The 71838-nt window shown below is 45.3% G+C and overlaps 4 protein-coding genes across 5 annotated transcripts in view; 1 reads left to right on the top strand and 3 right to left on the bottom strand.

Annotated features, from left to right (window-relative positions):
• Window positions 1-3958: 3958 nt before the first annotated feature.
• LOC106561625 (YY1-associated factor 2) lies at window positions 3959-11450 on the bottom strand. Its single transcript, XM_014125751.2, has 4 exons — window positions 11297-11450; window positions 10857-10982; window positions 9576-9728; window positions 3959-5715 (listed from the first exon to the last, which is right to left on the bottom strand). The coding sequence occupies exons 1-4, from the start codon at window positions 11320-11322 to the stop codon at window positions 5472-5474; spliced, it is 549 nt and encodes a 182-aa protein (XP_013981226.1). The 5' UTR covers window positions 11323-11450; the 3' UTR covers window positions 3959-5471.
• Window positions 11451-16873: 5423 nt separating this feature from the next.
• LOC106561633 (uncharacterized) lies at window positions 16874-49468 on the top strand. Of its 2 annotated transcripts, XM_045688467.1 has the most exons (8): window positions 16874-25316; window positions 25524-25579; window positions 26448-26585; window positions 26881-27095; window positions 27380-27418; window positions 31452-31525; window positions 35868-36008; window positions 47824-49468. In XM_045688467.1, exons 1-8 carry the CDS (start codon window positions 20469-20471, stop codon window positions 48013-48015), a joined length of 5703 nt encoding a protein of 1900 aa, XP_045544423.1. In that variant the 5' UTR covers window positions 16874-20468; the 3' UTR covers window positions 48016-49468. The 2 variants fall into 2 exon arrangements, with proteins under 2 accessions (XP_045544423.1, XP_045544422.1); XM_045688466.1 differs by having other exon boundaries at window positions 16874-25579.
• A 2106-nt stretch (window positions 49469-51574) lies between these two features.
• LOC123724588 (prickle-like protein 1) lies at window positions 51575-54980 on the bottom strand (the record flags this gene model as incomplete). The annotated part of the gene is made up of 3 exons (XM_045688757.1): window positions 51575-53105; window positions 53329-54243; window positions 54788-54980. Coding segments are annotated over 3 exons (2049 nt in total), but the record flags the coding sequence as incomplete, so codon positions are not given.
• Window positions 54981-60467: 5487 nt separating this feature from the next.
• LOC106561627 (prickle-like protein 1) overlaps window positions 60468-71838 on the bottom strand; it is a 66773-nt gene continuing 55402 nt past the window's right edge. Inside the window, 7 exon segments of the mRNA XM_045688465.1 lie at window positions 60468-61594; window positions 61818-62342; window positions 62345-62731; window positions 63276-63462; window positions 66095-66298; window positions 69001-69138; window positions 70158-70271. Of these exon segments, the coding sequence (XP_045544421.1) occupies window positions 60654-61594; window positions 61818-62342; window positions 62345-62731; window positions 63276-63462; window positions 66095-66298; window positions 69001-69138; window positions 70158-70271 (2496 nt within the window). The 3' untranslated portion in view covers window positions 60468-60653.

Raw genomic sequence — 71838 nt, 5'->3', positions numbered from 1 at the left:
CAGTTTGTGAGTCATGCAAAAGAATGGCAACAGTGAACTCCTCTGGTCGAAGCTGGTGGTGCAAGACACTTACAGAAAATGTCTTGGCCAACATGACTAATTGAGAACCTAACAGAAGGTGCTAAAAACAAGCTGAGAAGCTTCAAGAGATCTTGACAGTTCCCTCTTTCCCTAATAAAATAATAGAACATTCTTTTCACCTTTCATTTCCCACCTCCCATCAAGCACTGACACACACACACACACACACACTAACTTACCTTAGAGTATTTATCTCTCATCCTGGTCATGTTCATGACCCCAGAGTTCACCCCCCGTTCTGCTATAGTATCTTCGTGCTCCAGGGCCATGGCTGCTAGCTGGGTAGAGTTGAAGAGACTCAGAATAGACCAGATCTCCTCTACAGGCTGAAGGAATAGGATGTCTTTGTCCACTTGCAGCAGAGATATCACGTCCTTTAGGATCAGCTAAAGAGGAGGGACAGAGACTGAGGTGAGAGGTTTAAGGTCAGAGTCAGGATCTCTTTGTCCACGTGCAGCAGAGATTCCACATAATTTAGGATCAGCTAGAGAGGAGGGACAGAGACAGTGAGAGGTTAGGGAGTCTTCGTCCACCAGGGACTTTATGTCCTTTAGGATCAGCTAGAGAGGAGGGACAGACAGTGAGAGACAGGATGTCTTCATCCACATACAGCAGCCTCTATTACATCTAGGCTACCTGCCGCCCCAGTTCTCAGCAAGGTGGACACTACACAGTCCTTCATATGCATAGCCAAGTTCAGGTTTGCTTTGACACACAGGTTTAGATAACTAGTTAAAAATATAAACACAACATGCAACAGTTTCATTGATTTTACTGAGTTATTATTATACTTTTATTTCAACAAGGAACACAGACTGAGACCAAGGTCTCTTTTACAGCTGGGCCCTGCATATACATGTTTACACATACAGTTTAGGTACAATGATTAAGAAACTACACAAGACAAACAAAACGATCACAGATAACACAAAAAATACAGCAGCAGATTGTTACATTTACACATAGGTTATTCCCCTAACAACACAAATACAGTTCATATGAGGAAATCAGTCAATTTAAATAAATTCATTAGGCCCTAATCTATGGATTTCACATGACTGGGAATAGAGATGTGCATCTGTTGGTCACAGATACCTTTAAAAAAAAATGGGTCTCACAATGGGCCTCAAGATATTGTCACGGTATTTTTGTGCATTCAAATTGCCATCAATTGAATGCATTGTGCTCGTTGTCCGTAGCTTATGCCTGTCCATACCATTACCTCACCACCACCATGAGTCACTGTTCACAACGTTGACATCAGCAAACCGCTCACCCACACAACGCCATACACGTGGTCTGCGGTTGTGAGACCGGTTGGACGTACTATCAAATTCTTTAAAACGATGTTGGAGGCAGCTTAAGGTAGAGAAATTAACATGAAATTATTTGGCATCAGAGAACAGTCAGTTCAGAACAAATTCTTATTTACAAGCCCCTGGCCATGCAGGAGGCCTTTTGCCTTGTGGTAGGCCGTCATTGTATATAAGAATTTGTTATTAACTGACTTGCCTTGTTAAATGAAGGCCTTTGGAGGCGTGCGACTCCAAAGGCGAAGCTACCGGTAGTTGACACTGAAAAGACAGTGAAAACCATAAGCAGCAGAACTGCATGAAGATAACATTGGCTGGCTAGTTAGCATGCTAGCTACCTGTGTTTACATCATTGGTTTACATCAACCTTGCGCCTCACCTTGTGTCAAGAAACCAAAGAAAGATGAACGATGACAGAAAGATTTGGGTACGTGTATCTGGATGTCTGGAACGCACACTTTGGTTTGCGGGACAATTTCCACTACGATAAAATAGTTTCCTACTAAATACCTTAGTAATTAGTTATGAAGGAAAGACATCAGGAAATATTAGCCGTACAAACGTCTGCAATGCCGCCTCATGTATACCTGTGTAGGCCTACATGTATGTTTCTGACATACATGAACTAAAATAAAGACACACTGTTTAAAATTAACAAGCATGTCAAGTTATCCAGACTCGGTAGATACTTGTTCAATCAATCAATAAATCAAATGTATTTATAAAACCCTCTGTACATAATCAGTTGTCACTAAATGCTGTACAGAAACCCAGCCTAAAACCCCAAACAGCAAGCAATGCAGACATAGAAACATGGTCGCTAGGAAAAACTCCCTAGAAAGGCAGGAACCTGGGAATAAACCTAGAGAGGAACCAGGCACTGAGGGCTGTACCGAGTGGAGATTATAAGAGTACATGGCCATTAAGGCCAGATCCTTCTTCAAGATGTTCAAACGTTCATAGATGACCAGCAGGGTCAAATAATAACCACATTAGTTATAGAGGGTGCAGCAGCTCAGCACCTCAGGAGTAAATGTCAGTTGGCTTTTCATAGCCGAGCCTTCAGAGGTCAAGACAGCAGGTGCAGGAGAGAGAGAGAGGGAAAGGGAGGGTTGAAACCGCAGGTAGCACGACCGGTGAAGGTTCCACAGCCGCAGGCAGAACAGCAGAAAATGGATCAGCAGCACGACCAGGTAGACTGGGCACGGTTACAACCAAGAGTCGTCGGGCCAGGTAGTCCTGAGGCGTGGTGCTCGGGCTCAGGTCCTCCAGAAGGGGAGAGAGAGAGATGGGAAAATTAGAGGAAGCATACCTAAGATCACACAGGAAACCAGATAAGACAGGAGATTTACACAAGATAGGACAGACTGACCCTACCCCCCCCATTTTTTATATGTTTGTCAAAAGAGAGATCAGGGGCCTCCCGAGTGGCGCAGCAGTCTAAGGCACTACAGATCTGGGTTCGATCCCGAGCTGTGTGGCAGCCAGCCATGACCGGGAGACCCATGACATTTTTTTATTTGATCTGAGAGCAGATTTCTTTGTTTCTTGGGACCTAGAACTAGCATCTCTGTTTTGTCCCAAGTTTAAAAGTAAAACATTTGCCGCCATCCATTTCCTTATGTCAGAAACACAGGCTTCTGGGTAGGCAATTTTGGGACTTTGCCATGTTTCATCAAAATGTACAGCTGTGTGTTGTCTGCATAGCAGTGAAAGTTGATAGTGTTTCCAAATGACATCACCAAGAGGTTGCATATCAAACATTAGGATCCCCTTCAAAACAGTCTTAATTTGTCGTGGCATGGACTCTACAAGGTGTTGAAATCGTTCCACAGGGATGCTGGCCCATGTTGACTCCAATGCTTCCCACAGTTGTGTCAAATTGACTGGATGTCCTTTGGAAACCCAGCAGCGTTGCAGGTTTTGACTCAGACCGGTGCGCCTGGAACTTACTACTATACCCCATTCAAAGGCACTTCAATCTTTTGTCTTGCCCATTCACCCTCTGAATGTCACACCCACAATCCATGTCTCAAGGCTTAAACATATATTTATTAACCGGTCTCCTCCTCTTCATCTAAACTCATTGAAGTGGATTTAACAAGTGACATCAAAAAGGGATCGTAGCTTTCAGCTGGTCAGTCTATGTCATGGAAAGAGCAAGTATCCTTATTGATGGTATCGTAAGAGGCACTAAGGTCTAGGAGCACGAGGACAGATACAGAGCCTTGGTCTGACGCCATTAGAAAAGGTCATCTTTTTGGGGGGTGGGGGGGTTTAGTGGTGCCACTGCATCTAGGGTATTATGTAAACATTACATGCAGATCCTTTTTGTATAACCTAACAGCTGTCAATGCATTTTCCAAATGACAGTCTCCTGTGTGAGGAGCGTAGAAAAAAAATATGGTGTGTACCCATCTGCCATAGCCTCGTAATTAGCAGACGGATTATCGCCTGCGCTGTCCTTGTGTGGTAGCTAACCATTCATCTAAGGTTGTGAGATCAGGCGGCTTGCGAGGCTACATCTGCCACACACTCTGAACAAGAATTGAGGATACTCAGTGTGACTGATAAATCGATCAATTAGATTTTATTTCACAATATAAACTGTTGATAACATGCTTGACTAGAAAATTCTGGAAGAGAAACTAACAATACGGTTTCATAATTTTTACTCAAAAATTATTAGACTGTAACACAATAATCGAGATTCTCATTGACGTACATACAACATGGCTGGCTATAACCAGTAACATAAAACAGTGATATGATTCAGTAACATGTGCAGTAAAATGTTAGCTGAACTACAAAATAATGCTTCATAAAACAATGAGACAGTTTCTAGGACACAGATTAAGCTTAGTCCTGGACTAAGAAGAAGCATGTTCAATGAAGATTCTCCATCAAAAGTGATTTTTAGTCCAAGACTAGACTTAATCTGTGTCTGGGAAAGTGGACCAATATCTTCTCATTAATCAATGTACACGATATACCAGCAGGTGCAAACTATCTGCTGCTAACAAAATTCATCTTTTACAATCAAGAGGTAGTCCACTTGCTTCATATTTCACCTCATAATTAGAGTTGTTGCTAAATTCTGGTCACATTCCCAAAATTCCCAGTTTTCCTGAAATCTCAGTTGGAGTAGTACTGAATGTCCTACTTATTCCCTTTTGATTCCGGGAATGTCACAACCGTGATTAGTGGAAAACGTACAGACTTTGGGTAAGTTACCGGAAATTTGCAACCCTACTCATAACGCACATTCGTATTCCTCTGTAGCTAAAACACTTGTTTACTCTGTAATAGTCCACATTGTTAAGAGAGATAGAAGCTGATCACTGATGAGTGATGACACTATTAACACCGAGGTGCTGTAAGTACATCACATGGCATTATTCAGTTGTGCATCCAGGGTTCATTCAACACTAATATATAATATATATAATATATGCCATTTAACAGACGCTTTTATCCAAAGCGACTTACAGTCATGCGTGCATACATTTTTACGTATTGGGTGGTCCCAGGAATCAAACCCACTATCCTGACGTAGCAAGTGCCATGCTCTACCAACTGAGCTACAGAGGACCAACACCATCAATACCGTTACGGCTTCAGTTCAGTTCACTCAGACCAAGGTTGTTTTCATCAGGGCACAACATAAAACGTTTTAAAACGTTGTGCAACAGAAAACAAATGAGTGTTTCTTATTGGACAGGTCCAGGTATCCCCCCCTCTTTCTAGCTTCAGTCCATTTTTCTTCTGTTTGGTGCCTACTGAACACAACCCAGATCTGAAACCAATACGTTGATGATACACAGCGTTATCCCAGCACCAAAAGCCCAGTCATTATACTTGCTCATCACGGGAAAGCAGTGTAGTATCCAACCCAATTGGAACTGGTGGTGGTATTTAGGCATGTTGAGATGTTGGGGTTAGGAGTACCAGACATGGGGTTGTTGCATTGGGTGTAATCTTGCATGCTAGAATTGTATGCAATATTCAGAGACACACTTGTCTTGTTCCATGAGACTAAGTTGGGTGAGTAGGGAGGAAATGGGGGAGGGAGTAGGGTTAGTGAGTCTCTCCGTTAACCAACGAGCCCTCCCCCCGAGGTGAGGACGACCGTGACACCCCCCTTTCAGTGTTGTCAGAACCGGTGTTGTCACTCTGGCTGTGCTGGTCTGCCGAGGCGGCACTGGAAGGAGTGGAGGCGGGCTTGGTTTTCTCCTTAAAGTCTGTGATTATGACCGTCAGGTCGCCCACCGTAACCTCCAGGTGCTGGGCACTGCTCCGGTCCACGTTTTTTAACCTGGGCCTGGGAGGGGAACAGAGACAGAGTGGTATAGATGGATATAAATGGTCATTAGAAAAACAGGAGGGGTCAATAGTATGGCTAGTCAGGATACTACAATAATGTTCCGGAACTCCAATTTGAGCAGCAGCAGCTGAAAAATGAGCTCCTACAAATATTGAAATTTACATGGTTTTTAGAGTGAAGTACATCGGAAAAAGCAAAAGAAAACTGCAAGACTGAAGAGGAGAAAAAACAAGCAACAAACAAAGAAGATAGGCTTTTGAAAAATAACTATTTTTCATAAAATTGTAGTTATCTTAGCTAGCTGAATTGTTTACCAGTTGCTAAGCAGTTGCTAGGGACTCTTTTGGAAGAAGCTAGCTAGCTAACGAAGAACAACAAAGAATATCTAGTTAACAGAAGAAAAGAAAGAGAAAATCAGGACAGAAGAAAAAGGATATCAAAGTGAAACAGTTCTCTAAAGACACAAGAGACAATAATACAAGAAACAACACTTCTGTAGCTTGTCAACTATGTGTCTGTCTATCCCTGTTCTCTCCTCTCTGCACAGGCCATACAAACGCTTCACACCGTGTGGCCGCTGCCACTCTAACCTGGTGGTCCCAGCGTGCACGACCCACGTGGAGTTCCAGGTCTCCGGCAGCCTCTGGAACTGCCGGTCTGCAGCCAACAAGGCTGAGTTCATCTCAGCCTATGCTACCCTCCAGTCCCTAGACTTCCTGGCGCTGACGGAAACATGGATTACCACAGATAACACTGCTACTCCTACTGCTCTCTCTTCGTCTGCCCACGTGTTCTCGCATACCCCTAGAGCATCGAGCCAGCGGGGTGGTGGCACTGGAATCCTCATCTCTCCCAAGTGGACATTCTCTCTTTCTCCCCTGACCCATCTGTCTATCTCCTCATTTGAATTCTATGCTGTCACAGTTACCAGCCCTTTCAAGCTTAACATCCTTATCATTTATCGCCCTCCAGGTTCCCTTGGAGAGTTCATCAATGAGCTTGACGCCTTGATAAGTTATTTTCCTGAGGATGGCTCACCTCTCACAGTTCTGGGTGACTTTAACCTCCCCACGTCTACCTTTGACTCATTCCTCTCTGCCTCCTTCTTTCCACTCCTCTCCTCTTTTGACCTCACCCTCTCACCTTCCCCCCCTACTCACAAGGCAGGCAATACGCTTGACCTCATCTTTACTAGATGCTGTTCTTCCACTAATCTCATTGCAACTCCCCTCCAAATCTCCGACCACTACCTTGTATCCTTTTCCCTCTTGCTCTCATCCAACACTTCTCACTCTGCCCCAACTCGGATGGTATTGCGCCGTCCCAACCTTCGCTCTCTCTCTCCCGCTACTCTCTCCTCTTCCATCCTATCATCTCTTCCCTCTGCTCAAACCTATCTCCTGATTCTGCCTCCTCAACCCTCCTCTCCTCCCTTTCTGCATCCTTTGATTTTCTCTGTCCCCTATCCTCCAGGCTGGCTCGGTCCTCCCCTCCTGCTCCGTGGCTCGACGACTCACTACGAGCTCACAGAACAGGGCCCCTGGCAGCCGAGCGGAAATGGAGGAAAACTCGCCTCCCTGCGGACCTGGCATCCTTTCACTCCCTCCTCTCTACATTCTCCTCTTCTGTCTCTGCTGCTAAAGCCACTTTCTACCACTCTAAATTCCAAGCATCTGCCTCTAACCCTAGGAAGCTCTTTGCTACCTTCTCCTCCCTCCTGAATCCTCCCCCCCCCTCCTCCCTCTCTGCGGATGACTTCGTCAACCATTTTGAAAAGAAGGTTGACGATATCCGATCCTCGTTTGCTAAGTCAAACGACACCGCTGGTCCTGCTCACACTGCCCTACCCTGTGCTTTGACCTCTTTCTCCCTTCTCTCTCCAGATGAAATCTCGCGTCTTGTGACGGCCGGCCGCCCAACAACCTGCCCACTTGACCCTATCCCCTCCCCTCTTCTCCAGACCATTTCCGTAGACCTTCTCCCCTACCTCACCTCGCTCATCAACTCATCCTTGACCGCTGGCTACATCCCTTCCGTCTTCAAGAGAGCGAGAGTTGCACCCCTTCTGAAAAAACCTACACTCGATCCCTCCGATGTCAACAACTACAGACCAGTATCCCTTCTTTCTTTTCTCTCCAAAACTCTTGAACGTGCCGTCCTTGGCCAGCTCTCCTGCTATCTCTCTCAGAATGACCTTCTTGATCCTAATCAGTCAGGTTTCAAGACTGGGCATTCAACTGAGACTGCTCTTCTCTGTGTCACGGAGGCTCTCCGCACTGCTAAAGCTAACTCTCTCTCCTCTGCTCTCATCCTTCTAGACCTATCTGCTGCCTTTGATACTGTGAACCATCAGATCCTCCTCTCCACCCTCTCCGAGTTGGGCATCTCCGGCGCGGCATTGCTATGCAGACGACACACAATTAATCTTCTCCTTTCCCCCTTCTGATAACCAGGCGGCGAATCGCATCTCTGCATGTCTGTCAGACATATCAGTGTGGATGACGGATCACCATCTCAAGCTGAACCTCGGCAAGACGGAGCTGCTCTTCCTCCCGGGGAAGGACTGCCCGTTCCATGATCTCACCATCACGGTTGACAACTCCATTGTGTCCTCCTCCCAGAGTGCTAAGAACCTTGGCGTGATCCTGGACAACACCCTGTCGTTCTCCACTAACATCAAGGCGGTGACCCGATCCTGTAGGTTCATGCTCTACAACATTCGCAGAGTACGACCCTGCCTCACACAGGAAGCGGCGCAGGTCCTAATCCAGGCACTTGTCATCTCCCGTCTGGATTACTGCAACTCGCTGTTGGCTGGGCTCCCTGCCTGTGCCATTAAACCCCTACAACTCATCCAGAACGCCGCAGCCCGTCTGGTGTTCAACCTTCCCAAGTTCTCTCACGTCACCCCGCTCCTCCGCTCTCTCCACTGGCTTCCAGTTGAAGCTCGCATCCGCTACAAGACCATGGTGATTGCCTACGGAGCTGTGAAGGGAACGGCACCTCCATACCTTCAGGCTCTGATCAGGCCCTACACCCAAACAAGGGCACTGCGTTCATCCACCTCTGGCCTGCTGGCCCCCCTACCTCTGAGGAAGCACAGTTCCCGCTCAGCCCCGTCAAAACTGTTCGCTGCTCTGGCACCCCAATGGTGGAACAAGCTCCCTCACGACGCCAGGACAGCGGAGTCAATCACCACCTTCCGGAGACACCTGAAACCCCACCTCTTTAAGGAATACCTAGGATAGGATAAAGTAATCCTTCTAACCCCCCCCCTTAAAAGATTTAGATGCACTATTGTAAAGTGGTTGTTCCACTGGATATCATAAGGTGAATGCACCAATTTGTAAGTCGCTCTGGACAAGAGCGTCTGCTAAATGACTTAAATGTAAATGTAATACTAACAGGGAGGGCTCAATAGTATGGCTAGTCAGGATACTAACAGGGAGGGGTCAATAGTATGGCTAGGGAGGATACTAAGAGCAGGAGGGGTCAATAGTATGACAGGTTTGGGTACTAAGAGCAGGAGGGGTCAACATTATATTAGTTAGGGTACTAACAAGGAGGGGACAATAGTATGGCTAGTTAGGATACTAAGAGGGAGGGGTCAATAGTATGACTGGTTAGAGTACTAAGGGGAGGGGTCAATAGTATGACTGGTTAGGGTACTAAGGGGAGGGGTCAATACTATGACTGGTTAGGGTACTAACAGGGAGGGGTCAATTGAAACCTGTGAATGATTTTGATGAAATGTAATAATCATGTAAATCATTGGACTAATATAAGATGATTGAAATCTTCTTCAACATTCATAGTATCGTTGCAAATATGTTGTTCAAACATAGGTTCCTCCTTACCTCATCTTCTTGTGGCTGTTCTTTTTCAGTGTTGGTTCCTTTTCACTCTTATCTTTCTCCGATTTCTCCTTCTTCTCTTTTTTGGGTTGTGTGGGTGAAGCAAACTGTGGAGTGACTTGCTGGGCGACAAGTTGGGAGACAGGGCGAGGCTTCCTAAAAAAACAGAAACAAGTGTGACTATTATTGTTTACCCTGCCTTTATGTACATATCTACCTTGTACCCCTGCACATAGCCAGCAGATTCCAACCATACCGTTTACACCGTAGCAATGGTAGTGTCAGCCAATCAGCTCTTTTGTTGTTCAACACTACACGCCAATCCATAATGGCTGCTGTGGCTACTGCTAGCTAACATGAGGACAAAAAGGTCAGTTTTCCAAGAAAACTAGCAGTATTTCTTCAACGTATCACGCCGGCTCCACGGTATCTTAATGTAACCGTGATTGCATTCCAACCCCAGTGCAGCTCAGTGTAAACAAGCGTAAGGGAATCTGCTGGCTACCCTGCACAGTGATCTGGTACTGGTACTCCCTGTATATAGCTTTATTCTTGTGCATTTTATTCTGTGTTACTATTTGTATTTTTCTTATTTTTAACTGCATTATTGGAAAGGGCTTATAAACAAGTATTTATTGGTAAAGTCTACATCTGTTGTATTCAGCGTGTGAGACAAAATCTATTTTATTTGAATATTAAGCCATTAACAGAATTATGCACTGCATATTTATGAACACTGGAAATTTACTGGGGTCCTGTTTAGCTAGAGTCCTATTGTATGATGCATTTTATTTCTTTATTTAACCAGGTAGGCCAGTTGAGAACTCATTCTCATTTACAACTGTATGCATTGTATGGTAAAGTGGACTACCATGAGGAAACACACTGCACATAGACAAATACTGCACAGGGACAACATCTTACAGGGTACAGTGTTGACAACTGACTACTTTCCCTGGAAAATGTTCCTGATCAATTTTGCATCCCAAATCGAAATGTTAGTTTTATCCCTTTATTGAATATATATATATATATATATATATATATACACACAATTGACAATCTGCCACACTAAATGGACCATAGAATCTGGCAAATAATGTCCCCAAATTAGAAGTGTCTCATTCAGACTAACCACTTGAATTTGAGCTATGACATGACAATGATTGATGAGTCCTCTGTTGTAGCTTTAGCAGCCTGATTGATACAGTTACAGTTAATAGTAATCACTAACTGTATCTATAGTCTGAAACTACCAGGACATAATTTCTTTGATTTTCTTACCGTGTTGACGTTCCCTTTCTGACATCGCACATCATGCACTTGAACGCCTCGGCGGTGTTCCTGAACGTACAGACGCTACAGTCCCAGTATCCATCGTCCGAACAGGGCTTCGGTTGCCGCTTCGGCCTTCAAAGAAAACACGCACACAGAGATGGGGCCCAACACTGTCAACATAGACATTTAAGCTAATATATTAATGAATGTGTGTATAATTTTTTTATATATATAAAAAAAAACACAACGATACAAACGACTCTTATTTGAGTCGAATGATCAGATTCGTCCCATAAAAGAGCCAATCCGCCGCCATGAAGATACAATGTAGCTAGCTAGCTAGCGGCGCTACTCATCCATTGGTCGCGCACTGTTTACAAGTGTTCATCACATATTTAGGCCATTTTTCAATAGAAATATATTTATAAATATATAAGTATTTTTACCGTGTGGGGCTCTTCTTGTCTCCCATCGTATAAAACCTGTATTTGTTTGAGCTCAATATTGGTTAATTTGACGGGCAAATGACCAAAGCCGCTCTCTCAGTTGTCGTGAAAACTCCAGTCGAGTCGAGGGATCGTGATCACGTGGTAAAGCCTATCCAATCATTCTGAAGGCACATACACACACACACACACACAACACAGCCACACACACACACAGCCACACACACACAGCCACACACACACACACACACAGCCACACACAGTCACACTCACACACACATACACACACACTCACACATACACACACAATGTCATAATACTGCTCCACATTCTGCATTTTACCTCTAGATGCAGGAAATTTGCACATAATGCGGGTACATATACATTCTCATGGAAAAGCGAGGCAGAATTCCCCCTTTGCCTTTCCTCAATATATTTGATAGCATTTTTTAGAATATATTAATACTTATATTTGAGAATATATGAATACTTATGGATGTGTGTGTGATAGCTGCCTACATAATGGTTTTGCGTGGCATCATATAGTGTAGTCAAAGGTCCGAGCGTCACCATTCCAGAACGGTAGGTGGCGGGATACTCATCGTAGCATATTGCACTTCACCAATCAACAACGAAGAGCTACGGATTTAGGGTTTGGTGGCGTTTGTTGTCGAAAGTTGCAAGTGCAGAAAGGTTAAACAATATCTTCTATTTTATTGACCCCCCCCCCCAAAAAAAAATGCAAGACTACCTTTAATACTAATACACAGAGCACGTTCAGCCGGTAAGTTCGTTTTTCATATCAACAGCTTCAGTGCAAGCGAGCATCTGTTTGTTAGCTAACGTTGACTAGTAAGTTTGCTAGGCTAACTTCGCTACTATGCTAGATATACAACATTGTTTGAAGCGACATTATCATTGCAATTGATTTGCGATGTTCATGCATCGGCATTATGAATCGTCAGTTTTTGAATATCAATCACATTTGTATCAATACTGCATAGACAATTCAATTGCTACATATTTGCAGGTTTTACACAATCCCACACCACATCCCCTGAGGAGCCCTTCATCATCATCATCATCAACAATAAGTAAGTTAGCTAACAACAACTCCACCGAAGTAACTGGACAATCGGTGTGTACAATATGAAGGGACAGTTATAATGAACCCATACTTTCATGGTTTGATTTGCCATATCTGTCTTTTTGCCAGAGTATAAAAGGGATGTTTCCTTAGTTCACACACTGCCTGTACTAACCGCACAAAGTTACTGTCTAATGGGGCATTCATGTGCTCGTGGGAAACTGGAAAGTCGTAAGTCTGACAAGATTGTGTTTAAGTGCTTTCGAAGTCGGACCAATTCTTCAACCAGATTTTAGCTGACTTGATAATACCTCAGCATGACCTCAGTCTCGTACTTAAAGGTGAAATATGCAGAAATCACTCTGCCATTTCCTGGTTGATAAAATTATAATAGTTTGCCTAGTTTCCGTTTATGACAAAACGAGCAGTCATTGTGTAGATAATCATTGTACCATCTAAACCGCTGTGAAATATCTTTACCATAACCAAAAACTTTATTTTCAGCTGTTTGAAGCTGGTGTACAAAACCGTAAGTAAAAGATGGCAAAACTGACAACAGGAAGCGTAGAAATAGCGCACATAGAACAGATCTACCACTTCTTAGACATGCTTTCAATGAGAATGACAGAACTATAACTCACATTTCTATGTGAATTTGGTCAAGTTGCCCAAAAAAATCAAATCAAAGTTTATTTGTCATGTGCGCCGAATACAACAGGTGTAGACCTTACAGTGAAATGCTTACTTACAAGCCCAAACAAACAGTGCAATTTAAGTAAAAAAAAAAAAAAGGTATTAGGTAAACAACAGATAAGTAAAGAAATAAAAACAGTAAAATGACGGTGAAAATAACAGTAGTGAAAAAAGTAAGTCAACAGTTCACAGGTGAAGCGTCAAGGATTTCATTGCCGAACGTAGGATTACAGCTTCTTGTCACACAAGTGTTGAATATTTTTCATAACGGTAAATTCTTAAAAAAAAGATGTACATTAGATACACTATATGTACAAAAGTATGTGGACACACCTTCAAATTAGTGGATTTGGCTATTTCAGCCTCACCTGTTGCTGACAGGTGTATAAAATGGAACACACAGCCATGTAATCTCCATAGACAAACATTGGCAGTAGAATGGTCTTTAAAGAACTCAGTGACTTTCAAAGTGCCACCTTTCCAAACCCTGTTTGTATAGCCTCGAAACATGGTTAACTATAATTTTCAGTGTGGTTACATTTCCCAGCTTTTCACCAAAACAGTGGTGGGGTGACCGTTATTGTTTAAAATGCATGCTGGCCCTTTTAAGGTCTATCTTTTGGTTGAAAAGGTGAAAGGTCAGTGGTGAAACGTCATAACTCGGGATGCTGAACTTTCAAGAACTCCCAACATCATATGAACGCCCCGTTAACGTACAACACACTTGTGTGAAACGACAGCTACTTGTATACATACAAGCAGTGGGATAATGAACTTATTTGAGTCTGTGACCCTTTGGGGTAATTATTGTGCTTGGCTCGCCTGTGATTGGATGCTTGTTGTCCCTTGCAGTGCCCAGGCGAAGGAAAAGTAGAATCCGAGAGGCCTATGACCAGCACTTTTCAGAGAGCGCGGTAAGTGACTGTACAAAGTACTTTTGGCATATGTATTGTCTTCAGAGCTATTAGGCCTTAGACCATACTTAAGAGAGTTTTCAGAGATTTCCAACTTTTCTAGGTTATTTCTTGCATAGCCGTTTATACCATATACCAGGGTATTTCAAAAATCAGACGGTTTAAAATAGAAATATATTTTTTCTTTGGGGGTACCCCCACCTCGAGGGTGCTGTGGGTTCTGTGCTACACCACTACTTATATCTAGAAGTGAAGTATAACTATAACAAATCGATGTGTCAAATAAATGATATCCAGCTCAGGACTCCAGCTACGCATTTGGTTTGCTAACTTGCTAGATAAGTGTCAAGATGTCAAGATCAAGCTTCTTGGTTACAGCAGAGACATTCAATCCCTTCCTGGATTGTTGAAATAGCGCCCCTTGTGTGCACATTCTGTAATACGGTATACCCAGGTATGGTACAGAAACGGTATGAAAATCTGGATACCGCCCTGCACTCTTGTTTTTTGATTGAACTAATCCGTGTCGTAATGCTTATGTTTTTAGGTAACATACCCAAGAATTGTGAATGCTGTGGAGAGGAGGACGGCCGGGACAATACCGGAGCAAGACTATGACAGGGAATTTGAATATGAAACCAATCAGTATAGCGGCATTCGAAGTTACCATGATGATGACCACAGAGGATACCGTAGCGACAGGATACACACAGGAAGTGATCGAGGATACCATGGTGACAGTACACCCATAGGAAGCATACGAGTGAGGAATTCCCCACCTCCCCGACAAGTGGGTGAAGCTTTATTATGGTCAATCTAAGATTTAGGCCCAAATACTTGTCATTTTGCAAATTTTGGTGTCAGAAGAAAACTGAGTAGTGACGCGAAAGGTTTTAGCTGAATAGTGCTAGGTATTTTACCAAGTCAATACCCTCTCTACTATTTTCTGTCTCTAATATAGGATGACTTCTTCATTGCGTTTTTTCTGTGCAGGAGGATTACAGAGATTCCTACTACAGGGGCTCCAGAGATGATTCTCTGATGGGGCGTCAAGGAGAGATGAGGTAACCCAGGGGTCCCCTTCTGTTACTTGTTAGGCCTAAGTCTATGAAGCTTTTTTGTTCATGATGGTACGGTAGTAAGCCTGCTGTGTTTTTATGAACATGTGTGATCGAGACCAGTGTCTTGTATTGCTCCTTACGTATGGGGTACTGATGCTTTATATGAGCTTGTATAAAACAGGGTTGTGATGTTATGTGACTGTAAGTCGCTTTGTATAAAAGCGTCTGCTAAATGGCGTTTATTTTTGTTCATATTCTATGAACCACCAGGTGGCAGCAGAGTCTTGCCTTTCTCAAGCCCCTTTATGAATGGTTTGAGGTTTTGTGTTGATTTGAGGTTTCTGAGAGCATTTTTCAAGTTATGTACTGTACCAGTCAAAAGTTTGGACACCTACTCATTCCAGGGTTTTTCTTTTTAATATTTTCTACTTTGTAGAATAATAGTGAAGACATCAAAACTATGGAATAACACATGGAATCATGTAGTAACCAAGAAAGTGTACAACAAATCAAAATATATTTGAGACTCTTCAAAGTAGCTGCCCTTTGTCTTGATGATAGCTTTGAACACTTTTGGCATTCCCTCAACCAGCTTCATGGGGTAGTCACCTGGTGTGACTTTTGTGGAATTTCTTTACTTCTTAATGTGTTTGAGCCAATCAGTTGTGTTGTGACAAGGTATGGCGGTATACAGAAGATAGCCCTATTTGGTAACAGACCAAGTCCATATTATAGAAAGAACAGCTCAAATAAGCAAAGAGAAACAACAGTCCATTACTTTAAGACACGAAGGTCAGACAATGTGGGACATTTCAAGAACTTTGAAAGTTTCTTCAAGTGCAGTTGCAAATCCATCAAGCACTATGATGAAACTGGCTCTCATGAGGTCCGCCACAGGAAAGGAAGACCCAGAGTTACCTCTGCTGCAGAGGATAAGTTCATCAGAGTTACCAGTCTCAGAAATTGCAGCCCAAGTAAATGCTTCACAGAGTTCAAGTAACAGACACATCTCAACATCAACTGTTCAGAGCAGACTGCGTGAATCAGGCCTTCATGGTGGAATTGCTGCAAAGAAACCACTGCTAAAGGACACCAATAAGAAGAAGATACTTGCTTGGGCCAAGAAACATGAGCAATGGACATTAGACTGGTGGAAATCTGTCCTTTGGTCTGATGAGTCCAAATTTGAGATTTTTGGTTCCAACCACTGTTTCTTTGTGAGACGCAGAGTAGGTGAATGGATGATCTCCGTATGTGTGGTTCCCACAGTGAAGCATGGAGGAGGAGGTGTGGGGGTGCTTTTCTGGTGACACTGTCAGTGATTTATTTAGAATTCAAGGCACACTTAACCAGCATGGCTACCACAGCATTCTACAGAAATACGCATCTGGTTTGCGCTTAGTGGGACTATGACCCAACACACCTCCAGGCTGTGTAAGGGCTATTTGACCAAGGAGAGTGATGGAGTGCTGCATCAGATGACCTGGCCTCCACAATCACTCGACCTCAACCCAATTGAGATGGTTTGGGATGAGTTGGACTGCAGTGTGAAGGAAAAGCAGCCAACAAGTGCTCAGCATATGTAGGAACTCCTTCAAGACTGTTGGAAAAGCATTCCTCTTTAAGCTGGTTGAGAGAATGCCGAATGTGCAAAGCTGTCATCAAGGCAACGGGTGGCTACTTTGAAGGATCTGTTATATATTTTGATTTGTTTAACACTTTTTGTTTACTACATGATTCCATATGTGTTATTTCATAGTTTTGATGTCTTCACTATTATTCTACAAAGTAGAAAATATTAAAAAGAAAAACCCTGGAATGAGTAGTTGTCCAAACTGTTGACTGGTACTGTATGTCTATTTGTGTAATCAATCACTTTGATTATATAACATACGGCATGGATCAAAACCTTGAATTCTGTACTTTTAATTCTTACGGCGCAGTAGGAATTAGTACCCATCTCAGGAAAAGCTTAGACTGAAATCCCCACTAGAGATATATCACACTTGACTTATATCACACAATCATATTGAAGAGGGACTGAAGCGAATTTGCCAACTTATCTCTGAGCCATTGCGAGGGAAAGACCGAGAGGAGGCTGGTGGCTCTCGTTTCATAACGTATTCCACTTATCGACCACCACACTCCTGTCCTTGAGGGGCTTGGAGCTCCACCCCACACACACGGCACAGCACAGCTAAAGCCAGTGGCTCTGCTCTGTCCCAGTGCTGCCAAGACATCCATGTAGCAGTGGCCCAAAGCAGAGTGGCAACAGTTCACAGGCCAAGACCAACCCCTCCCCTTCATTCCTCCACAAGTGGAGTCACACCAGGCTCCAGACGAGGACAAAGGGCACGACTCACTGAGCCAACAAGACTACCCCCCTCCCCCTCCCGGAGAACCAGCTGGGCAGCCGGTCACTCCCTCTCCAGCTAAACAACCACCACCATGCTCTTTGCTATCTCCAGAATCAATGCACAGCGTACATGCTCTCTCTGCTTTCCTGGGGGGGAGAGAGAGGGAGAGCAAGCTCTTATTGGACCAGATTCCAATTCCGTTAGCAACCATTATATGACCATCCAACCTCTGTATAGGGCCCTGACGAGAGGTTCCAGGAAATTCATTCTCAATGCAGTCACCCGTCGTGATAATAAATATTAACGATAGTGATATTACTGTGCAACGTAGACATTCTATTTTCTTCCAAGATGGCAAGACAATTCATATGTTGTTGTAGTGCCCATCGGTTATGAATGTTTCAACCTCTGTGTTGAGAAGTTGTTTTTACCATCAATTTCTGGTGTAACGAGTACACCCCCCCCCAAAATAACTACACTAACCATGAGCCTTGCTGTCTATTTCGTCCAGTAATAGAGCAGGTACAAGTCACGTGCTCCACAAGCGAACACTTGAGTGTTCGTCAACAGAGCAAGTCACTTGCATCTCCGCCGTGATTGGATGATTGAGCAGCATTATGTGCTCGCCAACAGATCACGTGACTTGCATCTGCTCTTTGACTGGACGACACAGACCGCAATGCTGTGTGGGATGAGTAGTTTGTTTACCTCATGACTCCTGTATGTACACAGTCTACCCTTGACTTTTTTTTGCTTTCATATATCACAGTTGTTGTAAGGCAAGGTGGTTCCAAACGTAATCTTTTGAATGAATGAATGATTAATTGTTCACCCCAGAGATGTTAATCTATTCAACGTTTGGAACCACGATAATAAGCATGTTGTTGAAATACATGCTAAAAATGAGTGGCCGTGTCAGTCCCGGAGCGTGCCACGGCCTGTCGGTGTTGCAGAAATGCACAAGATAATTGGCTAAAAATCGTATTTAGAGCTTGTAAATCCCAGAAGTTTTGTTTACAATTCAATTCTCCAAGTTCTGCTTTTTTGGTTCACATTAGAATAATGCCAATAGTCATAACTGCTTCCTTGGCTTGTAGGAGACTTGTAGGCAGTGGAGGCTATAGCAGACTCCTGGTGTGGTGTTGACAGGGCAGCAGGCAGGCATCTGGGTCTGGTTTTCCACTATTGTCTGGTCAGGAGGTTGACGGGAGTCCTCACCTCTGCAGTGCAGCCCACAGGAAGCAGCGTCCAGGAAGTCTTTGGAGGGTCTCGCTCCTGGCCGGAGGTGTTTCATCGACCGGCCATGTGGAGACTGAGGTGGCCAGACAGAAGATGAACAGCAAGGCCACACCACCACCCCACTACCTCTCCCTAACACAACTAAGGACTGGGTTCTGGGCCTAGGGGGCTGCTTCATGGTCCTCAGTCACAGGGTCCCCCACTTACATGCAGAGGGCGTGTGTGTTGTGAACACTGCGGGGGGGCCTTGGCAACTGAGGCAGGCATTAATCAATCTGCTCCTTTGTGGAGCTCTTGACCTCGTGATGAATAACAGATAATGAGGGAAAATAAGGAGCCTTGTTAAGTGCCAGAAGTGCAACTGGTTAGGAGTCAACTACTCTCCCTTTGAACTTTCAAAGTCACCTCAGCCAAACCTTGCTGCATGCTGGTCTAATGGGTTTTTTGTAAACCTGTCTTTGTAATTAGACCTCAACCCATAATTGCAGTCATGTTATATTTGTGTGTGTGGCTGATTGCATTCAGTAAGATGATGAAAGAGATGGCAGGGGTCGGCTGCCGTTTGACTAAAGAAGCCAATTAAATTGGTTTTGGGTTTATATATTAGTTTTCAAAATGAGGTCGTAAATGCTTTTATTTGTTTGTCTGATGATTTGGGTGTAATGCATGGTGGCTTTACTAGCATGACCTTTTGAATAAAGGGAGGTGGAGTCTCAGATTGCACCCTATTCCCTATATAGTTCAATACTTTATCAAAAGTTCTACACTATACGGGGAATAGGGTGTCATTTTGGAACAAAAACCTCTCTGATCTTCTACATCCTGGCTCAGACAGCCAGGGCCTCATTTTCCCACCCTGGTATTAGGCAGTTTGCTCTTTTTGGATCCTGAAAGAGATATTGAAACTCCTATTGCAGGTGGGGCTGTGCCACCTAGTTGCTCTGATGTCTATTTGGTTCAGATCAGCATGTTTTATTCTCCCTGGTCCACAGAGATATAACGTGTTTAGAGAGCATCTTTCTAAATTGGAAGAACTGCTTTGAAGATGCTGTTATAGATATAGTATAAAAATATATATATTTTAAATCACTTTAAAGGAATTTTCTTCAAAAGCCCCCCAAAAAATTCTCCAAGTATAGTGTCTACAGAATTACTTTTTCATAGGTTTGTTATGGAAAGAGAGGTGAGTTTAGGGGAATCGCTCACTGCAATGGTGGTAATTAACTTTATTTGGTAAATGGCAGTCTGAGCCTTGGCTACTTCAAACCGGTCTGGGGGTCGTAAAAGCTGGAGGACATGTTAGGCTTGCACTTTGTTTGGGACGTGGCCCTGTAAGTTCACGCAGGGGTCATGAAAACCAGGTGCCATTGGATGGTTAATTTATATATACCTCTAGGGTTGGGCGGTATCCAGATGTTCATACCGTTTCTGTACCCTACCTGGGGTATATGGTTTTACCAGAAGTGAACACAAGGGGTGCTGTTTCCCCCAAAATAATCTAAAAATGTTTTTCTCCAAGTAGATCTTTCTTTGGGTTACGCACAAAACTATTTAGGCAACAGGGATCATGATCAAGGAAGGGATTGAATGTCTCTGCTGTAACCAAGAAGCTTGATCTTGACATCTTGACACTTATCTAGCAAGTTAGCAAACCAAATACGTAGCTGGAGTCTTGAGCTGGATATCATTTATTTGACGTCTTAGATTTCGTCTAGTTATACCTCAGCAGTGTGGCTGCTTTATACCTGAATCTGACGGCCATAAGATCTGCCTATCCTGCCTGGGTCAGGAGCATGCGCAACCTGCCCTGTACCCTCAGTCATGCATGGAGTGCGCTCATTGTGGCCTTATGTCGATGCGTTCACTGAGGAGATGAGTGGCGTTCTTCAGGCTTGGCCTCATATCCCCTCAGCCTGTATCTGCATCAGCACCCTCTCCCAGGCTTGGCTTCGTATCCCCTCAGCCTGTATCTACATCAGCACCCTCTCCCAGGCTTGGCCTCGTATCCCCTCGCTCTCAGCCTGTATCGGCATCAGCACCCTCTCCCAGGCTTGGCCTCGTTTCCCCTCTCCCTCAGCCTGTATCTACATCAGCACCCTCTCCCAGGCTTGGCCTCATATCCCCTCTCCCTCAGCCTGTATCTGCATCAGCACCCTCTCCCAGGCTTGGCTTCCTATCCCCTCTCCCTCAGCCTGTATCTGCATCAGCACCCTCTCCCAGGCTTGGCTTCCTATCCCCTCTCCCTCAGCCTGTATCTGCATCAGCACCCTCTCCCAGGCTTGGCCTCGTATCCCCTCAGCCTGTATCTGCATCAGCACCCTCTCCCAGGCTTGGCTTCGTATCCCCTCTCCCTCAGCCTGTATCTACATCAGCACCCTCTCCCAGACTTGGCTTCGTATCCCCTCTCCCTCAGCCTGTATCTGCATCAGCACCCTCTCCCAGGCTTGGCCTCGAATCCCCTCTCCCTCAGCCTGTATCTGCATCAGCACCCTCTCCCAGGCTTGGCTTCGTATCCCCTCAGCCTGTATCTACATCAGCACCCTCTCCCAGGCTTGGCCTCGTATCCCCTCAGCCTGTATCTACATCAGCATCCTCTCCCAGGCTTGGCCTCGTATCTCCTCGCTCTCAGCCTGTATCTGCATCAGCACCCTCTCCCAGGCTTGGCCTCGTTTCCCCTCTCCCTCAGCCTGTATCTACATCAGCACCCTCTCCCAGGCTTGGCCTCGTATCCCCCCTCCCTCAGCCTGTATCTGCATCAGCACCCTCTCCCAGGCTTGGCCTCATATCCCCTCAGCCTGTATCTACATCAGCACCCTCTCCCAGGCTTGGCCTCGTATCCCCTCAGCCTGTATCTACATCAGCACCCTCTCCCAGGCTTGGCCTCGTATCCCCTCAGCCTGTATCTACATCAGCACCCTCTCCCAGGCTTGGCCTCGTATCCCCTCAGCCTGTATCTACATCAGCACCCTCTCCCAGGCTTGGCTTCGTATCCCCTCAGCCTGTATCTACATCAGCACCCTCTCCCAGGCTTGGCCTCGTATCTCCTCGCTCTCAGCCTGTATCTGCATCAGCACCCTCTCCCAGGCTTGGCCTCGTTTCCCCTCTCCCTCAGCCTGTATCTACATCAGCACCCTCTCCCAGGCTTGGCCTCGTATCCCCTCTCCCTCAGCCTGTATCTGCATCAGCACCCTCTCCCAGGCTTGGCTTCGTATCCCCTCGCTCTCAGCCTGTATCTACATCAGCACTCTCTCCCAGGCTTGGCCTCGTATCCCCTCAACCTGTATCTACATCAGCACCCTCTCCCAGGCTTGGCCTCGTATCCCCTCAGCCTGTATCTACATCAGCACCCTCTCCCAGGCTTGGCTTCGTATCCCCTCAGCCTGTATCTGCATCAGCACCCTCTCCCAGGCTTGGCTTCGTATCCCCTCAGCCTGTATCTACATCAGCACCCTCTCCCAGGCTTGGCCTCGTATCCCCTCAGCCTGTATCTGCATCAGCACCCTCTCCCAGGCTTGGCTTCGTATCCCCTCAGCCTGTATCTGCATCAGCACCCTCTCCCATGCTTGGCTTCGCATCTCCTCGCTCTCAGCCTGTATCTGCATCAGCACCCTCTCCCAGGCTTGGCCTCGTTTCCCCTCTCCCTCAGCCTGTATCTACATCAGCACCCTCTCCCAGGCTTGGCCTCGTATCCCCTCTCCCTCAGCCTGTATCTGCATCAGCACCCTCTCCCAGGCTTGGCTTCGTATCTCCTCGCTCTCAGCCTGTATCTGCATCAGCACCCTCTCCCAGGCTTGGCTTCGTATCCCCTCAGCCTGTATCTACATCAGCACCCTTTCCCAGGCTTGGCCTCGTATCCCCTCTCCCTCAGCCTGTATCTGCATCAGCACCCTCTCCCAGGCTTGGCCTCGTATCTACATCAGCACCCTCTCCCAGGCTTGGCTTCGTATCCCCTCTCCCTCAGCCTGTATCTACATCAGCACCCTCTCCCAGGCTTGGCTTCGTATCCCCTCTCCCTCAGCCTGTATCTGCATCAGCACCCTCTCCCAGGCTTGGTTTCGTATCCCCTCAGCCTGTATCTACATCAGCACCCTCTCCCAGGCTTGGCCTCGTATCCCCTCAGCCTGTATCTACATCAGCACCCTCTCCCAGGCTTGGCTTCGTATCCCCTCAGCCTGTATCTACATCAGCACCCTCTCCCAGACTTGGCCTCGTATCTCCTCGCTCTCAGCCTGTATCTGCATCAGCACCCTCTCCCAGGCTTGGCCTCGTTTCCCCTCTCCCTCAGCCTGTATCTACATCAGCACCCTCTCCCAGGCTTGGCCTCGTATCCCCTCTCCCTCAGCCTGTATCTGCATCAGCACCCTCTCCCAGGCTTGGCCTCGTATCTCCTCGCTCTCAGCCTGTATCTGCATCAGCACCCTCTCCCAGGCTTGGCCTCCTATCCCCTCTCCCTCAGCCTGTATCTACATCAGCACCCTCTCCCAGGCTTGGCCTCGTATCCCCTCTCCCTCAGCCTGTATCTGCATCAGCACCCTCTCCCAGGCTTGGCCTCGTATCCCCTCAGCCTGTATCTACATCAGCACCCTCTCCCAGGCTTGGCCTCGTATCCCCTCGCTCTCAGCCTGTATCTACATCAGCACCCTCTCCCAGGCTTGGCCTCGTATCCCCTCAACCTGTATCTACATCAGCACCCTCTCCCAGGCTTGGCCTCGTATCCCCTCAGCCTGTATCTACATCAGCACCCTCTCCCAGGCTTGGCTTCGTATCCCCTCAGCCTGTATCTGCATCAGCACCCTCTCCCAGGCTTGGCCTCGTATCCCCTCAGCCTGTATCTACATCAGCACCCTCTCGCAGGCTTGGCCTCGTATCTCCTCGCTCTCAGCCTGTATCTACATCAGCACCCTCTCCCAGGCTTGGCTTCGTATCTCCTCTCCCTCAGCCTGTATCTACATCAGCACCCTCTCCCAGGCTTGGCTTCGTATCCCCTCAGCCTGTATCTACATCAGCACCCTCTCCCAGGCTTGGCTTCGTATCCCCTCAGCCTGTATCTGCATCAGCACCCTCTCCCATGCTTGGCTTCGCATCTCCTCGCTCTCAGCCTGTATCTGCATCAGCACCCTCTCCCAGGCTTGGCTTCGTATCCCCTCAGCCTGTATCTACATCAGCACCCTGTCCCAGGCTTGGCCTCGTATCCCCTCTCCCTCAGCCTGTATCTGCATCAGCACCCTCTCCCAGGCTTGGCCTCGTATCCCCTCAGCCTGTATCTGCATCAGCACCCTCTCCCAGGCTTGGCTTCGTATCCCCTCTCCCTCAGCCTGTATCTGCATCAGCACCCTCTCCCAGGCTTGGCCTCGTATCTACATCAGCACCCTCTCCCAGGCTTGGCTTCGTATCCCCTCTCCCTCAGCCTGTATCTACATCAGCACCCTCTCCCAGGCTTGGCTTCGTATCCCCTCTCCCTCAGCCTGTATCTGCATCAGCACCCTCTCCCAGGCTTGGCTTCGTATCCCCTCAGCCTGTATCTACATCAGCACCCTCTCCCAAGCTTGGCCTCGTATCCCCTCAGCCTGTATCTACATCAGCACCCTCTCCCAGGCTTGGCTTCGTATCCCCTCAGCCTGTATCTACATCAGCACCCTCTCCCAGACCTGGCCTCGTATCTCCTCGCTCTCAGCCTGTATCTGCATCAGCACCCTCTCCCAGGCTTGGCCTCGTATCCCCTCTCCCTCAGCCTGTATCTGCATCAGCACCCTCTCCCAGGCTTGGCCTCGTATCTCCTCGCTCTCAGCCTGTATCTGCATCAGCACCCTCTCCCAGGCTTGGCCTCCTATCCCCTCTCCCTCAGCCTGTATCTACATCAGCACCCTCTCCCAGGCTTGGCCTCGTATCCCCTCTCCCTCAGCCTGTATCTGCATCAGCACCCTCTCCCAGGCTTGGCCTCGTATCCCCTCAGCCTGTATCTACATCAGCACCCTCTCCCAGGCTTGGCCTCGTATCCCCTCGCTCTCAGCCTGTATCTACATCAGCACCCTCTCCCAGGCTTGGCCTCGTATCCCCTCAGCCTGTATCTACATCAGCACCCTCTCCCAGGCTTGGCCTCGTATCCCCTCAGCCTGTATCTACATCAGCACCCTCTCCCAGGCTTGGCTTCGTATCCCCTCAGCCTGTATCTGCATCAGCACCCTCTCCCAGGCTTGGCCTCGTATCCCCTCAGCCTGTATCTACATCAGCACCCTCTCGCAGGCTTGGCCTCGTATCTCCTCGCTCTCAGCCTGTATCTGCATCAGCACCCTCTCCCAGGCTTGGCCTCGTTTCCCCTCTCCCTCAGCCTGTATCTACATCAGCACCCTCTCCCAGGCTTGGCTTCGTATCCCCTCAGCCTGTATCTACATCAGCACCCTCTCCCAGGCTTGGCTTCGTATCTCCTCTCCCTCAGCCTGTATCTACATCAGCACCCTCTCCCAGGCTTGGCTTCGTATCCCCTCAGCCTGTATCTACATCAGCACCCTCTCCCAGGCTTGGCCTCGTATCCCCTCAGCCTGTATCTACATCAGCATCCTCTCCCAGGCTTCGCTTCGTATCCCCTCAGCCTGTATCTACATCAGCACCCTCTCCCAGGCTTGGCCTCGTATCCCCTCAGCCTGTATCTACATCAGCACCCTCTCCCAGGCTTGGCCTCGTATCTACATCAGCACCCTCTCCCAGGCTTGGCTTCGTATCTCCTCGCTCTCAGCCTGTATCTGCATCAGCACCCTCTCCCAGGCTTGGCCTCGTTTCCCCTCTCCCTCAGCCTGTATCTGCATCAGCACCCTCTCCCAGGCTTGGCTTCGTATCTCCTCGCTCTCAGCCTGTATCTGCATCAGCACCCTCTCCCAGGCTTGGCTTCGTATCCCCTCAGCCTGTATCTGCATCAGCACCCTCTCCCAGACCTGGTGAGAACCATCAGGGTGCCATAGTATGCAAATCAAATTGTATTTGTCACATGCGCAAATACAACGGGTGTAGACTGTACCTTGAAATGCTTACTCACAAACCCTTAACCAACAATGCAGTTCAAGAAATATAGTTAAGAAAAAAAAAAAAGTTACACAAAATAACAATAACGAGTATTTATACAGGGAGTACTGGTACTGAGTCAATGTGCGGGGGTACAGGTTAGTCAAGGTCATTTTTAAAGTGACTGTTCATAAACAACGAGTTGCAGCAGTGTAAAAAAAAAAAAAAAAAGCGGGGTGGGGGGGGGGGTGTCAATGTAAATAGTCTGGGTGAAATGATTTAAGACTGAGACTCTCCAATACAGCCCTACATTGCAGGGTTATGTGCACACCCTTCTCATTAACCAGTGGTGAGTTATTCACATTTTTTTATGAACAAATAAGGTTTTATATGTAAGAGGGTTAAATGAAGAGCAAAATGATTGATTTATTATTATATTATTATTTGTGCCCTTGTTCTATAAGAGCTCTTATGTCACTTCCCACAAGCCGGGTTGTGACGACAACTCACTCGTTCTTATGTTTGAATAAATGTATCGTATAGTGTGTGTGTGTGGCAGGCTTACAATGATGGCAAAAAACAACATTTGAGAGTGTGCTGACCCTGGTGCTAAATGCTGCTGGAGGTTGAATGTTTGAAGGGGTACGGGACTATAAAACGTTTGGGAACCACTGATCTAGGCTAATCTTCAGACTAGAACTAGTTGGTTTTAAAGATAGGACAGTATTTTCTTCAGATATAGTATATGGAGAAGTATTTACTTTGATCATATTTGATTGAGGTATTTTCTTGTGTCATTTTTAGGATAAGCAGCAGAGCGGGCTCCCACCTCAGCAGCAGAGTTAAAGGAATAGCGCCTCTGTCGAGGACCGTGTCTTCAGCAGCTAACCCCAATAGAGTGGACCCCAATCTGATGCAGGCCATCATGTACTTGGACCGAGGGTAGGCCTATCCCTTCCAGTGCACTTAGTTAATGGACCAAGTGCCAAAACCACTCGTTAGACCCAGCAACTTCAGGTGTTGTTGGCTTTCAGTTTTACTGTTTTTCAAGACACAAACCACAATTTATTTTGTCCAGCAACTTTAGTGTTTAGTTTTTTCACTCTACACTTAGAGGGTTTTAGAATCCAAGCACTTATCATGGGTAGAGACATTGCCTTTAGTTCAATAGTTGAATGGACCTCAATGGATGGGCCCTTGAATCCCCTTATCTCTCTCTCTCTCATTGTCTTGTCAGAGAGGACCCTGAGGGTCTTAGGCGAAGGGGCCTGGGCCCCTACCCTGCAGGCCCACCCGGGGACACTTACAAAACAGTACGGGATCGCTCTCCCATCAGGATGGATATCCCACCAGGCCCTGTTATCATGCGCTCTGGGTCCAACACCAGCAAAAGGAGCTACTCCCCAGACAGGGACCAGAAGAGCTTCTCCTACCAGCAGAGCCAGCAGAAGAGTAAGTCTGCATCCCAAATTGTTCCTTATTATTCCCTATAAAGTGCACTTAATTTGACCAGGACGCATAGGGGACGGGAGTTTCCTTTGGTTTAACTACAGAGAACACAGCGCTTTAGTTCAGCTGTCAATGATTAACAATATCAGTTTTAAGTCTATCACTTCAGTCTGGCTCTGTACCAGTGTCCATACTACTTGACATGAAGCAATGCATTGGACATTCATCCTTTGTGGTACGTTTGCTGCCAGTCATTTTGGGGACCTTTTTCTCTCTCGCCCCTCCAGGGTATAACGAAGAGCCTCACAGCCAGAACAGAGAACCTGGTAAGTCTAGATTACACAGTCAAGCCGATGCAATGATCCACAGGGATGCAAACTAGTCACCTTTCGGCGAAATGTGCCTTTCTGAATCCAAAATAGGTGACCTAAGTGATTCGTGTAGCTCTGATAAGAAAAGTTTGGAGGAGGGGTGGTGCTTTGGATCACTACTGGCTGCATGCGAACAAGTGATGCGCGTTTGGATCACTACTGGCTGCATCCAAGGCTCAGCCAATCGTTCAGTAACAACAGAATGCAGCACGCGGCTGAAGAGAGAAGAGAATCAAGTTGCTTAGTTACAGCATCAGCGCGCGCTCTGGAAAGACAGCGGGAGAGTGGGAAGGCAGTTTGCGCGTCCCCTGAACGGTAACTGAGAGGTCGGTGAGAAGCCTGACCATGGAGACCGGGGTGAGAAGGTGATGAAGCATACTTCATGAACTGTAAGCGAAAAACAACTGGCATTTGGAAAGTTTGAGGTGATGGAGAAACTGTGGTGGAACAAGTATTGTTAGCATTGTTAAGTATCTTGCTAGCTGGATCGAATTGTCCGTTAGCTAGACAAGAAATGTTGAGCAACATTATCCAACTTAACTGATCAAGTAATTGAGTTTATTGTGTGAAAATTAGCTGGCTAATAAAGTCAGACAGCTAACGTTAGTAACCTAACCAATTCGCTATAGTATTAACTGGTATATGACTCCTTGCCATTCCTCAAGTTATAACGCGACGCGTTAGTTACTTAGTGGACCCTGGCAAACTGAAATGTTAACTAGCTAACGAACTATCTGTGAACTGATGTTTTCCCTCTGAAGTAACGTTATGTGGTTAACTTTCAGAATGAGATAATTAGGTGAAAATGAGGCGTTGCTTGTTAGGCCAGTGGATTCAGGGATCAAGCGTAACTAGCTGGAGCTGGGCCTGGTTTAAGATGGATGTCACCAGAAGTCAAAGGAGCACCACACGTTCCCTCTTTCTCACTTTTTCAGTACAGTGGATAAAAAGGGGTATGTCAGGTGTACTCTGCCTGAATGAGATCAATTATGCCAACAAAGGGTATCATGCTCTGCTGGCATATTGTTGAACATATGTCCACAGGCAGAACGTGTACAATGTAATAATGTGTAGCCCAAAGATATTGCTTTTGTTGTGTTGAACTTGACAGTAACGTGTGAGTGTGGGGGTTCTTTAATCAGATTATTTTTGCACACATGTAGCCTTGTGCACTTGATCGACATCTACTATAGTGGCCACTATAATAGAGCAAAAGTAGAATGCCTGTTTGTTTCATTCTATTTCTACTTTAAGATGTTTTTTACCCAAGTGCAATATTTAGGGTGTGTGTGTGTGTGTGTGTGTGTGTGTGTGTGTGTGTGTGTGTGTGTGTGTGTGTGTGTGTGTGTGTGTGTGTGTGTGTGTGGTCACAAGCGTTCTATTATAAAGGCTGTCATGGCTAACTGCAATATTAGTGTATTGTTTTTTTTCTCAAGACTTGAATGTCATTTGCAGTAAAATCTAGGCAACAAATAACATTGGATTGCTTTCTTTACATTTTTTAGCTGTGCGTTTGGTTCACATTAACCACTTTTTTTTATTTTACACACAGGGTGATCATGTAGATCATTTTCTTTCTTTAATAAGTTAACCTGCATTTCCTCCTAGCAGGGATTTATTTTGCATGTTTCAGTGCAACAACAAAAAAGTGTCATTTTTTTTGGACCCTCACCAGTTTGCATCCCTGGATCCAGCATACCCCTCAAATTGGGTTTTTCTACATATAAGCCTATCCATAAAATAACAATTTGGCACCTTGGTTTGAAGTGATGTAAAAGCTCAAATTGAGCACCTCTCTCTGAGAGGAGCATCTGTTTTCAGTGGAGGTGTGTATTTAAAGAGAGGTGCTGGAACATGTTAACCATTTTAATTATACATACACACTATTCTCGAAGGCTTTTGATTCAAGGTCTGACCTTTTGGCTGGTGTGGGAGTAGCGTGCACACTGAGCTAGCAGATGTCTTCAAGATCAAACCAAAACACCCACCCACTCACATTACCTTCCCTTGTGAGTGGAGTGGGGCATGCATACCATTACTTAGTAACTCTCTTTTGTGCTCCAAAATAATTCCATCACTGAATAGAATAAAAAGACTAGGATGATTCCCCCCGCCCCCCGGTGGATATAACATCGATAACATCGATTTGCATATCAGTGTGGGAGTATTGGGTGATTTTGGGATTAAGGAGAATATTGGGGTTGGAGGAGAGGAGGGACAGTAACAGTGTCCTTACATACCCCCATGTCCAATGCAACCATTTCACACTTTTTTTAGTTTTTATTGAAAAGTCCTTTCTCATCATCACTGCAGAGGTTTTTAAATATCGTCTTTTACTCATACATGCTACTGTGGAGGAGACGGAGCACATTGGAAGTCTTCAGTCTGAATAATTGATAACGCTCACAACAATTCACGAATTTAAGCTGACAGATACCCTCTTAGACCTGCTCTAATACATTGGGTCTGTTAAATGTGATACGCCGTGTGTAACGTCCATTTTTGTAGTTTACTAGGCTACTTGTCTGTCTCTGTGTCTGTCTGTCTGTCTGTCTGTCTGTCTGTCTGTCTGCTTTCCACACAGACCTAGCCCCGCCCCCTGTCACTCAAGGAGCACATTTATTGTTGCTTGACCACGAGACACTTGCGTTCGGTCTGCATGGTCAATTATTATAAATAAAAAATAAAAAAATCACATTTATTTAACCAGGTAGGCAAGTTGAGAACAAGTTCTCATTTACAACTGCGACCTGGCCAAGATAAAGCAAAGCAGTTCGACACAAACAACAACAGTTACATATGGAATAAACAAACGTACAGTAAATAATACAATAGAAAAAGTCTATGAGGTTGATGACAACAATGATGTTTTCACTTTGCTTCTTAATGTAAATCCACTAGCGTTTGTAATGACACTTTTTGGTGTGTTTCTTACATCTGAAAACAGCTAGTTTGTCTTCTCTTAGCAAGTTGGGCCTAAATCTTGTTAGCCGCTAATCGCTATTTAGCTTGCTAGCAAACTAATAAATGTCAGAGCACGACTAGGCACATACAACGGCACACCAAACACAACCACTCCTGGATGCTCCTCTTCTGGATTTGCAGTTCATCATTATCTGTTATCTGCTGATCCATCGGTCACTAATAATTTGTTGCGCGGCTGCCTCTTGTCCGCTAGTTCAGTGTGTCTGGTGAGTGACTGTCATACCACGTTACCAGGTTCTCTTCACAACGCACACACATGGTCTGTCCTAGAGAGAGAGTTCTATCTTAGGTCGGTGCTACTCTTCTAACATGGCAAATAGCCTACTTTTGCCTAAATATACATGATCTCTCATTCAAGGAAGCATCTGTTAATAGTATCAGAGGAAATCCAACATTTTAAAATATTGACTTCTAATTTTGCTGCAGTTTGAACTAAGGAACCACATGTGTTGCTTGGTGTCTCAGTCATTCTCACAACCTGAGATCTCTGCTGTTTAGCTGGGGAAAAAAGGAATCAAACATCCTGGAAGGAAGAGTTTTTAATTTCACTTTGGCTCAGTCTCATCGCCATGGGAGATTCCTTAAATAAAAACAAACCCACCAGTCCGTCCATATTTGTTGTTTATAGACTTATTGGAGCCGGCGGAGCACAATATTTTCAATTTAGTCACAGCTGAACTTGTCAACCGCTGTTGTGTGAGCTATTCCAACGAGCGAATGTAAAATAACCAACGATTTGTCCGTGCTGTGCTTATCCACAGTCCCATAGCATCTCGTCTTATCTGTTGTTAACTGTACTGGTGCAACGATCACCTGGTAGATGACTAGAGAGAATGTTAGTGTTAGTTCCCCAATATGTTTTTAAATATTGAGAGGATTTAAATAGAGTTGTACTGCGGTCGGTGGTCCTGATTTATTTGGTTTACCGCTGTCCTGTTATCTTTCACATTGCTTCTGTTTAAATGCTTCTTAGTTTTACTGTCTGTTCTCCTATTCTCCACAGATAAGCCCAGGTTGCTAAGCCACACCAGAAGTACCTCCCTAGACGGATCAGCGAAAAGCTGTGTGGCAATCAAGGTGGGGCTGCATGACTATGTAACTACATGACTACAGTTGCTCTTAATTCAATTAACCCCCCTCACATCCACTTGATACGATCAGTGTTTGTATCTCTACTATACCTGTAGAACATACCATTTAGCATAGTAGCGTTACACTATTCCTAAAAGCTAGAACAATCTCCGATGACCACAATGTTTTGCCAGCACCGGATTGTAAAATGGCAATTCGTGAGCCTCAATACGTAGTTGCAGGCTGTTACCGTACAGGCGATACCTAGTTGCAGGCCGTTACCGTACAGGCGATACCTAGTTGCACGCCGTTACCGTACAGGCGATACCTAGTTGCAGGCCGTTACCGTACAGGCGATACCTAGTTGCAGGCCGTTACCGTACAGGCGATACCTAGTTGCAGGCCGTTACCGTACAGGCGATACCTAGTTGCAGGCCGTTACCGTACAGGCGATACCTAGTTGCAGGCCGTTACCGTACAGGCGATACCTAGTTGCAGGCCGTTACCGTACAGGCGATACCTAGTTGCAGGCCGTTACCGTACAGGCGATACCTAGTTGCAGGCCGTTACCGTACAGGCGATACCTAGTTGCAGGCCGTTACCGTACAGGCGATACCTAGTTGCAGGCCGTTACCGTACAGGCGATACCTAGTTGCAGGCCGTTACCGTACAGGCGATACCTAGTTGCAGGCCGTTACCGTACACGATATGTAGTTACAGGCTGTCACCGTACAATATGTAGTTACAGGCTGTCACCGTACAATATGTAGATACAGGCTGTTACCGTACAGGCAATACCTAGTTGCAGGCTGTTACCGTACAATATGTAGTTACAGGCTGTTACCGTACAGGCAATACCTAGTTGCAGGCTGTTACCGTACAATATGTAGTTACAGGCTGTTACCGTACAATATGTAGTTACAGGCTGTTACCGTACAATATGTAGTTACAGGCTGTTACCGTACAGGCAATACCTAGTTGCAGGCTGTTACCGTACAGGCAATACCTAGTTGCAGGCTGTTACCGTACAATATGTAGTTACAGGCTGTTACCGTACAGGCAATACCTAGTTGCAGGCTGTTACCGTACAATATGTAGTTACAGGCTGTTACCGTACAATATGTAGTTACAGGCTGTTACCGTACAGGCGATACCTAGTTACAGGCTGTTAACGTACAGACGATACCTAGTTGCAGGCTGTTACGGTACAATATGTAGTTACAGGCTGTTACCGTACAATATGTAGTTACAGGCTGTTACCGTACAGACGATACCTAGTTGCAGGCTGTTACCGTACAGACGATACCTAGTTGCAGGCTGTTACCGTACAGACGATACCTAGTTGCAGGCTGTTACCGTACAGACGATACCTAGTTGCAGGCTGTTACCGTACAGACGATACCTAGTTGCAGGCTGTTACCGTACAGACGATACCTAGTTGCAGGCTGTTACCGTACAGACGATACCTAGTTGCAGGCCGTTACCGTACAATATGTAGTTGCAGGCTGTTACCGTACAGGCGATACCTAGTTGCAGGCTGTTACCGTACAGGCGATACCTAGTTGCAGGCCGTTACCGTACAGGCGATACCTAGTTGCAGGCCGTTACCGTACAGACGATACCTAGTTGCAGGCTGTTACCGTACAGGCGATACCTAGTTGCTGGCCGTTACCGTACAGGCGATACCTAGTTGCTGGTTGTTACCGTACAATATGTAGTTGCAGGCGGTTACCGTACAGGCGATACCTAGTTGCAGGCGGTTACCGTACAGGCGATACCTAGTTGCAGGCCGTTACCGTACAGGCGATACCTAGTTGCAGGCGGTTACCGTACAGGCGATACCTAGTTGCAGGCGGTTACCGTACAGGCGATACCTAGTTGCAGGCGGTTACCGTACAGGCGATACCTAGTTGCAGGCGGTTACCGTACAGGCGATACCTAGTTGCAGGCGGTTACCGTACAGGCGATACCTAGTTGCAGGCGGTTACCGTACAGGCGATACCTAGTTGCAGGCGGTTACCGTACAGGCGATACCTAGTTGCAGGCGGTTACCGTACAGGCGATACCTAGTTGCAGGCGGTTACCGTACAGGCGATACCTAGTTGCAGGCGGTTACCGTACAGGCGATACCTAGTTGCAGGCGGTTACCGTACAGGCGATACCTAGTTGCAGGCGGTTACCGTACAGGCGATACCTAGTTGCAGGCGGTTACCGTACAGGCGATACCTAGTTGCAGGCGGTTACCGTACAGGCCATACCTAGTTGCAGGCGGTTACCGTACAGGCCATACCTAGTTGCAGGCGGTTACCGTACAGGCCATACCTAGTTGCAGGCGGTTACCGTACAGGCGATACCTAGTTGCAGGCGGTTACCGTACAGGCGATACCTAGTTGCAGGCGGTTACCGTACAGGCGATACCTAGTTGCAGGCGGTTACCGTACAGGCGATACCTAGTTGCAGGCGGTTACCGTACAGGCGATACCTAGTTGCAGGCGGTTACCGTACAGGCGATACCTAGTTGCAGGCGGTTACCGTACAGGCGATACCTAGTTGCAGGCCGTTACCGGACAGGCGATACCTAGTTGCAGGCCGTTACCGGACAGGCGATACCTAGTTGCAGGCCGTTACCGGACAGGCGATACCTAGTTGCAGGCCGTTACCGGACAGGCGATACCTAGTTGCAGGCCGTTACCGGACAGGCGATACCTAGTTGCAGGCCGTTACCGGACAGGCGATACCTAGTTGCAGGCCGTTACCGTACAGGCGATACCTAGTTGCAGGCCGTTACCGTACAGGCGATACCTAGTTGCAGGCCGTTACCGTACAATATGTAGTTGCAGGCTGTTACCGTACAGGCGATACCTAGTTGCAGGCCGTTACCGTACAATATGTAGTTGCAGGCGGTTACCGTACAGGCGATACCTAGTTGCAGGCGGTTACCGTACAGGCGATACCTAGTTGCAGGCGGTTACCGTACAGGCGATACCTAGTTGCAGGCGGTTACCGTACAGGCGATACCTAGTTGCAGGCGGTTACCGTACAGGCGATACCTAGTTGCAGGCGGTTACCGTACAGGCGATACCTAGTTGCAGGCGGTTACCGTACAGGCGATACCTAGTTGCAGGCGGTTACCGTACAGGCGATACCTAGTTGCAGGCGGTTACCGTACAGGCGATACCTAGTTGCAGGCGGTTACCGTACAGGCGATACCTAGTTGCAGGCGGTTACCGTACAGGCGATACCTAGTTGCAGGCCGTTACCGTACAGGCGATACCTAGTTGCAGGCCGTTACCGTACAATATGTAGTTGCAGGCCGTTACGTACAGGCGATACCTAGTTGCTGGCCGTTACCGTACAGGCGATACCTAGTTGCTGGCCGTTACCGTACAGGCGATACCTAGTTGCTGGCCGTTACCGTACAGGCGATACCTAGTTGCTGGCCGTTACCGTACAGGCGATACCTAGTTGCAGGCCGTTACCGTACAGGCGATACCTAGTTGCAGGCGGTTACCGGACAGGCGATACCTAGTTGCAGGCCGTTACCGGACAGGCGATACCTAGTTAGAGGCCGTTACCGGACAGACGAGACCTAGTTAGAGGCCGTTACCGGACAGACGATACCTAGTTAGAGGCCGTTACCGGACAGACGATACCTAGTTAGAGGCCGTTACCGGACAGACGATACCTAGTTAGAGGCCTTTACCGTACAGACAATCAATTTGTCATCTGTCTTTTCAACATGTTTTAGTACCTTTCTTTGGAAACACAATTTATTAACATTGCCTTGTCATGGAGGATGGGATATGTTACAGATCCCTGTGTAGGTTATTCTAAGTCACGTCACAGAGGGACAATTGATGTACATTATATGGCCTGTCTCTTCCTTGTAGTCTGACCAGGTCACGATAGACTCTTCACCATGCATGACCCATTTCCTTGCCATGGATAAAGGCTTTCTGGGTTCTGTAAACTGAAAATCATGGGTGTTTCACAAGTTGTTGGTTTTCAATGGTAACAAAAGGCTTCCTTTCGCTCAAATTGTTTTATTTCCCTTTTAACACTAAATGATGCAGTATGATTGGTTGACGTCTGTAGGCTTGGGCCTTCATCTTTGGCTGTCGACAGTCTTTGATCAAAGTTGTAGAGGTCTTAACGTTCTAGATTACTGTTGAGATGTTGAGATGCTGCATGCATAAGTGTTTTGTTGTGCTGAACAACAAGAAAACTACAGCAACAACCATGTTGACTAATCTGTGATGCCCTCACACGCTTTGAATTTAAAACCAGAATCTGTTAAGCCTGCTGTGTCCTGCCTGGTACTCTAACCCTTTAACATTTGCCCTCCCAGGAGGAGAGTGTCCCCACTCCAGCCCTGCTAGCGGGGCCGAAGGAGACGGTCTCGGCCAAGGAGGAGACGGAGCAGACGCAGGACAACTTTAAGACACGACGCTCTCAAGCCATCGCAGCTAAAGCGCTGGAAATCGAGAAGGTAAGAGGTCCCACTATCTAATGACTCCCAACTGCTAGCTAATACTCTGCTACTCTGCTAGCTAATACTCTGCTACTCTGCTAGCTGCTACTCTGCTAGCTGCTACTCTGCTAGCTGCTACTCTGCTAGCTGCTACTCTGCTAGCTAATACTCTGCTAGCTAATACTCTGCTAGCTAATACTCTGCTACTCTGCTAGCTAATACTCTGCTACTCTGCTAGCTGCTACTCTGCTAGCTAATACTCTGCTACTCTGCTAGCTAATAATCTGCTATTCTGCTAGCTAATACTCTGCTACTCTGCTAGCTAATAATCTTCTACTCTTCTAGCTAATACTCTGCTACTCTGCTAGCTAATACTCTGCTAGCTAATACTCTGGTAGCTAATACTCTGCCAGCTAATACTCTGCTAGCTAATACTCTGCTAGCTAATACTCTGCTAGCTAATACTCTGCTAGCTAATACTCTGCTAGCTAATACTCTGCTAGCTAATACTCTGCTACTCTGCCAGATAATACTCTGCTACTCTGCCAGATAATACTCTGCTACTCTGCCAGATAATACTCTGCTACTCTGCCAGATAATACTCTGCTACTCTGCCAGATAATACTCTGCTACTCTGCCAGCTAATACTTTGCTACTCTGCCAGCTAATACTTTGCTACTCTGCCAGCTAATACTCTACTAGCTAATACTCTGCTAGCTAATACTCTGCTACTCTGCCAGATAATACTCTGCTACTCTGCCAGATAATACTCTGCTTCTCTGCCAGATACTACTATGCTACTCTGGCAGCTAATACTCTGCTACTCTGCTAGCTAATACTCTGTTACTCTGCTAGCTAATACTCTGCTACTCTGCTAGCTAATACTCTGCTAGCTGTGTGGTAGTGTCACTATCTCTAGTCCTAGCCCTAAACCTTTCCTCCATTTGGATTAATGGCTCTCTGAAACCCTATTGCATGTATATGGTGTCTCAGGAACATGACGTTTTCATTTGAGCGAGAGAGGGAGGAGGAGGATGAGTTGGCAGAAAGGACTTCTCAGTGTGCCTGCCCAGGCCTCCCTCAATTCACAGACACACTGCATTACACTACCACTTATCTGTTCCTGTTAAACCAGGGCAGGAATGGCCCTGCAGTGTTCAGGCAGGCCACCCACGGTGTGGGTACTTCTTTTGGTATTATGTGAACACACACATGCACACACTCTTAAGCACAGATAACACACAAACGCTTACCCTGCCCTTTCTCAACCAGGTCACAGCAGCAGTTGTGGTTAGAGGCACCGGCTTGTAACATCTGTGTGGAACACCAAGGCGTACTCACCAGACCTAACAGGGATGGATGAGGCTGGGGAAAGGGCTGGAGTATAGGGCTAAGGCTGGGGATAGAGATGCGACTGGAGCTGAGACTGGGGATAGATCGGGGCAGACGGGGGCTGGGGATAGGGTTTGGAATCGAGTCGTGGCTGGTGCTTTGACTTAGGATGGGGTTGGAGCTGGCATGAGATTCAGACCTACACTGATTTAGTGTGATGGCTCCAGTCCATAGATGTTTATTTACCTTCTACCACCCCTCTTACCAGCCCTGAGCCACGAGCACTCATCCCTGTATCCTGTCCTGAGCTTCAGAGGAGGCTGTTGAATGAGCACATTTGCAGTGAGGGATGAGGACTAGAAATAGACTCCCAATGATTTGTATACTCAGTGGGGTCAGTCGGGTAGATGTTCTTATAGGCTAAAGCAGGGTACTGACTTACGTAATATGTGGCTGATTACAGGCTAGGAAAGCAAATGAGAAAACCAATACATTTATTTATGCTAAGATCCAGTAACTTTCTCTTGAAATGCTCCTGTGTTACATTAGCAGAAATTAAAAAATACAATCAAATCAGTCAGGTAACAACCTAGCAGTTGACAATCCTTGATCTCATAAGCCTATATTTCATTGATGGTGCTACACTTTTAAGCTTTAGCTTACATATTTTCCACAGATTTTTTTTAAGCATGTTTTTACAACTACTATTAACTTTTTGGTTAGAGAAACTAGATGAAGTATCAGAGAAACTATTCAGCTGAATTTGAATATCAAAACCAAAGTGGCTGGCAGTTATTTTCTGAAGAGTCCCTCCATTCATCATTTCTGTCACTGTAACCTAAACATATACATTTCTCCCCTATTAGTCCCTGAGATGGAGGCTGTGTCCCAAATGGAGCCCTATTCCCTTTCTGCTGCTCCAGTCTGGTCTGCAGTCAGCCCAGGCTGATTACGTGGCTGTTTTAATAATGTCCTCTGTGTATCAGGCCCCCCAGTCATTACATCCACTCATTACTCCACTTCCCTTATTAACTCAGGACCTCTCTCTGCCAGCCTGCCTCTCTGCCAGCCTGCCTCTCTGCCAGCCTGCCTCTCTGCCTCTACAGACAAAACCCCCAAGTCTGTATCCGTTACGCTTACGTGCATACAGTGCCTTCAGAAAGTATTCAGGCCCTTTGACTTTTTTCACATTTTGTTACGTCAGAGCCGTATTCTAAAATTGATTAAATCATTTTTTCCCCCTCATCAATCTACACACAATACCCCATAATAACAAAGGAAAAACAGTTATTTAGACATAAAATAACGAATTACATTTATGTTAGTATTAAAACCCTTTACTCAGTCCTTTATTGAAGCACCTTTGGCAGCGATCACAGCCTCGAGTCTTCTTGGGTATGACAATACAAGCTTGGCACACATGTATTTGGGTAGTTTCTCCCATTCTTCTCTGCAGATCCCCTCAACCTCTGTCAGGTTGGATGGGGAGCGATGCTGCACAGCTATCTTCAAGTCTTTCTAGAGATGTTCGATCAGGTTCAAGTCCAGGCTCTGGCTGGGCCACTCAATGACAATTAGAGACTTTTCCTGAAGCCACTCCTGCGTTTTCTTGGCTGTGTGCTTAGGGTTGTTGTCCTGTTGGAAGGTGAACTTTTGCCCCAGTTTAAGGTCCTGAGTGCTCTGGAGCAGGTTTTCCTCAAGGATCTCTCTGTACTTTGCTCCGTTCATCTTTGCCTCGATCCTGACCAGTCTCCCAGTCCCTGCCGCTGAAAAACATCCCCACAGCATGATGCTGCCACCATCATGCTTCACCATAGGGGTGGTGCCAGGTTTCCTCCAGACGTGACGCTTGGCATTCAGGCCAAAGAGTTCAATCTTGGTTTCATCAGACCAGAGAATATTGTTTCTCATGGTCTGAGAGTTTTTAGATGCCTTAAGGCAAACTCCAAGCGGGCTGTCATGTGCCTTCTACTGAGGAGTGGCTTCCGTCTGGCCACTCTACCATAAAGGCCTGATAAGTGGAGTGCTGCAATGATGGTTGTCCTTCTGGAAGGTTCTCCCATCTCCACAGATGAACTCTAGAGCTCTGTCAGAGGCACCATCAGGCTCTTGGTCACCTCCCTGACCAAGACCCTTCTCCCCCGATTGCTCAGTTTGGCAGGTGGCCAGCTCTAGGAAGAGTCTTGGTGGTTTCTAACTCCTTCCACTTAAGAATGACGGTGGCCACTGTGTTCTTGGGGACCTTCAATGCTGCAGAATTATTTTGGTACCCTTCCCCAGATCTGTGCCTCGATACAATCCTGTCTCGGACAGTTCCTTCGACCTCATGATTGTTTTTTTGCCCTGACTTGCACTGTCAACTGTGGGACCTTATATAGACAGGTGTGTGCCTTTCCAAATCATGTCCAATCTATTGAATTTACCACAGGTGGACTCCAATCAAGTTGTAGAAACATCTCAAGGATGATCAATGGAAACAGGATGCACCTGAGCTCAATTTCGAGTCTCATAGCAAAGGGTCTGAATACTTCTGTAAGTAAGTAGTTGTTTATACATTTGCAAAAAATGTCTAAAAACCTGTTTTTCACTTTGTCTTTATTTATTTTGTGTAAATTGCTGAGGATTTTTAAAATCCATTTTAGAATAAGTCTGTAACGTAACAAAATGTTGAACAAGTAAAGGGGTTTGAATACTTTCCGAAGGCACTGTACATGCATACATACAGACACACAAGCAAGCAAACACACGTACCCTTATAATCCAGACCTCCACGTCTGCTCCAAATGTCCCCCTTCACCTCCTTACTTCTCCACTCTGAAGCCCTCAGCCCTGGCTTCTCAACCCATCCTGTGTGGCCCTACCTCCAGTATCAGGTCTGGAGATCGGCCCCTGGCTCCCACCGCTGGGAGGTAGGGAGGAAAGACACACACACACACACACACACACACACACACACACACACACACACACAGGTGCAGGTTAAAACTTCCTGTTTTGTGAAGTAACAAGAGACCGCTTCTGTTCTGTGTTCAGAGTAAAGTTTGAGGAAACGCTACTCCCTAAGTACTCTGTATTGTTATTAATACGCCATGACGCTCTTCCTCACACACATACAGAATTAAGAACGTTTTTTTGAAGCTGCAGTAATGTCAAGGGAAATAATTCATTTTGAGTTAATTGTTCATCACAAGGCCTTTAAAAAAAAAAAAAAAATAAATCTCATTCTCACGCATACTTTTTTGAAGCTTCAAAGCGTGTAGATTAGAGGATTGTATATAGGAACCTAATGAAGTGAAAATGTAATCAGTGTCAACACACACTGTAGTTTGGGGAAAAACCTTTTTTAATCAGACTGGTGTTAACAGTTTTAATTTGATTTATTGAACCTTTTATTTAAACAGGCAAGTCGGTTAAGAACAAATTCTTATTTACAATGACGGCCTACCAAAAGGCCTCCTGCGGGGACGGGGCTGGGATTAAAAGAAATAATACAAATATACGGCAAAACACACTTCATGACAAATGACACCACAACACTACATAGAGACCAAAAGATAACAACACAGCATGGCAGCAACACAGCATGGCAGCAACACAGCATGGCAGCAACACAGCATGGCAGCAACACAGCATGGCAGCAACACAGCATGGCAGCAACACAGCAAGGCAGCAGCATCGCAGCAAGGCAGCAGCAACACAGCAAGGCAGCAGCAACACAGCAAGGCAGCAGCAACACAGCAAGGCAGCAGCAACACAGCAAGGCAGCAGCAACACAGCAAGGCAGCAGCAACACAGCATGGCAGCAGCAACACAGCATGGCAGCAGCAACACAGCATGGCAGCAGCACAACATAGTAGCAGCACAAAACATTATTGGGCACAGACCACAGCACAAAGGGCAAGAAGGTAATCACGCGAAGCAGCCACAACTGTCAGTAAGAGTGTTCATGATTGAGTCTTATGAATGAAGAGATGGAGATAAAACTGTCCAGTTTGAGTGATTGTTGCAGCTCGTTACAGTTGCTTGCTGCAACGAACTGAAAAGTGGAGCGACCCAGGGATGTGTGTGCTTTGGGGACCTTTTAACAGAATGTGACTGGCAGAACGGGTGTTGTATGTGGAGGATGAGGGCTGCAGTAGATATCTCAGATAGGGTGGAGTGAGGCCTAAGAGGGTTTTATAAATAAGCATCCACCAGTGGGTCTTGTGATGGGTATACAGAGATGACCAGTTTACAGAGGAGTATAGAGTGCAGTGATGTTGTCCTATAAGGAGCATTGGTGGCAAATCTAATGGTAAAGAACATCTAGCCGCTCGACAGCACCCTTACCTAACTGGTGGGTACTGTGAGATGTGACAACATTCCTTTTGTCACGTTCATGTTACTTGTTTCTTTATGCATCTTCAAACCTGGAACACAATTTTCTCTCCTTCACAAATGAGCTTACCCTCTCTGAAGGTAAAATAACAAGTTACTCATAGCACGGTATGGTGATCAAATGTATCCTAAATTCAGCCTGTATTCATTGTTTCCCTATTTGATCAAACTGTTTCAGAATAAAGTAGAAACTGAATAAAGTAGAAAGGTTCCTTCTGACCAGGAGACGAAAGTTGTTTAAAGAGGAAGTTGGCCACACGTGTAGTTTTGTCTCTCTTCCCTGTGGTTGGTGTCAGTCCAACACTGTCATTATGGGAACCGGTGGCTACGGGTGACATGATGGGCTACACAGCCTACAGACATTAAAGGCTGATCCTGAGATCACATGGGTCATGTTATGTGTGGGAGTGAGCCTGGGCAGAGTCAGACCTTTTGGTCACATGATACCTTGCCGTTCCATGCGTTGCTAGAATCACAAATAGCAACATTCACAAGGGGACGACAGCGGAGGTTGTCTTGTTGTCTTCGCATTTGTGGTGAAAAGCAAAGAAGAATCACGTTCTTGTTCTCTTCTCTTGCTAGCGAGCTTTATAATTAAATAATATGCCCTGGCAAATATCATTTTACTTGCCAGTGAAACCTTCAAAATTATCGAAGTTTAATGTGCTGCTTGAATGTATTCACTTCCATATCAGCTGAAAATAGAATGCTATTTTTCCTCTGAGAAGAAAGCACATGGCTACATCTGTTTTTACCTTTTCAAAATAGCCTACAATCACGTAGTTATTATTTCTATAAATAATACCATTTTGGGGGGAATTCTAAGACTGCACTTATGTTTGGTTTATTGTCAGTCACAAATATTTATATTTGGTTATCAATGCAAAATAGTCAGCTTATTTGATGCAGCCGTCTAATGCCAAGCTAAACCAAGCTGGAGCAATCTTGAAGTTGTGATTTTTGAAGTTGATTGGGAACCACGACATAATTATTTTGTGAAACAACTTTGTGCCAGAAGAGAATAAGGAGAAAAACAAATTTTCCTGCTTCCATTTGAACCAAGCGAGTGTGGTATAGCGCCCCTGCCGCTGGGCAATGAATTGTTTGCTCCGTCACAGTGTTTGAGTGGAACAAAACTCTTGTCGAAAGCAACAACGGCAGGACTATGTACTACAAAGAGCCTCCCATTTTGTGACAAAACGATGTTCATATACTGTGTGTGCCCCGAGTCACCCGTTTGCATGCAGTGTGCCGAGCCTCTGAAGCATCAGTCTCGAAGGCTAACATCTCCCACATTCAGGGTATTTCTGTCAGTGTCATATTTCTGACATTTTTACAGTATTTGTTTGTTTTGTTGTACTTTGTCCTGAGCATGTGTTTGATTTAGTTTTACAAATAAGACCACTTACAGTGAGCCCCAAAAATATTGGAACAGTGACCATTTTGTTGTTGTTTTGGCTCTATACTGCAGCACTTTGGTTAATGCCTTTCTTGGGTAAACGTTTTCAATTTGAGTGCCGATTTACTCTGGAATCTTGTAGAATTGACTCTCTAGAATCTAACCCTCGTATGTGTTCTATAATCTTATCTACATCAGCAACACACCTCTGCAGGTCATTGCAGTTCTGCTCTAGTTCGGAGAGCAGCCTACAGGCCTGCACAATGTGGGTTAGGGATGCGGGAATGAGCAGATAACTGGCTGTGTTAACTGCCTCGGCATGCTGCAGCTAGCTGAGCTGAGAGGGTATTTTCAGGGCAATGGAGAGACTGAGTGAGAGAGTTAAAACGATGGGATGGACTGAAAGGTGGGGAGAGAGAGAGAACGTGAGAGACCTTGAGACATTTTCAGGCTGGAGGCACAAACTGCACTTATTTGAATTTACTCTTAATTAGCAGCTAGATACAGCAGAGAAGAGACTCCTCATTTAGTCTCTTTCAGGAGAGTATGGTGGAGTGTGTATAATTTCACTTAACCGTCCTTACCTTGCTTGCCCCAGTTGACCCTTCAAATACAAATAGGTGGTAGCAGGTGTGACAGGTCTTATGTAGGAATTCCCAGTTGAATGTGGCATCACCAATACCATATAAGTCCTAGTCTACAAGATCAGTTTAGACTACTGAGTTAATGAGCAAAACCTTAGAATATGTGCTTAGGATACGCCCTGTGTATCTGAAATGCGCTTGGTGTGCTAGGCTATTTGTTTTATTTTATATAATAGGGTGAACTTTCCCATGCGTCTTGGCCTATTTTCATCCTCATTGTTTCAGGTTAGACATACTATTATTCCCCTGACCTTTGAAAGTACTGTGGCTCTCCTTGACTTGGCCCACCCAACTGAAGTCTCTCCTACTGTTTGGCCATTGAGCCCTCAGCCCTGTGCTAGTGGCCATGTTGTAGTGTTAAGAACCTACTATTAACCTTCTACCTTCTGTCCTGTTCTACTAAGCTAACATATGGAATTGTTTTAAGATGGTCATACCAACGATCATTTAGCTATTAGATGTTTCTATTTTTTGAATTTTAGGACCCCTTAAGATAGATAAGAAAGAAAACAAATATTTGATCTATTGAATTTGGCCTTACTTTTTAGATAAAATGATACTAAATATATTCACGTCACAAAATAATTGATTAAAACACAGTTTTGCAATGAAGGTCTACCAGTAGCCTCAGCAGCACTCTGTAAGGTAACAGGATAGCTAGTGTCCATCCTCCTCTGGGTACATTGACTTCAATACAAAATCTTGGTGGCTCGTCATTCTCACCCCCTTCCATAGACTTACAGTAATTATGTCAACTTCCGGAGGTTGGAGGTCGTCCTATCAGAGCTCTTGAAGCATGAACTGGCTTGTCCACCCAATCAAAGTAATCAGAGAATTAATCTAGTATGGAAAGCATAAGCTACAGCTAGCTAGCACTGCAGTGCATAAAATGTGGCGAGAAGTTGAATCGAGAGAAAGACCGTAGTTGAACAGTTTTGAACAAATTACATTTCTTCAAAACTACAGTAGTGAGAGAGAGCTAGCTATATTTCATATTTTTTCACTTTTCTAGCAAATGCAGCTAGTTAGTTTAGCTTACTCAAACACCCGGCTCAAACAAAGAGGGATGCTATGTTACCTAGCTGACTGGCTATCCAACACTCAAACACTTCCAAGTCAAGGTTAGCTTTTGGTTTGATTAATTTATTGCCACCGGGGGCCCGTCGGTGTAACTGCTAAACTGCTTGCTAACTGTACACTGTACTGCATGATTGTAGCGGGTTTACTAACACGGTAGTTCTAGTAGCTATGTTGTTGACTTGATGTTAGCTAATATGGTGACAATGATGTAGGCTGTGTGTAGCGGTTAGATTTTTCCGTCGGGTCACGGATGTGTTGTGCACTGAAGTCCACAAGCGAGGGGAAAAGGTGAGGAGAAGAGCACGTAGATGCCAGAAGGAATTCTACAACTATCTGGCTGCTATGAAAGTGAACTGTGTTTGCGTGTGATCAGGGGTGTATTCATTCCGGCGATTTTGTTGAAAGCATTTCTGAACATACCTGAATTTGTCCAATCGAAACTCTTGTTTGCAACTGTTGGACTAATGATTACACTCTAGGTCACCTAGATGCAGGCAAGATTGTGCAATGAGGTATTGAATGTGTCAAACTTTCATTCATTGACTAGGTTGTAGCAACCTCCATGATGGGTATAGGTAAAATTTGAGTATCATATAGTAGCTAGCCTAAACCTATCGATGTTACATTGAGCTGGGTGAATGGAATATGAATGACACTCATCCGATATGCTGTAATAGAGAAAAGGCCGTGCTCATAAAACAATGGTCCTCCCTCATCTTAAGAGCCCTCAGCCCTGTGCTAGTGGCCATAGTTTAGTGGTTCTAGTCTTGAGGTTCTGTTCTGAACCTGTGAGATACAGCTGCACCATAAACATCACATCCTCCTCTTCTTTATTTGTACCGTACCGCCAGGTCACGCAGACTTCCATCACAGCCTGAAATAAATACTGGCTTTAGGAGGTTATCTATGTAAATCTCTATACGCTGGTTTTGCTTGAACACACGTACATGTACACATGCCCTTTGCTCGTAGCGGACGGTCTCGTAGCCGAAGGTGTCCTGCAACAAGGCCTGATTTATACTAGGGTCAAACCCACTTCCTCCTCAACCTAGATTATCTGACAGGCAGCTGTCCTTAGACCTCTCTGCACTCTACAACTCTTCTTTATGGCTTTCAACTCACTTGATATATTTTGTCCTGCACAGTCAGAAGATTACATTGTAAAATTAAGCATTTTCTTTGCTTAAACTATTCTAAAGTAGAAAAGACTACTACAGCCCAGGTTTCCAAAATGGAACATGACATGACACAGTCCTTCCTACCTCTTAACGAAGCTTCCTGGGACTTAATTAGATCACTACTGGAGAGAAATAGGTCAAAGGACTCTCTTGCTGTTTTGTGAAATTGACGCAGAGAATGAGACTGTCTGACAAAGCCATTATAGTCTATTCCTGCAATAAAACATATTTTACCACTGGAAAGAACAGTTGCCACTAATACATTTTTTGGGGGGGAACTACCGTACATACAGTAACTTCTTTAGTGACTTAGAAATACTTCTATATCCATAATGTTGAATTAAGCCAGTGTTTTAGTTATTGTAATTCTTTCAGGGAGTCAATTGCCAACGATGACGTCGTTCAAAGCTCACACAGTGTGGGCTGAAGGTTTCATTGGTTTTAAAAGCTCACACAATGTGGGCTGAAGATTTCATTGGTTTTAAAAGCTCACACAGTGTGGGCTGAAGGTTTCATTGGTTTTAAAAGCTCACACAGTGTGGGCTGAAGGTTTCATTGGTTTTAAAAGCTCACACAGTGTGGGCTGAAGGTTTCATTGGCGTTAAAAGCTCACACGGTGTGGGCTGAAGGTTTCATTGGTTTTAAAAGCAACAGTAAAGCTTAGCCTGCCGCCAGCAAGCTCCAGCCAACTTTCATGGAGGGTTTTTGTTTCGCTCTGAAGTCCCACTAAGGTGGGGCGAGCATAGGGGGCTTGGCGGGATTATATTAGCTGAACCCTTGTCCCAGACTGCTCTCGATGCCCTCCTTCATAGGACACTTTTATAGGGAACTTCATGGGACACTTATTAGGGGACTTCAGAGGAGGCTTGGCAATAGGAGTTGAACTCTAGAGCTGAACCCTTGTCCCAGACTGCTCCCTCTCTTTGTGAGGGCACTTCAAAAGGCAATTTGGTGTGAAAACCACTCGTTCCAGACCTAGCTAGAGTGCTGACCTCCAGGAGGGATCAAACACACACACACACACAACCCCCCCCAGGTGATACAGACCTACTGCCCAGTGGGCTAGCATCTGGTTGGGACTCTAGCCCTGGCTTAATAGAGGTTATCAGCCCTTTCTAGTGTGGCAGGCTGTAAAACCAGAGCTGCCTGCTGGACATGAGTCTGTTAGTTACCATGTGGAGGAACTGAACCGCTAACAGACTGCTAATATAACACCTTCACTCCATTTTGTTCCAATGGAAGGTTGGACACACATGCTTGCACACACCTGTTTCGTTGAATACACCTACTTGCCAGAAAATGTGGGTTCATTAAGTTCACAGTAAAGTGTTGGAACGAGGACTAGGTCTGAACCTGAGTGTTCTCTACTTGTGTTACAGCTATTAAACACACTTTGAAGCAAAGGTGTCAGTGCACATTGTCCAACTTCATTGTTCAGTTATATGAATGTGACGCTAGCTTCTCCTGCTTCTGAATGTGCATTATTCCTGGTTCATGTGACTGACTTGCCTAGTTAATTAAAGGTTAAATATATATATTTCTTTATAAATGTGGTATGTTTGTTATGCAATCAATGACTGTCTTTGTACTTTATGTTATTAATTCTATGGTGATTAATCAATTTCCCTATTAGGATAATGTTTTTCTACTATGTTTCAGAACAGTGCACACTGAAGGGTTTGTATACATTGCTAATGTAGGACTGTGAGGTGTTTTAGAACAGCAGACTATGGTTTGAATGGTTTGTATAGGCTACATTTCTAATGTAGGGATTTGTGTGTGTGTGTGTGTGTGTGTGTGTGTGTGTGTGTGTGTGCGTGCAGCGGTACAAGCAGGACTGCGAGACATTTGGCACGGTGGTGAAGATGCTGGTTATCAAGGAGCCCAGTCTGGAGAAGATGCTTCAGAACCCTCTGAAGGACAACCTGATTGAGATCAGGGAGCGTTGCCTTGACGACCTCCGACACTTCATCATAGAGCTGGACCAGGTCATAAAGCCCCAACCATCAACATGAGGGGGAACCACAAATCCCTTACTACATGCCAGGATTGATGGACCAGAGGTTTGGCCGGTGGTATAGACATTGTGAGAGGAGGCAACCCTGTGTGATATTCTCTCAATACTGTGTCAATAAGAGAGAACCATTCACATTCAAGTAACATTTTTACCTAAAAATAATTGGTCACAAAAGAAGTTACTTGATTTTATTGAAATCATGCTTAATTGAGAATAAGTGTTTTATTTTCACCAACCTTTTCTGAGTCGAAATGCAAGTCCAGATCTACCACTCAGACGTTTACTAAATATGACTTAAAAAACCTTAACCTGTGCTACATTAACCAATTAAAAACAGTTCTGTAGCAATGAGGTTTGTACAGTAAGCTATAGGCCCAATACATTATCACTGCTTATTGGCTTTGCTTTAATTTCCCTGCCAATGCATTGTTGTTCGGACCATTTAAAAATATATATATTTCAAAATTTGAGGTAAGCTATATGATCACACAGTAATAGATCAGTTGTTGTATTACTTGTGAGTCGAAGCTAAGTGAGCATATTTAAATAATTTGCTTTTAATTTTACTGGGCTGATGGTGCCTGTATCTGATGGTCAGTCTCAGCAGTCCGCCTCTCCACATCCCTCTACTCTCCCTTTCCTCCGCTGACACTGACCAAAAAGGACACTGTCATCCAGTTGATGGTGGATCTCGACTCGCATCATTCTCAGTCTCTTTCTTAATGGTTTTGAAATCTCACAGTATCTGTAGCTTTCCTTCACGCCTGCTACGTTACTGCAGACACGGTAATCTGAGCCATCCAATCGGCCAGCGGTAGGCCTTTAGTGCACTACATTTGCTCTGCAGGCCCGCCGGGAAGGCAGAGTTGGTACCTTCAGACAAATGAAATGGTTCAAAATTGGAACACTTCGCCTTCCCGGCATGCAGGGCAGCTGAATCAAGTGCACCTACCGACAACAGCGCAAGACAAAAAAATTATACAAACGCAAGGATTTATCTTTTTTTTTTTTTCTTCTTTTTTTTTTTTACATAAATGTTTGGGATTGACAAGAAATGCCTTTGAGATAGACCAGTTGGTCGCCACTGCTTTGGGGAGGTCATAGAAGAAAATATGTAAAAAAAAAAACGACGCATTCTAATTTTATTGGCTTGTTTCAATGCTGTTCTAGATTTCAGACTTGGAAAGAGAATTCTGCTGTCGTTACTCTAAATGCCCAGCTGTCATTTCTTTACTCTGTCATCCACTACTACTACTGGCTTTCTGACCAAGCAGTAAACAACCTAATCATAGAGTTTGCATATTTTTGTGTATTTACTGTCATATGTTCTGAAGTTATTTCTATTTGGTAATAAAATTGATATAACAACTGGTGCTCTACACTAATCCTTCTTTATACAGTACTAGTTCTGTACCAGCTTTTTGGGATGGAATAAAATCACATTCTCATTACGTTTGTAATATATTTTTTTATTACAATTATTATTTGCATCAATCTTAGCCTTTTATATTCCAGTTTTTACATTTATACAGATGACTGATCTGTTTACAATACAATATGACCCATAAATAAAATATTAAACCCAACCAGGCCCTATATAGTACATGTGAAAGCCCTGTCAGGGCTGTAACTGCATTAAAAAGCACATGTGGAAATATCCTGTGCCCGGTCTCCCGATAGCGATGACATTTAGGTTTACAAGTGTTTTTTTAACTGCATCTTTCCTACAACGGTTGAAGATGTAACATGCGTTTCCCAAAACGCCACGCAGAGAGAACGGTCACTTAGTGCATCGATGGGAGTATGTGTTGATACTGATGGGATCGAAAGAAAGGAACGCTGCTCTCGGATCAGCTCTCTATATTCAAATCTTACCTTAACATTAGAATTATTTCACAATACTTACGACGGATCAGCTCCTAGAGTGTGATTACCACCTATGGCTGCAAATGTTGATGTGGTGCTTACCCAATAGAAATGCATTATCACCGATTTGGCACACCATGTTAGGCTACACATTTGATTTGACATCATGAAATGTATTGAGACAAATTAGACTGTAGCGTACAAATAGCAAATTGGAACTCAATTGACCGAACATGAAATGTATTTAAATATGATTGAAAAATGCCTATAGTCTACTGTTTATATTTTAATGCAGTCATCCTGGTTTTTATTTTAATGTTTTTATATGTCGATTGTATCAATTGGAAAGACCTTAGGCAACATTGTATTTGTCGTCAACTTTGATCTGATGTTATCGGTGGTCTGATAGAATCAAATGGTTTATGTTTATCTTCTGTGTATAAAGTGACGACGCGGGAGGGCAAAAAAGCAGCTGATGCACTTAGCTGTTCTACAAGTGGTCTGAAGCAGGCGTAACACCGTACCCAAACCGCGCTCGCCATCCCCAAACCGGGCTCGCGCACGCCATCGTGCGAAAATGTATTTTGTCCCCACCACACCAAACGCGATCACGACACGCAGGTTGAAATATCAAAACAAGCTGAACCAATTATATACATTTGGGGACAGGTTGAAAAGCATGAACATTTATGGCAATTTAGCTAGCTAGTTTGCTGTTGCTAGCTAATTTGTCCTGGGATATAAACATTTGGTTATTTTACCTGAAATGCACAAGGTCCTCTGCTCCGACAATTAATCCACACATAAAACGGCCAACCGAATCGTTTCTAGTCATCTCTCCTCCTTCCAGGCTTTTTCTTCTTTGGTCTTTATATGGCGATTGGCAACTAACTTTCATAATAAGGTGTATTACCACGCCCGACCGACCTCGGTTCATCTTTCAATCACCCACGTGGATATAACCAATGAGGAGATGGCACGTGGGTATATGCTTCTATAAACCAATGAGAAGATGGGAGAGGCAGGACTTGCACTGTGTTCAGCGTCACAAATAGAACTGACTTCTATTTTAGCGCTTGGCAATGCAGATTCAATGATTGAATAACATGTATGTTTACATTTTATTTTGCGACGCGAGCGGTGTGGTCAGCATGTTAGCTTAAGAGCGTTTTCAAGTGCAACGTTAAAGATGGTTTTGAGAAAGAGCTTGGAGATTTAACGATGCGCCTACGAAGGTTCTAACGGTGAACTGGGCCTAAAAGCTGGAATATGTCACTTATTTTGGGTGACCCGACCAAATTCACAGAAATGTGAGTTATAGATCTGTCATTCTCATTGAAAGCAAGTCTAAGAGGTGGTAGATCTGTTCTATGTGAGCTATTTCTATGCTTCCCATTCTTAATTTTTGTTTTTGTGTCTTTGTTTAGTACAGAAAATATATTTCACAACGGTTTAGATGTTTTTATTATTTATCCTTTATTTAAGTAGGCATGTCAGTTAAGAACAAATTCTTATTTACAATGATGGCCTACTGGGTAACAGTGGGTTAACTGACTTGTTCAGGGGGCAGAACGACAGATTTTTACCTTGTCAGCTCAGGGTTTTGATCCAGCAACCTTTTGGTTACTGGCCCAACACTCTAACCACTAGGCAACATGCCCCCCCAAATGGTACTATACTTGCTTGTTTTGTCACACAAACTGAAATTAGGGGAACTATTTGAATTTTAGCAACCAGGAAATAGCTTTTGGGAAACCAGGCCCAGGGTCAAACTGCACTCTGAATACCTTTGCTGGCAGCATATCATATATTTAATTCAAACCCTGGTTAAGAAAAGAGAAGGTTCTTTGATAACTGTTATCAGTTTTGTCTTTCAATGCCATTCCACTACAAAAACATTTGACTCAGGGTTATAAAAAAAAAAAATAGACTTTACAATATATACATTATCTGCACTGTTAAATAGTAATTTCCGTTAGTCTCTAAATGGTGTTTTTATAAATATATTTGTTCAGAGTTATTTGCATAATTGTTTTTCTAATGCAATTATGATGACAGCTTTGAAATGTGTTTATTCAACTCTGTCTGTTTTTTTTGTAATGCATTTCAATAATAGGATCAGTGCCATGTTAACATGTACTACATCCAGTTGGCAAGACAGTTTTAACAAGCAGGCCATTTCTGTATTCACAATAGTGGCAACAACAAGAGATTCAGAAGGGGGTTGCAGACAGAGTATCATTTAAAAGTAGACCAACAGGGGACCGTAAAACATCCAGTCTTATGAAATGATACAGTTCTTCCCCTTGTGCCCCTTCTTCTTTTTGGACATAGTCCGTGGGACTGCTCCGTATGGCAGGGAGGGCAGGCCTGCCACGTGGCTGGGGCTGGGCAGGCCATCATAGTAGTGTCTGTGTGTCTGGGGGATGGGCTGGCCCAGGAAAAAGCCTTCCTCCTCAGACTCGGAGGAAGAAGAGGAGCAGGTGGAGCACCAGTCATCCTCGTCCCTGTCCCCACACAACCCCATGAACCTCTCCATGGCTGGGCCTTGCTGGAGTCTGTAGTCTGAGGTGGCTTGGTGGGGATGGCGGTGGGGATGCTGGGACTGGCCATACCCCTGCTGGTTGGGCAGGAAGGCCAGCTGCTGAGGCCCCTTTGAGCTGAAGCCATGTCCCCCATGGCCTCTGTGGTCCTCTCTGAAGTATATGCGATTGGCCCTCTCCTTGGGCACCAGGTGGAGAGCGTTGTCGGAGCGTGACTTGCGGCTGCGGCGTCTCCTGTGGTGGTGGTGATAGCGGCCGGAACCCGAGTCACCAAGCTCCTGGTCCTGCTCCTCGAAGTGGTATGCTCGCCGCCGCGTCCGCTCGCTCATCGGGGGCTGGCGCACCTGCAGGTCACCATAGCGACTGTTGTCCACGACGTCTGGGGAGAACTTCACCTGTTGGGGTCGAGACTGGGATCGAGTCCGTCTCAACGCCGGGACATGAGGAGGCTTGGGGGGAGAGGGAAGAGGGGCCTTCTCCTCTTCCTCTGGTACGCTCTCCTCCTGCTCCAGCTCAGACGTAAGGCTCTTCAGGGAATTGGCACTGCGGTGTAACATGGAGGAGTTGAGAGTTCCCATGTTGCTTGTGTTCTCACAGTCTCTCTCAGCCTCGAGTTCCTGGAAGTTCTGTAAGGAGTAGACCAGAGATCTCTCTTTACTGTCGCCATCTACAGAGGCACCTGGAAGAAGAGCGGCAGAGAGAGAGAGATAATGACATGTATTTGTACAAGTTGTCTTTTCACCACAGTGCTGTTTCAAAGAACATTCTGCCATCACAGAACATTGAACATTAGGATGCAAATCAGATCAAGACCTGGACATTTCTCAGGGCCGGTTTCCAGGACAGATCAAGCCTAGTACTGGACTAAAAGGCTATTTTAATAGAGATGTAACATGTCTTACCCGTGATGTTGGACAGTGCCAGTGAGTCCATGGAGTCCCTGACACTCTGATCTGTCTGTTTCACCTTGTCTGTGATGCACTCCAGAGAGTTGTCATACCACTGCTTCTCCTCCCTCTGGAAGCTGGTACCCCCGATGCTCACAGCGCCATGCTCCAGCTCCTGGAGCTTCCTACTGCTGGCCGGGCCAGGGTGGCTACCGTAGGCCGAATCCCCCAGCCCGTCCTGGGACTGGGCCCAGTACATATCTGTCTGGTACTTCTTACTGGCCAGGCTCTGGCTGCCTGACCCTCCTCCACATCCTCCTCCTCCAGTCTCAGCCCTAGAGCCCTGAGGCTCACACGGTTTCATCTTGACCTCAGCCTCGGTCATCCACAGATTGGTTGGAGGTCTGGAGTCGACCACCTCACCTTGCTTGAAGACTCCGTGCTCCCCGAACTTGAGCAGCAGCTGGGTCATGTAGTCCTCGTGCTCAGCCCACTCCTCCTCGTCCCGGTCCTCGGGGCCCTCGGTGTCCTCCCTCCCCCTCCAGAAGCACTCCTCGTTGGTTAAACCCAGGTGGGCCAGCTTGTTGGTGAGCGTGTCGGTGTCTGGGTTACCGGTAAACCCGGGGAACTTGTAGTTGACGGAGGGTGAGAAGAGGAGCGACTGGCGGCACTGGTCAGCCGAGCGGCTGCTCTTGCCCATGCGTACGCTGCGGCGAGACTCACGGGAGCGTGTCGACTGGAAGGCGGAGTCGGAGGAGTCTGAGGCGTGGACGTCCTCTCCCAGACTGCAGGCCTTGGAGCAGTAGATCCGGCCCTGCTTGGGCAGAAAGGGACAGCCCAGCAGAGAGCTCTTACACTGGGCACAGCAGAAACAACCCTTGGTGGCGTGCCAGTGGAGACCGTCGTACGTCATCTGGGCATGGTCCACACCTACGGGAAAGGAGAAAGACTTTGGTTAGCACAGATGTGAGGAAATATTTGTTTGTATTTTGAGAAACACTTTTGTGGTGTGATTCCCTGACTCATTGTCAAGTTCCTCATAGGCATGTGTCATATAACATATTCATACTGGCTGGAAATATTTACATGGTACATTTTGTTTTGATATTCTGCATTGGATTACTAACCAGGGCTACGCTGACCTTTTTTACAAGGTGCACGTGTGCCTAAGGTGAGAGAGATATAGGCACACGCAAAGACATTTAGGTAAATCAAACAATAAAAAAGATTTAAGGTATTAAAGCAATGTGTACTGTATCTCCTAAATTAAAGAAATCCAGATTGCACAGCAGAATATTTAGGTACATATGTGAGTAAAATGTAAAGGAATGTTAATGTCACTGTATAGAGCCCTGCTAACACACTCACTGCCTAAAAAACATTGATAGTAAATTGTTAGGTTGTCTGTTTAGTTTCTGCCATTTCTTTCACAATGGCAGAAGCAGTGGTCTGTATGCGTATCGTCAGGGCTTACCAATGTGTTCCCCGCAGGCCTTGCAGTACTCGGCATAGAGAGACTCAAAGCAGCCGCAGCAATATGGCCGACCCTCCTTCATGATATAACGTTGTCCCCCCAGCACCATCTCACATTCAAAACAGGAGAAGTGCTTCATGTGCCAGTGACGCCCCTCTGCCTCCGTACACTCGTCAGAAAAGATCACCTGAAGATGGAAACATTAACAGAGTTAGATGAGAAGTGTGTGACTTGGTTTGCTCTAGTGATTATTGCTGGTGCCTCCAGAGAACATATGCCTGTTGGTGAGTTTGAATCGGACTCAGCGTGGTTTTATGTGTCGGCCAGAGTATGTGAGCGGAGTTGTGCCCAATTTGACTGGACTGTGGAGCGAGATTCCCGAAGGCTGGAGCATCGGCTTTCTCACTCGCTCCAATTTCGATCCAGTTGTGCCCACTTGAGCTCAGGCCAGCCCGCCCCAGCATGCATTTCTAGTCTACTTGTGTGCTGCTATAGCCCCTTGCATTAGCTACTGTCATGAAGTTCACTATATATTTTCATAAAGAAACTGATAAAACACACAGGTGTTAAATCAAGGTGATTTATAAAGATGAGGACCAAGAGAGGGAGAGCAGTGATGTAGTGTCTACAACGAAAGAATCATAGTGTAATCTGAAAATACACATATTCCAGAAAGCATGATGGTGTACTTACTATGTGCACATGCTAAAAGAAAGGAATGAGGTGGATAGATAACTAAGTGTCATTTTAGCAAAATCATTCTAAACTAAAAATTTGATCTCTTAACAGAACAAAAATGAACGGAACTTTTATCTATATAATAGGCCATCGTTGATTTTGGCCCAATAGGCCTGGTATATTCCAACTGTCAAGATGCTTTCTGTTTTGATTGGGTTATTTTGCCGAAGCATGTTTAGCATCCCCAGTGGCTCTGCAAGTCTGGAGAGAATATTCTCCACTGCTGGCCGGCTCTCCAGGCACCATCGCATGAGCCTGAAGCCACAGACTCTGGACAAACTTGTGTTTCTAAAAATGAATTCGAATTAGACTGAGCCAAATAAGGAATTTTTAGTTTAATTTGTATTTCATTCTAAGTAAATCACAGCCTATATGCTCAATTTATAGACTATAATAATTTAACAGAAAGAAATGTTTAAATGCTGAGCACTTTATGTCCCTTCAAGCCTATTGTGTCACACTCGTAAATGCTTCAGAAAGCATTTCTTTGTAGGCTATAGCCCTGAAATAATTGAAATAATATAGCCTAAATAATTCATTTCCGTTCCTTCTTAGGCTCCCTGTCTGGATTCTGACCTATTTAGTGTTTATACAGTGAGGGGGAAAAGTATTTGATCCCCTGCTGATTTTGTACGTTTGCCCACTGACAAAGAAATGATCAGTCTATAATTTTAATGGTAGGTATATTTGAACAGTGAGAGACAGAATAACAACAAAAAAATCCAGAAAAACGTATGTCAAAAACGTTATAAATTGATTTGCATTTTAATGGGGGAAATAAGTATTTGACCCCCTCTCAATCAGAAAGATTTCTGGTTCCCAGGTGTCTTTTATACAGGTAACGAGCTGAGATTAGGAGCACACTCTTAAAGGGAGTGCTCCTAATCTCAGCTTGTTACCTGTATAAAAGACACTTGTCCACAGAAGCAATCAATCAATCAGATTCCAAACTCTCCACCATGGCCAAGACCAAAGAGCTCTCCAAGGATGTCAGGGACAAGATTGTAGACCTACACAAGGCTGGAATGGGCTACAAGACCATCGCCAAGCAGCTTGGTGAGAAGGTGACAACAGTTGGTGCGATTATTCGCACATGGAAGAAACACAAAAGAACTGTCAATCTCCCTCGTCCTGGGGCTCCATGCAAGATCTCACCTCGTGGAGTTGCAATGATCATGAGAACGGTGAGGAATCAGCCCAGAACTACACGGGAGGATCTTGTCAATGATCTCAAGGCAGCTGGGACCATAGTGACCAAGAAAACATTTGGTAACACACAACGCCGTGAAGGACTGAAATCCTGCAGCGCCCGCAAGGTCCCCTTGCTCAAGAAAGCACATATACATGCCCGTCTGAAGTTTGCCAATGAACATCTGAATGATTCAGAGGACAGTTGGGTGAAAGTATTGTGGTCAGATAAGACCAAAATTGAGCTCTTTGGCATCAATTCAACTCGCCGTGTTTGGAGGAGGAGGAATGCTGCCTATGAACCCAAGAACACCATCCCCATCGTCAAACATGGAGGTGGAAACATTATTCTTTATAACATTTTTGACATGCGTTTTTCTGGATTTCTTTGTTATTCTGTCTCTCACTGTTCAAATAAACCTACCATTAAAATTATAGACTGATCATTTCTTTGTTAGTGGGCAAAGGTACAAAATCACCAGGGGATCAAATACTTTTTTCCCTCACTGTATAAGGAATTTGAAATGATTTCTACCTTTTACTTTTGATAGTTAAGTATATTTTTGCAATTGCATTTACTTTTGATACTTAAGTATATTTAAAACCAAATACTTTGACTTTTACTCAAGAAGTATTTTACTGGGTGACTTTTACTTGAGTCATTTTTGTTAAGGTTTCTGTACTTTTACTCAAGTAAGATAATTAGGATCTTTTTCCACCCCTGTTAAATTGTGATTTTAATGAATGTAGCGAATTTGTAGCGGCAGTTTTTTTTATTCCTGTGAGCACAGGGCGGTTTTTTTTTTCTTCTTTTTTTTTTTTACATAAATGTTTGGGATTGACAAGAAATGCCTTTGAGATAGACCAGTTGGTCGCCACTGCTTTGGGGAGGTCATAGAAGAAAATATGTAAAAAAAAAACGACGCATTCTAATTTTATTGGCTTGTTTCAATGCTGTTCTAGATTTCAGACTTGGAAAGAGAATTCTGCTGTCGTTACTCTAAATGCCCAGCTGTCATTTCTTTACTCTGTCATCCACTACTACTACTGGCTTTCTGACCAAGCAGTAAACAACCTAATCATAGAGTTTGCATATTTTTGTGTATTTACTGTCATATGTTCTGAAGTTATTTCTATTTGGTAATAAAATTGATATAACAACTGGTGCTCTACACTAATCCTTCTTTATACAGTACTAGTTCTGTACCAGCTTTTTGGGATGGAATAAAATCACATTCTCATTACGTTTGTAATATATTTTTTTATTACAATTATTATTTGCATCAATCTTAGCCTTTTATATTCCAGTTTTTACATTTATACAGATGACTGATCTGTTTACAATACAATATGACCCATAAATAAAATATTAAACCCAACCAGGCCCTATATAGTACATGTGAAAGCCCTGTCAGGGCTGTAACTGCATTAAAAAGCACATGTGGAAATATCCTGTGCCCGGTCTCCCGATAGCGATGACATTTAGGTTTACAAGTGTTTTTTTAACAATGCATCTTTCCTACAACGGTTGAAGATGTAACATGCGTTTCCCAAAACGCCACGCAGAGAGAACGGTCACTTAGTGCATCGATGGGAGTATGTGTTGATACTGATGGGATCGAAAGAAAGGAACGCTGCTCTCGGATCAGCTCTCTATATTCAAATCTTACCTTAACATTAGAATTATTTCACAATACTTACGACGGATCAGCTCCTAGAGTGTGATTACCACCTATGGCTGCAAATGTTGATGTGGTGCTTACCCAATAGAAATGCATTATCACCGATTTGGCACACCATGTTAGGCTACACATTTGATTTGACATCATGAAATGTATTGAGACAAATTAGACTGTAGCGTACAAATAGCAAATTGGAACTCAATTGACCGAACATGAAATGTATTTAAATATGATTGAAAAATGCCTATAGTCTACTGTTTATATTTTAATGCAGTCATCCTGGTTTTTATTTTAATGTTTTTATATGTCGATTGTATCAATTGGAAAGACCTTAGGCAACATTGTATTTGTCGTCAACTTTGATCTGATGTTATCGGTGGTCTGATAGAATCAAATGGTTTATGTTTATCTTCTGTGTATAAAGTGACGACGCGGGAGGGCAAAAAAGCAGCTGATGCACTTAGCTGTTCTACAAGTGGTCTGAAGCAGGCGTAACACCGTACCCAAACCGCGCTCGCCATCCCCAAACCGGGCTCGCGCACGCCATCGTGCGAAAATGTATTTTGTCCCCACCACACCAAACGCGATCACGACACGCAGGTTGAAATATCAAAACAAGCTGAACCAATTATATACATTTGGGGACAGGTTGAAAAGCATGAACATTTATGGCAATTTAGCTAGCTAGTTTGCTGTTGCTAGCTAATTTGTCCTGGGATATAAACATTTGGTTATTTTACCTGAAATGCACAAGGTCCTCTGCTCCGACAATTAATCCACACATAAAACGGCCAACCGAATCGTTTCTAGTCATCTCTCCTCCTTCCAGGCTTTTTCTTCTTTGGTCTTTATATGGCGATTGGCAACTAACTTTCATAATAAGGTGTATTACCACGCCCGACCGACCTCGGTTCATCTTTCAATCACCCACGTGGATATAACCAATGAGGAGATGGCACGTGGGTATATGCTTCTATAAACCAATGAGAAGATGGGAGAGGCAGGACTTGCACTGTGTTCAGCGTCACAAATAGAACTGACTTCTATTTTAGCGCTTGGCAATGCAGATTCAATGATTGAATAACATGTATGTTTACATTTTATTTTGCGACGCGAGCGGTGTGGTCAGCATGTTAGCTTAAGAGCGTTTTCAAGTGCAACGTTAAAGATGGTTTTGAGAAAGAGCTTGGAGATTTAACGATGCGCCTACGAAGGTTCTAACGGTGAACTGGGCCTAAAAGCTGGAATATGTCACTTATTTTGGGTGACCCGACCAAATTCACAGAAATGTGAGTTATAGATCTGTCATTCTCATTGAAAGCAAGTCTAAGAGGTGGTAGATCTGTTCTATGTGAGCTATTTCTATGCTTCCCATTCTTAATTTTTGTTTTTGTGTCTTTGTTTAGTACAGAAAATATATTTCACAACGGTTTAGATGTTTTTATTATTTATCCTTTATTTAAGTAGGCATGTCAGTTAAGAACAAATTCTTATTTACAATGATGGCCTACTGGGTAACAGTGGGTTAACTGACTTGTTCAGGGGCAGAACGACAGATTTTTACCTTGTCAGCTCAGGGTTTTGATCCAGCAACCTTTTGGTTACTGGCCCAACACTCTAACCACTAGGCAACATGCCCCCCCAAATGGTACTATACTTGCTTGTTTTGTCACACAAACTGAAATTAGGGGAACTATTTGAATTTTAGCAACCAGGAAATAGCTTTTGGGAAACCAGGCCCAGGGTCAAACTGCACTCTGAATACCTTTGCTGGCAGCATATCATATATTTAATTCAAACCCTGGTTAAGAAAAGAGAAGGTTCTTTGATAACTGTTATCAGTTTTGTCTTTCAATGCCATTCCACTACAAAAACATTTGACTCAGGGTTATAAAAAAAAAAAATAGACTTTACAATATATACATTATCTGCACTGTTAAATAGTAATTTCCGTTAGTCTCTAAATGGTGTTTTTATAAATATATTTGTTCAGAGTTATTTGCATAATTGTTTTTCTAATGCAATTATGATGACAGCTTTGAAATGTGTTTATTCAACTCTGTCTGTTTTTTTGTAATGCATTTCAATAATAGGATCAGTGCCATGTTAACATGTACTACATCCAGTTGGCAAGACAGTTTTAACAAGCAGGCCATTTCTGTATTCACAATAGTGGCAACAACAAGAGATTCAGAAGGGGGTTGCAGACAGAGTATCATTTAAAAGTAGACCAACAGGGGACCGTAAAACATCCAGTCTTATGAAATGATACAGTTCTTCCCCTTGTGCCCCTTCTTCTTTTTGGACATAGTCCGTGGGACTGCTCCGTATGGCAGGGAGGGCAGGCCTGCCACGTGGCTGGGGCTGGGCAGGCCATCATAGTAGTGTCTGTGTGTCTGGGGGATGGGCTGGCCCAGGAAAAAGCCTTCCTCCTCAGACTCGGAGGAAGAAGAGGAGCAGGTGGAGCACCAGTCATCCTCGTCCCTGTCCCCACACAACCCCATGAACCTCTCCATGGCTGGGCCTTGCTGGAGTCTGTAGTCTGAGGTGGCTTGGTGGGGATGGCGGTGGGGATGCTGGGACTGGCCATACCCCTGCTGGTTGGGCAGGAAGGCCAGCTGCTGAGGCCCCTTTGAGCTGAAGCCATGTCCCCCATGGCCTCTGTGGTCCTCTCTGAAGTATATGCGATTGGCCCTCTCCTTGGGCACCAGGTGGAGAGCGTTGTCGGAGCGTGACTTGCGGCTGCGGCGTCTCCTGTGGTGGTGGTGATAGCGGCCGGAACCCGAGTCACCAAGCTCCTGGTCCTGCTCCTCGAAGTGGTATGCTCGCCGCCGCGTCCGCTCGCTCATCGGGGGCTGGCGCACCTGCAGGTCACCATAGCGACTGTTGTCCACGACGTCTGGGGAGAACTTCACCTGTTGGGGTCGAGACTGGGATCGAGTCCGTCTCAACGCCGGGACATGAGGAGGCTTGGGGGGAGAGGGAAGAGGGGCCTTCTCCTCTTCCTCTGGTACGCTCTCCTCCTGCTCCAGCTCAGACGTAAGGCTCTTCAGGGAATTGGCACTGCGGTGTAACATGGAGGAGTTGAGAGTTCCCATGTTGCTTGTGTTCTCACAGTCTCTCTCAGCCTCGAGTTCCTGGAAGTTCTGTAAGGAGTAGACCAGAGATCTCTCTTTACTGTCGCCATCTACAGAGGCACCTGGAAGAAGAGCGGCAGAGAGAGAGAGATAATGACATGTATTTGTACAAGTTGTCTTTTCACCACAGTGCTGTTTCAAAGAACATTCTGCCATCACAGAACATTGAACATTAGGATGCAAATCAGATCAAGACCTGGACATTTCTCAGGGCCGGTTTCCAGGACAGATCAAGCCTAGTACTGGACTAAAAGGCTATTTTAATAGAGATGTAACATGTCTTACCCGTGATGTTGGACAGTGCCAGTGAGTCCATGGAGTCCCTGACACTCTGATCTGTCTGTTTCACCTTGTCTGTGATGCACTCCAGAGAGTTGTCATACCACTGCTTCTCCTCCCTCTGGAAGCTGGTACCCCCGATGCTCACAGCGCCATGCTCCAGCTCCTGGAGCTTCCTACTGCTGGCCGGGCCAGGGTGGCTACCGTAGGCCGAATCCCCCAGCCCGTCCTGGGACTGGGCCCAGTACATATCTGTCTGGTACTTCTTACTGGCCAGGCTCTGGCTGCCTGACCCTCCTCCACATCCTCCTCCTCCAGTCTCAGCCCTAGAGCCCTGAGGCTCACACGGTTTCATCTTGACCTCAGCCTCGGTCATCCACAGATTGGTTGGAGGTCTGGAGTCGACCACCTCACCTTGCTTGAAGACTCCGTGCTCCCCGAACTTGAGCAGCAGCTGGGTCATGTAGTCCTCGTGCTCAGCCCACTCCTCCTCGTCCCGGTCCTCGGGGCCCTCGGTGTCCTCCCTCCCCTCCAGAAGCACTCCTCGTTGGTTAAACCCAGGTGGGCCAGCTTGTTGGTGAGCGTGTCGGTGTCTGGGTTACCGGTAAACCCGGGGAACTTGTAGTTGACGGAGGGTGAGAAGAGGAGCGACTGGCGGCACTGGTCAGCCGAGCGGCTGCTCTTGCCCATGCGTACGCTGCGGCGAGACTCACGGGAGCGTGTCGACTGGAAGGCGGAGTCGGAGGAGTCTGAGGCGTGGACGTCCTCTCCCAGACTGCAGGCCTTGGAGCAGTAGATCCGGCCCTGCTTGGGCAGAAAGGGACAGCCCAGCAGAGAGCTCTTACACTGGGCACAGCAGAAACAACCCTTGGTGGCGTGCCAGTGGAGACCGTCGTACGTCATCTGGGCATGGTCCACACCTACGGGAAAGGAGAAAGACTTTGGTTAGCACAGATGTGAGGAAATATTTGTTTGTATTTTGAGAAACACTTTTGTGGTGTGATTCCCTGAATCATTGTCAAGTTCCTCATAGGCATGTGTCATATAACATATTCATACTGGCTGGAAATATTGACATGGTACATTTTGTTTTGATATTCTGCATTGGATTACTAACCAGGGCTACGCTGACCTTTTTTACAAGGTGCACGTGTGCCTAAGGTGAGAGAGATATAGGCACACGCAAAGACATTTAGGTAAATCAAACAATAAAAAAGATTTAAGGTATTAAAGCAATGTGTACTGTATCTCCTAAATTAAAGAAATCCAGATTGCACAGCAGAATATTTAGGTACATATGTGAGTAAAATGTAAAGGAATGTTAATGTCACTGTATAGAGCCCTGCTAACACACTCACTGCCTAAAAAACATTGATAGTAAATTGTTAGGTTGTCTGTTTAGTTTCTGCCATTTCTTTCACAATGGCAGAAGCAGTGGTCTGTATGCGTATCGTCAGGGCTTACCAATGTGTTCCCCGCAGGCCTTGCAGTACTCGGCATAGAGAGACTCAAAGCAGCCGCAGCAATATGGCCGACCCTCCTTCATGATATAACGTTGTCCCCCCAGCACCATCTCACATTCAAAACAGGAGAAGTGCTTCATGTGCCAGTGACGCCCCTCTGCCTCCGTACACTCGTCAGAAAAGATCACCTGAAGATGGAAACATTAACAGAGTTAGATGAGAAGTGTGTGACTTGGTTTGCTCTAGTGATTATTGCTGGTGCCTCCAGAGAACATATGCCTGTTGGTGAGTTTGAATCGGACTCAGCGTGGTTTTATGTGTCGGCCAGAGTATGTGAGCGGAGTTGTGCCCAATTTGACTGGACTGTGGAGCGAGATTCCCGAAGGCTGGAGCATCGGCTTTCTCACTCGCTCCAATTTCGATCCAGTTGTGCCCACTTGAGCTCAGGCCAGCCCGCCCCAGCATGCATTTCTAGTCTACTTGTGTGCTGCTATAGCCCCTTGCATTAGCTACTGTCATGAAGTTCACTATATATTTTCATAAAGAAACTGATAAAACACACAGGTGTTAAATCAAGGTGATTTATAAAGATGAGGACCAAGAGAGGGAGAGCAGTGATGTAGTGTCTACAACGAAAGAATCATAGTGTAATCTGAAAATACACATATTCCAGAAAGCATGATGGTGTACTTACTATGTGCACATGCTAAAAGAAAGGAATGAGGTGGATAGATAACTAAGTGTCATTTTAGCAAAATCATTCTAAACTAAAAATTTGATCTCTTAACAGAACAAAAATGAACGGAACTTTTATCTATATAATAGGCCATCGTTGATTTTGGCCCAATAGGCCTGGTATATTCCAACTGTCAAGATGCTTTCTGTTTTGATTGGGTTATTTTGCCGAAGCATGTTTAGCATCCCCAGTGGCTCTGCAAGTCTGGAGAGAATATTCTCCACTGCTGGCCGGCTCTCCAGGCACCATCGCATGAGCCTGAAGCCACAGACTCTGGACAAACTTGTGTTTCTAAAAATGAATTCGAATTAGACTGAGCCAAATAAGGAATTTTTAGTTTAATTTGTATTTCATTCTAAGTAAATCACAGCCTATATGCTCAATTTATAGACTATAATAATTTAACAGAAAGAAATGTTTAAATGCTGAGCACTTTATGTCCCTTCAAGCCTATTGTGTCACACTCGTAAATGCTTCAGAAAGCATTTCTTTGTAGGCTATAGCCCTGAAATAATTGAAATAATATAGCCTAAATAATTCATTTCCGTTCCTTCTTAGGCTCCCTGTCTGGATTCTGACCTATTTAGTGTTTATACAGTGAGGGGGGAAAAGTATTTGATCCCCTGCTGATTTTGTACGTTTGCCCACTGACAAAGAAATGATCAGTCTATAATTTTAATGGTAGGTATATTTGAACAGTGAGAGACAGAATAACAACAAAAAATCCAGAAAAACGCATGTCAAAAACGTTATAAATTGATTTGCATTTTAATGGGGGAAATAAGTATTTGACCCCCTCTCAATCAGAAAGATTTCTGGTTCCCAGGTGTCTTTTATACAGGTAACGAGCTGAGATTAGGAGCACACTCTTAAAGGGAGTGCTCCTAATCTCAGCTTGTTACCTGTATAAAAGACACTTGTCCACAGAAGCAATCAATCAATCAGATTCCAAACTCTCCACCATGGCCAAGACCAAAGAGCTCTCCAAGGATGTCAGGGACAAGATTGTAGACCTACACAAGGCTGGAATGGGCTACAAGACCATCGCCAAGCAGCTTGGTGAGAAGGTGACAACAGTTGGTGCGATTATTCGCACATGGAAGAAACACAAAAGAACTGTCAATCTCCCTCGTCCTGGGGCTCCATGCAAGATCTCACCTCGTGGAGTTGCAATGATCATGAGAACGGTGAGGAATCAGCCCAGAACTACACGGGAGGATCTTGTCAATGATCTCAAGGCAGCTGGGACCATAGTGACCAAGAAAACATTTGGTAACACACAACGCCGTGAAGGACTGAAATCCTGCAGCGCCCGCAAGGTCCCCTTGCTCAAGAAAGCACATATACATGCCCGTCTGAAGTTTGCCAATGAACATCTGAATGATTCAGAGGACAGTTGGGTGAAAGTATTGTGGTCAGATAAGACCAAAATTGAGCTCTTTGGCATCAATTCAACTCGCCGTGTTTGGAGGAGGAGGAATGCTGCCTATGAACCCAAGAACACCATCCCCATCGTCAAACATGGAGGTGGAAACATTATTCTTTATAACATTTTTGACATGCGTTTTTCTGGATTTCTTTGTTATTCTGTCTCTCACTGTTCAAATAAACCTACCATTAAAATTATAGACTGATCATTTCTTTGTTAGTGGGCAAAGGTACAAAATCACCAGGGGATCAAATACTTTTTTCCCTCACTGTATAAGGAATTTGAAATGATTTCTACCTTTTACTTTTGATAGTTAAGTATATTTTTGCAATTGCATTTACTTTTGATACTTAAGTATATTTAAAACCAAATACTTTGACTTTTACTCAAGAAGTATTTTACTGGGTGACTTTTACTTGAGTCATTTTTGTTAAGGTTTCTGTACTTTTACTCAAGTAAGATAATTAGGATCTTTTTCCACCCCTGTTAAATTGTGATTTTAATGAATGTAGCGAATTTGTAGCGGCAGTTTTTTTTATTCCTGTGAGCACAGGGCGGTTTTTAGCGAAGCGATTGGAATGAGCGTGATTTCCAACCGCTCAACTCCGCTCTGGCGTCGGCCACAGTGCATCTCCACACACACACTCACACTCACCTCGTCGCAGGCTGAGCAGCGTGGCTTGAGCAGCTCTGCGTGGTGTCGGCCACAGTGGATCTTCCCATCCTGGTAGAAGTAGATGAGGTCAACCAGCAGCTCACTACACGTGGAGCACGTAAAGCATGCTGGGTGCCAGGCTAGCCCAGGACCCGCTCTGGAGGCAAAAACCGTCATCTCCCCTCCGTTGATGCTCTCCCCACACTGTGATGAAATCCACACAAGGGACATCCATAAAGAACAGAGTTTCACTCTAAAACTAGATATTTTATACTGTATTATTGTATTAAGCTCATTAGGCAAGTAATTGTTCTTCAAGAATCAATGGGTATATACATTTAATTGAAATGACCAGTAAAAATGGCATATTTTAATTTTAAAATGTTAACTGTGACTTTAAAAAAAACATGAATTCCATTACTAGTTAATTGTGTGGTTGACTGCTCAGTGATAACATGTCAACAATTATGGCCAAATGCCCTAGTTATGTAACTTCCAGTCTGGAGTGTGTTGCTATCCTATCTAATCCTACAGCATGGCCTCGGCCCTGGATACTAACTAGGGTATCATATGGCCACTAAGTCCCCCTGTCCCCATTCCCTACTGGAGAGAGGAGGAGCGTTGCGATATGTGACCAACTCCCTTCCATCTGTGAGGGACCGCATCAGCACAGTTCAGAACATGGCATCTGGTGTTATTATTGGAATTCTGACCGTGGGGCTAACTGTGGTCGACTACGGTCCCTCTGCAGTCGGGTTGTTCCTCTCTGTTTCTCTGTGTGTGTCATGTGAGGACACAGGCCGTGCTTTAACGCTGGGCCTACAAACAACATCACATTCACAGTTTACAGCAGGTGGAGCCAGTACAGAGCAGAGCAGAGGGAGAGACACTACAGAGCAGAGTAGAGGGAGAGACACTACAGAGCAGAGCAGAGCAGAGGGAGAGACACTACAGAGCAGAGCAGAGGGAGAGACACTACAGAGCAGAGCAGAGGGAGAGACACTACAGAGCAGAGCAGAGGGAGAGACACTACAGAGCAGAGCAGAGGGAGAGACACTACAGAGCAGAGCAGAGGGAGAGACACTACAGAGCAGAGCAGAGGGAGACACAGTACAGAGCAGAGCAGAGGGAGAGACAGTACAGAGCAGAGCAGAGGGAGAGACACTACAGAGCAGAGCAGAGGGAGAGACACTACAGAGCAGAGAAGAGGGAGAGACACTACAGAGCAGAGCAGAGGGAGAGACACTACAGAGCAGAGCAGAGGGAGAGACACTACAGAGCAGAGCAGAGGGAGAGACACTACAAAGAAGAGCAGAGGGAGAGACACTACAGAGCAGAGCAGAGGGAGAGACACTACAGAGCAGAGCAGAGGGAGAGACACTACAGAGCAGAGCAGAGGGAGAGACACTACAGAGCAGAGCAGAGGGAGAGACACTACAGAGCAGAGCCAGAGGGAGAGACACTACAAAGAAGAGCAGAGGGAGAGACACTACAGAGCAGAGCAGAGGGAGAGACACTACAGAGCAGAGCAGAGGGAGAGACACTACAGAGCAGAGCAGAGGGAGAGACACTACAGCTCAGAGCAGAGGGAGAGACACTACAGAGCAGAGGGAGAGACACTACAGAGCAGAGGGAGAGACACTACAGAGCAGAGGGAGAGACACTACAGAGCAGAGCAGAGGGAGAGACACTACAGAGCAGAGCAGAGGGAGAGACACTACAGAGCAGAGCAGAGGGAGATTCATTACAGAGTAGAGGGAGAGACACTACAGAGCAGAGTAGAGCTGTGTTTTGACCAAGCTTAATGGTCATCCCCCGGGCTGCTCAGGACCCATTTGTAAGTAGACTAAATAAAACACTGAGGATCGAGCAGAGCACAGAGTCAGTCAACCCACTGGAGCTACACTCCAAACAACTCCGAGGCTTTTTAGATTTCAGACTGTGTGCATGGCTGCAAAACCACCGTATGTTTAGGGATCTCTTGCATAGCATGGTTGACATACAACACAGAGGAAGAGGATGTTCTAAGAGAAACAGACTCCTCTAGAGTCTACACACACACAGGCTACAGATAGTTCTGCTTTTCGCTTCTCAATAGTCATTTACTTGGGTTATATGGCTTACAACAGTTTTCTATAACTTCACAAACTGTTACGTACATTACCGGTCAAACGTTTTGGAACATCCACTCATTCAAGGGTTTTTCTTTATTTTCTACATTGTACATCTTCCAGGTGAAGCTGGTTGAGAGAATGCCAGTGTGGAAAGCTGTCATCAAGGTAAATGGTGGCTTTTTAAAGAATCATGTGTACTACTAAAGAATAAAATATATTTTGATTTGTTAAACACTTTTTTGGTTACTACATGATTCCATATGTGTTATTTCATAGTTTTGACATCTTCACTATTATTCTACAATGTAGAAAATAGTAAAAATAAAGAAAAACCCTTGAATGAGTAAGTGTTGTAAAACTTTTGACCGGTAGTGTATGTTACCTTAAAAATTACCCATCTACCCGTTGGTTTATGTGTCTGATGTGACAATGTTCCTGTTAGGAACTGAGGTGAGTGACGGTGTGACAATGTTCCTGTTAGGAACTGAGGTGAGTGGCGGTGTGACAATGTTCCTGTTAGGAACTGAGGTGAGTGGCGGTGTGGCAATGTTCCTGTTAGGAACTGAGGTGAGTGACGGTGTGACAATGTTCCTGTTAGGAACTGAGGTGAGTGACGGTGTGACAATGGTCCTGTTAGGAACTGAGGTGAGTGACGGTGTGACAATGTTCCTGTTAGGAACTGAGGTGAGTGGCGGTGTGACAATGGTCCTGTTAGGAACTGAGGTGAGTGGCGGTGTGACAATGTTCCTGTTAGGAACTGAGGTGAGTGGCGGTGTGCGAGAGGGGACATACATGCTCACAGACGCTGTGTAGCAGGTCCCGGGGCAGGAGTTTCAGAGAGCCCCTCCCCAGCGCCTCCTTCTTCCTCTGGACACTGAACATGTGGAGCTCCTTCTTCTCCTCCTCACTGAGAGACTGACAGTAGCGGCCCTGGAGGGAGTGAAAGGAGAAAGACAGGCCTTCGTTAAACATCGTCCAAAGTGGACTTTAATTGTACAACACAAAGCAAAGAGTGACAACCATTTTTTTTTATGTCTCCCTCCCAAACCGTTACCAAGGGAAAGCAGACGTTTTACAGGGGCTGTGTTTAGAGTGGAATCACGAGGGGAAGAACCACAAAGAGAAGCAGCTCTGGCTCAGGCTGTGATGTCACTGTGGTGGTGGCACATATAAAGGACGTCTTTCAGCAGCGTCGCCTATCCCACTGGCCTGTCCCCAGAAAGACTACCGCTATGACAGGAATCCTGCTGGTGGGGGCTGTCAGCAAACATCATCCAATCATAGTCAAAAGGCTTATTGTACCCAGGGCATGACAGTCTATGACCCAGTGTGGGATCAAGGGACTAAAGACTGTGATGGTAACTGGTAAGGATTGGACTTTCCATTTATTTCCAGTCTGAATTGGAATGGAATTGACCCCAACCCTGGTAGGTGGTAAGGTGGTCTTAAACAGAGGTTTACTACAAGGCAGGGAAGGACAAGGGTCGGACACATCTTCAAACAACATTGAGTCTCGGAAAGGGGATGGGATGGATGGATGGGATGGATGGATTGATGGATTGAACGGGATGGATGGATGGATTGGATGGATCGATGGATTGATGAATGGGATGGATGGATGGGATGGATGGGATGGATGGATGGGATGGATGGATGGATGGATGGGATGGATGGATGGATGGATGGATTGGCTGGATGGGATGGATGGATGGGATGGATTGGATGGATGGATGGTGGGAAAATGGGTGCTGTCCTGCTGTGAGACCTTTCCTGTTAAGACGCCTTTAATGAGAGGGCCTGCTGGGATGCATTTTATGACACACACACACACACACACACACACACACACACACACCACGCTTTGTACACACAAACATACACAAACAGTTTATATGAACTACACACCCCCATGCACGTACAACCACACTCTTTTGGGGCCTTTTCCTTACCTCGTTGTCATGTGGAGGCAGCTGATAGAGGAGTTGTTTGATTCTGAACTTCTCTCCAGGACTGTTAACGTAAGGAACCTTGTCCTCAGGCAGACAGGAGAAATACAGCTGGACCTGGAGCACACAGAGCAGAAGACAGATGGTAGACACACACACACACACACATTGTGTATTTTATCCTTTGGTAGCACCATGCTTACACCTACGACACGTAAAATGAACCTGAACTGTTGTTTATACTGTGAAGCAACATGAAACTCAAATGTTATTAATGGAGAATATAAAACCAGTCCTGACCGGATCCTAGCTCCTTGTCGAACGGAAGAGCAACTTCCCAGATTTCTCTTAATCTATTTCACTGTCCCAGATAAATATTATTCAGCACATTAGAAATGATAATACCAACTAAGCCTGTCCCTGGATAATGGGCTGCGTGCGTGTGCCCCTACCTGAAAAGTGAGCATAGCGGAGGGCTCCTTTGTGTAAGACAGGCAGACTTGTCAAGCACCACCCCAAAGACACTGAGACAGGATGTGTATATAGAGAGACCCAGGCTCTAAAGCATCCAAATAAACAGCCCCTTTTGTGTGTAAATGCCTGGGTCAACTGTAATGCCTTTACAGCCACTATTCTGTTGAACGGCCCTGTTGTGCACATTACAGTGGAGAAACACACAGCCCTGGAGGTAGGAGGTCAGTCAGCTTACTGCTCTTTAGCCCTGACCGAGGGAGGTGGATGTAGGATTAATAGCAGCATGAAATGTGCATTATTTACGACAGCCCAACACTGAGGATTGTGGGGGTCAATTGCAATTCCCAGAGATGGGCCGAGCAGCAGGAAGCCCCCTCTAAACAGGAGACAAGAACATCCCACCTTTTTATCTGGTAGCAGTCATGACCCTCCCTCCTAAAGTAGTATTCAGTTGCGGTCAACTGCCCCAAGGGGCAAAGTAGTAGCCAGGCCAGTGGCCCTAAGGGTCAAAGTGCCACGGCGACAGTTAGAGACAAGCAGCTTTGTCCTGTTTCAGGGTGACAAGCATACGACAAACCCTCCCTCTGCACTGCTCACCACCCCAATAACCTGAGGAGGCCTAGCAATATGCCTAATGGAGTTATGATGAGGAAAATAATGACAGAGAAGCTACTGTATTGTTTCTCAGCTCCTATCTAAACGAGCCAAATGTGTTTATGTGTCCTTCTATATGGGCTAATGTGGCTCAGTTGGTAAGAGCATGACACTAGACACGGCAAGGTCGTGGGTTATATTGCATATACAGTTGAAGTCAGAAGTTTACATACACCTTAGCTAAGTACATTTAAACTCAGTTTTTCAATTCCTGACATTTAATCCTAGTAAAAAATCCCTGTTTTAGGCCAGTTAGGATCACCACTTTATTTTAAGAATGTGAAATGTCAGAATAATAGTAGAGAGAATGATTTATTTCAGCTTTTACTTCTTTCATCACATTCCCAGTGGGTCAGAAGTTTACATACACTCAATTAGTATTTGGCAGTATTGCCTTTAAATTGTTTAACTTCGGTCAAACATTTCAGGTAGCCTTCCACAAGCTTCCCACAATAAATTGGGTGAATTTTGTCCCATTCCTCCTGACAGAGCTGGTGTAACTGATTCAGGTTTGTAGGCCTCTTTGCTCGCACATGCTTTTTCAGTTTTGCCCACA

The sequence above is a fragment of the Salmo salar genome, chromosome ssa10 (assembly GCF_905237065.1).
Source record: "Salmo salar chromosome ssa10, Ssal_v3.1, whole genome shotgun sequence".
Lineage (NCBI taxonomy): Eukaryota > Metazoa > Chordata > Actinopteri > Salmoniformes > Salmonidae > Salmo > Salmo salar.
Note: the sequence above shows the minus strand (reverse complement) of the source record. Positions and strands in the feature narration are given on the sequence as shown.

What these genes read in the sequence shown, in the direction of transcription:
- LOC106561625 (XM_014125751.2), bottom strand. Translation starts at nt 11,322, where the DNA reads ATGGGAGACAAGAAGAGCCCCACACG. An exon ending in AGAAAGGGAACGTCAACACG is followed by an intron (nt 9,729 to 10,856) that starts GTAAGAAAATCA and finishes CTGTTTTTTTAG; the next exon opens with GAAGCCTCGCCCTGTCTCCC. An exon ending in AACAGCCACAAGAAGATGAG is followed by an intron (nt 5,716 to 9,575) that starts GTAAGGAGGAAC and finishes TTCCCCTCCCAG; the next exon opens with GCCCAGGTTAAAAAACGTGG.
- LOC106561633 (XM_045688466.1), top strand. Translation starts at nt 20,469, where the DNA reads ATGCATGGAGTGCGCTCATTGTGGCCTTATGTCGATGCGTTCACTGAG. An exon ending in CCAGCAGAGCCAGCAGAAGA is followed by an intron (nt 27,096 to 27,379) that starts GTAAGTCTGCAT and finishes TCGCCCCTCCAG; the next exon opens with GGTATAACGAAGAGCCTCAC. An exon ending in AAGCGCTGGAAATCGAGAAG is followed by an intron (nt 36,009 to 47,823) that starts GTAAGAGGTCCC and finishes GTGTGCGTGCAG; the next exon opens with CGGTACAAGCAGGACTGCGA.